The sequence below is a fragment of the Atractosteus spatula genome, unplaced genomic scaffold, assembly GCF_055471065.1.
Source record: "Atractosteus spatula isolate fAtrSpa1 unplaced genomic scaffold, fAtrSpa1.hap1 Scaffold_94, whole genome shotgun sequence".
Classification (NCBI taxonomy): domain Eukaryota; kingdom Metazoa; phylum Chordata; class Actinopteri; order Semionotiformes; family Lepisosteidae; genus Atractosteus; species Atractosteus spatula.
The window spans coordinates 46,809-118,897 of NW_028296928.1; the positions used below are offsets into that span (position 1 = coordinate 46,809).

The following is a 72,089-nucleotide window of genomic DNA, read 5'->3' on the forward strand; positions in this document are numbered from 1 at the left end:
TAAATTTAAGCAATTAACCAGGCTTCTACTGTATAAACTTCTAGAGATATTACAAATTGTTTGAAGGGACATCATTTCAGATGGAAATTGACTTTTTTTCTAGTGGGATCACATTAAACCTTTCTTTTGGATGGAGAACAGGATCATTGTGAGATTCAAAACACATCTGTCTTTGCTTCTTTCAAGGATGAATGGATTATTGAGATGCAAACATTGGTTCAAATCAAAACAAAATTGTGCTAAATAGTACTTCTGTTTTTATTTTCAGCTACCAAAATTTAGCCTTAGTTGTAAAATTCCATATTAATATTCAATATTAAGTAGATTCAAACATGCACAGTAGAGAAACAGAATAAATGAAGTAAATGTTTCACTAACATTTAAGTGCAACCTATTGATCGTCTTTGGCCAGTGAATTGCATAAGGCACCGCACAACTTTTACTGGAAGAAATACTGTGTGTTCTGAGTGGCTGCATCTGTATATAATGTTATTCAGATAAGTTTAGGTGGAGGTCAAATTCTAACCTCGTACTTCTGCTTCCCTGCTAATAACAGCTCTCTGGCTACAGAGGGTGCTGGGCACCTCTTTTCTATCCCCTCCCTCCACTGCAACACCACTGCTGCAGGATTTTCTCCCTGGGGAGGGGATGTGAAGACACTGATCTCTTACCAGCACTATGCTTTCCTCAGCCAGGGAAGTTAAACCCGAAGCACTGTGTCACGATTATAGTCCCCCCTCCTTAAGGGTGCTCCAGCCCTTTCACTCAAGACTTTATTCTCTGCACCTGTTTCCCATTCCCAGCCCACCTTAAAAGCCAGGCGCTGACGCTCATCCGGGCTCTGCATCTGATTTCCATATCGTGCGAGTCCGGGACCTGGAAGCGCCTGGTCCCATTAAGGTTTTAACCTCTGTTCCCGTTCCTGTTCCCCGTCCGCCAGTTCTGACCCGGCCTTCGTGGTTTTTAATTCTTTGTTCTGATGGATCTCCTGGTTTTGGACTTACCCTTGTGTTTTGGATATTCCCTAAGGACTACTCTTTTGGATTGTTCGCCTCGGCCACACCTCCCCCGTGCACCAGCGCACCTTGGACACGCCCCCCTGTCTTCAGCCCCGTATTCCTGCATGACGTTTCCCTAGTGTTCCCCCACTTCTTCAGATTGTGTCGTCCGCATAGGGTCCGGAAAGAACTGTTCGTTACACACTGAGCACTCAATACCTTGATATTCATCATCTGGCTACAGTATTATTATACTTATTTACCAAGCTGCTGGATCTGTGAAGTTCTATCATCATGGAAACATTATTTGTATCAGGAAGTATGATGTGGAAACACAATGTACGTCCTTTCAAAAGCTCACAGCTGTACTACTCTAAAACATAATTCTAAATTGCTAGAGAGGAAAACAATCTTAGCTTGATACATTGTTGTGCAAGATTCTACTGTCATTTTCACTATTTTATTACTGACCAGGAAAATGACTTTTACCAGATCAATGAAAAGTAAAGCTTTATTTAAAAGGTTAATTCAAAGTGATACAGTACATTCAATGTGTAGTAAATAAATCAGATTAACAACATATTAAACATTTCCTCTGCAAATATAAAAAGTTAAATTAAACTAAAAGGAGAACCAGAAAAGCCACTGAGCAGGAATGAGACTTTCATTCTGTGTGTTCAGATGCCTGCTCAACAATCATCTTATCAACACTAGTCTTATTGTCTTATCCGAGTAATTAAGATTTAAAAAAAAAATCATTCAGCACAAAAAACAACAACATATACAGTAGGTTACATTCAGTCTTTGAAAAGCTCATTAGAAAGGAAGGGTCATCAGTTCAGATTGAAAAGTCTAAAATTTGAGCCTCGCTGCTGTGTCCTGGGTTGAATGGTGGTAAGAGTTATTTTCTTCATTGTTCTGTGTGTGAGATGCTTTTATGCATCTAAATATACAGATGCAATTATAATGTATGCAGATTATTTTCCATATGTAGCACTCTGTAAGTGGCAGTGACATGAAATCAGGCCAGATTAACTGATCATTAATTAATGTTGTATCTACTTGTTCTGATAATGACACACATCTGTAATCAGTAGACAAAGGGAAACAACAATCACAATTCAGTTCTTATCTCAGAATTGCAGGACATATAGACCTTCTGTTGTAGTGCAGTGTCTCTCAATGTAAAGGTATAAAAGTGCAGGTCAGTCTTACAGCCTGAGAGACACAGCAGGAGACACAGTAACAAGGTCTCACTAGGACAGTGACTGTGTGGGTACTGTACAGGTTTTCAGCTGTACAGTTACTGGATAATCTGAAATCAAACACCTCATAACCTACAGAACTACATACATTAAGGGAAATATAACAGTATTTTAACAGGGATGACTCAGAAACACAAGGCATATCATAATGGTATTGCTCAGTTAAAAACTCTAATCTGACTTCAGGACGAATCCTCTACAAAGCTGCACAGTGCTCTGACATAATCATACTAAGATCCTTTTTCAGAGGGTAGTGTGGTCAGGAGACTCCGACATCATCATAGTCACATCCATCTTCAATGGACTGTGTGGCCAGGAGACTCTGCACTTCAGGAGAAATGGCAGAGACACCTGCCAGAGACACACAGTCAGCAGAAGAGGTGAACAGGGTACAGAAAACAGAGTATTTCATACAGAAACAGACCCTCAAGATCTCATTACTCAAAGAAACAAGGTTGTGGAAAAGATATAAATTGTGTGAAGCATCTGTCAAGAGACAAAATACATGTGGCACAATCAACACTGAGAAACTTGCAATGGGCATTCTTGCCATTATGTGAAAATGTTAGTGAAAGAAGTCAATACTAGAATTTAATAATTATTAATTATTTACTGAAAGGATATATAGGAAATTATAGCTATGTTCGCCTTTTGTTTAGAGTGTACACATTTTGGAATACAAAAGTTTATTCCAAAAAATCACTAGTAACTAGCTTCTGATATCTGGGTACATTGCTTCAGACCTAGTAGCCCTTAATGTAAAAAGTCCCAGAAGTATGTCATGGCAAGAATAGAAAATTAAAAAATACAGAATATGTGCCCTCCAGATTTTTTCATATCCCCCATGAAACAGAAACAGAATCATCAAAAACAGATGTATGTCTTAGATCATGTGTCTCGCTTAAAAACATCTAAAAATGTTATATTGTAATTTCTATAGTACTGTACATAAAGTCCAGTAGAAATCATATTTATTTACATCCATGTAATATTTTGTAAATCCTCCCTTGTCAGGGATTACACTTACGGAACACCTCCTATAATAGACTGTTAGCATCTGGCACTTCTGAGGGGAGATTGGTGAATAACCTCATATGCACTCTTCAGAGAGCTCTCTGACTTTATCCATGATGACACATTTGTTGTGTTTAATCCCCTATTTCGGATGAGTATAAGTACTGTTACACATGCCTACCAGGGTTTTCAAATGCTCAGGTATTCCCTGCTGTATTTGTGTAATTGTTTAATTGTGAAAACATCCCAATAGGTACATTTAAATTTAGAAGAACAGCAAGTGAGATTAGGATAAAATCTTTCTTCCAAACTTCTGTTATAAACTCTATAGAAAACAGAATATATGAATAGGAAACACTAATAGAATAATAGATGTTTATTCAGAAATGTATTGTTTCTCAGCAGGGATTCCAGATGGGACTCCAGAGACTGAGTCAGACCCACTGTAAGAAACCCTCTTTCTCAATGTGCTGGGATTAAACCCTGAAGACCCCCTGCAGCTGAACCACAGTTAAGGTCTGGTCCTGGGTCTAGTTGACTTTGGAATGGTTCCCTGTGAACTATCTGAAGACCTGCTGAACCTCCCACGCCCACTGTGAGCTCCCCTGGCTTCCACAGCCCTCACCTGAGATGGGATCATTCTCATTGTTCTCCACATCATCATATTCAGACTGCAGCTCATCACAGAGGAGTTTTCCTGGGAACAAGAAAACAGTATTTTAGTAATTACTTACAGTATGTGTTTCACCTAGTAAATTAATTTCAACAAACTGCCATTTTCTTCTTCTACTTCTTACTTCTTGTGAATGTGGTTAGATTCTATATTTTAATTCCTTTAATTACTCCTAACTACGTCAAACTATTTCATCCTCTAAAATGAAAAGCTTACTCTTCCGTAGATACAGCTATCTGTCTCACACTATATCTCAATAGGTTGTAGGAAACCAAGAAAAAAAGGTTTGTAAATAAACTGTCCATTATTCAGACTAAAAATATTTTAATATCATTACTTATATGCAAAAAAGTGTAACACATTTAGTACAGTCTTGACACATATGAAGGCAAGTCGTCATCAATTGTATGTGTGGCTGTATAATTGTGTGTGTCTGGGGAATTGTGTCTAGGAAGATACAAATGAGGAGAATCTGGGGAAATATGTATCTTATGTTGACCACAGAGTGGCAACGTTTCAGTTTGATTTCATACAAATGAAAATATTTTAGACTATATTAAACACATATAAGATGGAATGGAATGAATTTGTTATTTTAGCTATAAAGAAATTGTTTGAAAGAATGCTAAAAAATTACATTGGTATTCTAAGAAAATAAATACTATGAATCTTTTCGCCATTAACAGTTTCACGGTGACTTTGCAGGTAACACGTCCATTTTGAAAATCATCTTTCGAACGTGATCAATATCTGAACCGGAAAAAAATAAAAAATGGCGAAAATCGAGAAAATCGGCTCTTTAGAAATTGGAAATATATTCGCGAGAGGAGTCCTTTTCTCAACGATTTACACTTTTTGCAGGAGTCACTTCTCCCAACGAACATCTGCAGGTTTCCGTAGTGTTCCTGCAAAGAGTGATCAATTTGAGACTGGCACATGTCCCGATTTAATTGAACAAAGCTAGATACGCATATTCTAATGCAGCCTTCATTACAAAACAGTTTATTTATCGAAAGCGTTTTATGTGAAAAAGAGTAAAACAAAAAAATATGGATGACAATCTTTTAAAGCTGAAGATTTTACTTATGAGAAATTGTCATCTTATGTAGATGCTTTTCAACCGATGCTTTTAGAACTTTGCTGTCCTTCCTGCATCATTTTCAGCGTTATAAACTGTGTGGAGGTAGCAATCACTTGCTATTTCTCAAATGCTTCCATCATTTTTCTTTCACGCTAGGACGCGAGTGTGTGCATGTGTTTGGTTTTCGTTTCACTGATTCTCATTGAAGATTTGGGAATTAACGACGAAAGAATCAGTAGCCTCGGAAAGCGGAAGCTTTGGTTCACAACGATCTTGAAGACACGCCCATGTAGAGCAGCGTGTGATGATTTGTACTACAAAAGACCAAGTGCTCAAAGTGACGTCCGCGTTTACCGTTGAGACATTTCATCTCGGGCGCACTTTTAGAAAGCAAAGAAAGAGCAGTCGTGTTGAATCAGCAGAGTGGCGCAGCGGAAGCATACTGAGTACATAACCCAGATTGTCAAGGATTGTCAAATTCTCCAACAAATCTGTGATCTAGTTTTAAAATATTTTTGCGTAGTATAAATTAATTCTCCCGACAGCCAGTTAAAGCTACAATTCCTCACGTGAAAATGGTTTTCTTGGACATTGACTTAGGTACTTAATTTTTTACTTGTAGTTCCACACGAGTAAAACACACACATTTCCTGCAAAGTTCAAGAGGGTTAACGTGTTGCGAAGAAATCCCATTAATTGTTAACGGAGATTATGTTTACATCAGAACAATCTGAAGCGCATCCCTGAGTGGGCTTGAATCGCCAGCTCTTTGTTTAACAGCTGCACAGAGAGACACCCCCGTTGCTTTTCACCATTCACGTTTGTAGTTAAAGGAAATAAAATACTGGCATTTTCCTGCCAGCCCGCAGTATTTCTTCTGCACTGACGAAGAATAACCAAGAACTGTATTTAATCTTTCGCAGGCTGTAATTTTCAGAAAAAAAGAAGTGAATACTTGTATTAAGCTAAATCAAGCCGACGGAGATGAACTGCTGTTGTTTTTCTCCACTTTTCTTTAAAAGGAGAAAAAATCACTGGCATTTGTTGTTTTTTTTTTGCAATATTTCTTCTGTCCGGATAAGCAAGATTTGTATTTTATCTTTCAGAAGTTGTATGACTTTCTTGAAATTCAGAAACAACTTGTTCCAGAAAAGAAATGAACACTTGCTTCAAAGTTAATGAAGAAGTATATCTCTCTCGCTGCGTGTGCTCGTATCTGTCCATCTCTCTCTGGCAGTCTGTGCAGAGTATCTGAAGGGGATGTAACACCACTTGGCAAAGAAGAAAAATCCTCAGAGGCAGAATAACAAATCATTATTCTCTTCTCAGTCAGATTCACAGCTCAGACTCACACTCAGACAGAAGCAAAATTTGATTACCAATTTTCTGGAGTGGTGTCATCTTAACCATCTCCAGCTTAACACCAGCAAGACCAAAGAAATGATCTTCAACTTTCAAAGGAATAAGTCTCCGCTGAACCCTGTTTCCATCCAAGGTGAGGACATAGAGGGCGTACATTCCTACAAGTAATTAGGGGTACACCTGGATGATAAGCTGGAGTGGTCTGGTAACACTGACGCCCTGTACAAGAAAGGTCAGAGCCAACTCTATTTTCTTAGGAGACTCAGGTCCTTTGGTGTGTGTGGAACACTGCTACACATTTTTTATGAATCAGTGGTGGCGGCGGCCATCTTCTACGCTGTTGTGTGCTGGGGCAGCAGCATCATGACAAAAGATGCAAATAGGCTCAATAAACTTATAAAGAAGGCTGGCACTGTGTTGGGAATGAGCCTTGACCCCCTGGAGGTGGTGGCTGAGAGGAGAATGCTGACCAAGCTCACAGCCATCATGAACAACACCTCTCATCCGCTTCATGGGACTGTTACTGGGCAGTGGAGCACTTTTAGCAACAGGCTGCTCCAGCTACGGTGTTCAAGGGAACGTTTCCGCAGGTCTTTCCTCCCGGCGGCGGTCAGGGTGTATAACGCTGCCCTAGGCTAGGACTGTTAGCCCTTCATTTGCTCCTCTATGGACAGCATGTTTACTCCATTGTACTTTTTGGACAATCAGTCTGTATAAACCTATGCACATTTTGCACATATTTTATTGTTTTTACAGTGACTATGATCAGCACATTTTGCACACACCTACTGTATGTACTTATTTATTTATTTTTATTTATTTTGTTGTCTTTTGTTTTATAACTATTCTGATGTCTGTTTTGCTTGTCTTGGGCTGGACTGCTGTAACACATCAATTTCCCTACGGGGTTTAATAAAGTATTATCTATCTATCTAAGCTCAACTCCATACTGTTCTTTGTCCTGACAGTCCAGATCCAGAAGACATTCAGACAATCAGTGCTGCTACATGAATAATATCAGACAGAACAGCCTGAACTCAGGTCACATCTCCCCCTTTTCTCCTTCCTCCCAGCCTCTCAGAAACACAGAAGAGCTCCCAATTCTCCACTCTGTGAACTGGGCTCAGGGGTCACTGATCTGGCAGCTGTTGGCTCTGTTCCAGGTCAGAAGCAAGAAGCTTCTATTAACCCTTTCCAGGACCTCCAGCCCTTCTGTATTACTTTCTTTACTGTATGTCAGCCCCCAAACATGTTTCTAAGTGTTTTATAATGCAAGTGAGTGTGGAATGATTTTAGTATTTATTTTATAAACACCAGTATTGACACTCTGATCATCATATTGATTATTAGTAGCTGATGGTCCGATGGTTGTGACTACTATAGTGACCAGTTGACCAGTCTGTAGCTCTGAGCAGTGGGACTCAGATCACACAGAAGACCTGTCTGTGTGTGATCCACACCAGCCCTGGGATTCAGCTGCTCTCACAAGTGTCTCACAGACAGTCTTATGAATTTACAATTAGATGAAGTCTTGTAACAGTTATACAGTTCATTTAAATCATCAGACTACCTATGGAACTGAGAACTGGGTGGAAATAAAACCAGGATACACATTTTATCCTCTAGGATCAGGAGTCTGATCCTCCTGGCTTCTATACTCTGAAGATTCGTGTAAAACTGTTAAAAGCTCTTATTTCAGGGACTCGTGCTCGTTCTCTACTGCTCCACACGGGTACGCTTTGTAACACATTAATCTGCGAAGTAAACAAATTTTTTTTCCCTGTTTAATTAATTGCATTTCTTGGTTTGCCGCTCTCCTTCTCCAACTGTTATGATTCGCTTCTCTTCACAGCCCAGTATGTATTTTTTTTTGGGAGATGTTTTATCTGTAAGAAAAGCCCCCCGGGCTCCGGACAGGAGTCTCCTCCCGCGGAGACGCGCTCTGCTCTGTTAGAAAGAGCGCTGTGATGTCACAGACACGCGCGCTGAGTGCACGGAGGAGAGTTATTGATCTCTGAAGAACCGTAGGATAAACGATTAACTTCACCGATTGGTGAGTACTGATTCATTTCCCATTCTTGACCCTGTTTTAAATATCTAGTAAACAGTCAATAAAGACTGTATCGATTAATTACCATACTGCGTTTAGTGTTAATAATGTTCAATCCAAAATTAAACAATGATTATTCATATTATTATTTAGGTAACTCTATCCTAGAGCTAGAAAATTATATTCCAAGTTGACACATGTATGTAAGTAACAGTTTAAATGCATTTTTTCCAGTGTTTATAAATCATAAGTATGGTAAACACGGCGACAGGCGTCACGTCACTGTGCGCGTCTAGGTGTCTCGCCTTCGTCACAAAGAGCGATGTGACGTCATGGGTAGCAACTAATACTAATACTAGTGTATTCATGTTAATATTAATGAGAGTACAACTGTTAGTTTTAATGCTAGTGTTCATGTGAGTATTAATGATGATAGCGCTACCGATAGTTTTAGTTTTAGTGTTCATATTCATGTTAATATTAATTATAATTATAGTGTTATAGTAGTAGTAGTGTTAGTTTTAATGATAGCATTAGTGTTATTATAAGTAGTTTGTGTCAGTGTTAGTAACAATGATAGAATAGTGTATGTTTTGGTGATAGTGTTACTGTTGCAATATTAGCAGTATCTGCACTAGTGTTAGTTATAGTGTATCTGTACCTAAGAGTGTATGCCGTGTCTATGTATGTATACGGTGTCTATGTGTGTGTCTGTGAATGTGTGTGAGTGTATATCTGTGAGTGCGTGAGTGTCTGATTGAATGTATAAATTTGTGTTGTGTCTGTGAGTGTGTGTAGTGTCTGTGAGAATACATGTGTGTGAGTGTGTGGGTGTATATCTGTCAGTGTGTGTGAATGTGTGTGTAGGTGGGCTTGGGCTCCACTGGTGTGTCTGACAAAAGTGGCCCATCAACAGGTGTTGAGGTCCAGAGCCACTTACAAATAGAAACACTTTCTAGAGTCCAGACCAACACCCAGAGAGCTGTGAGTCCTCTGTTTTTATCACTATTAGTAGTAATGACAGTAGTAATTCTAACACGAATAATTGTTAACCGAAACAGCCATCAGAAAATATCGCCTTTGCAATGATGTCACTCCTCTTCTTCATGAATTTACTTTAGTGACAGGAAAGTTTTTGTGTCTGAGTGCCTGCTGCGAATAGTGCAACAAGCAATTTCTCTTCAATATTTTCTGGTGTGGTTATTTTTATCACATACGAAACATTATTCTCCTTATTAATATTTTACCTGCAAAGTCACAGTGAAACTGCTAGGGCAAATGAACTTTTTATGGATGGAAAACATTCAAAAGGTTTAATGGCTCCAGAGAAGGCTTGAACTCACCACCTCACCATGACTCCACTGTGCACAGCTGTGCAAGTACCACACACTGACTGATTGCACCACTGGACTTCCCTAGAAAAGCTCCTACACAGATTGTAAAAGTGGCACAAACGCAGAGTGAAACTAGGTTTCGGATGTGAATCCATCTCCACATGGGGGAAAGGGACAGTAAAATAGCAAGGAAAATACAAGAGAAGAAACTGAAAGAATTGTGCTTACTGCAAAGTAGGAAGAGGAGGTTGGACAAGTAAAACAGCTTTGCGGATAATGTGAAGTGACATTTTTTGTGTCAATCAGCACACACATTTATCTTCATGTGTCTTAAGGTGTGCAATTTGTATGGTCGTTGAATGAGATTGGTTTCTTCACAAGCCCAGTCAATTGACAGTGGAACGCTACCCGACGCACGACTTCATGAAGACTCTCTGTAAGGCGATTACATCTTTCAGTTTCAAGTTGCCTCCTTTGCATACAATAGTAGCACTGACACTAAAAGAAAGGATGAGAAATGGCTTTTATCAAGCGATCATAGCATTTGTTTGCCTGAGGATCCTTGTGTGCTGAACTGGCCTCTGGAGAAGTGTAGTGCAGTAAAAGAGAAGGTTTGTGTCACTCAAGACTGTAACAGAACTCAACTTCTTTTATGAGAGTAAATATTTCTGTTGCATCACAGTTCTTAGAATGGTGAAAACAGGAGCACTTTCTCAACATTTTTGACTGAAGTATTTAAAAAGCAAGAAATACTATCACTATGCAATCTAATGCAATTGAGCTCCTACAAATGTAGCAGTCTGATGAAATGACATACAGAATTAGGTGACAATATCGGAAGATGAACACAGAATTGAAATGCACAAGATTCATTTTCAGCAGCAAAAATGCACTCGATTATATTTTACAAGAAAGAAACCTTACATTCACCCACTACATTAGGAGAGAACAGTAGGACAGATAGTTAGTGTCACTGGACACTCCATCACAGAGGCCGATCTCTTCTCCTTCATTATGCTTACTTACACACTCATGATGAACTGTCCTCCAGCGATAGTCAGCTGGCATCACTGTCTCAGACATGATGTTCATGTACATAATATACCTTAATTGTACCTGGCACTGCATTATAATAATTTGATCAAAACAACTGATGAACTAACAATAATCAAATTTTTCTTTCCTTCTTTTAGTGGAGAAAGACTTTGTCCAATAAAGATGCACCAGGCACGCGGACACAGAGAAATACATTGAAAAATCTTCAGTAACTGCAGGAGACACATGCCTGTATGTTTCAAACGTTACTGACAATTGTTCTGCTTTCAATAATCACCAAACCACAAACAAATATTATAATCAGTTACTGCAAGAGAGAACAAAATGATTATTTTAACAATTATTATTATAATTTTAACTTAAGAATACTTCCTGTCTATTTACAGTATATTTTACATTAGTGTTTCCTTCCTTGAAAAAACAAATCTTGCTGGTAAGAATGGTAAGAGCTTTGCTTTGAAGCTGCAACAACCTTGGTTTCAATCTGTGTTACTGTAGGACAGGAGTAGACTGAAGAGTCCCCTTGTGCTGTTTGCTTATATATTGGATTATATAAATGCAGAAATCGAAGCCTATCTAATTTTCCTTTCTGCTAAAGACATTTATGTGTTTGGGAAGCATTTTCCTGTCCTTTATGTTCTTGCTAAGCAGTTTCTACATTTTCCTCCTATTGTGATTGTCAGTGAGTACAAGTAGACTGGAACAGTGCAAGACAGGGAAAAAAACCCTAGCTATTGGGAGTGATATTTGAACCCCCACCTCCACTTAGAGACCAGGGCACATAAGCAACATGGAAAGACAAGACTCAGCCATCCTGATGAGTACTAGAAAGCACTGTGCTGAATGCACCCATTGTGTCCAATTTTCTGAAGCTTTAGGACAACTGACACCCGGATGAACACGTGGCGTTTAGCATGACAGTCTTGAAGGCAGGCAATGATTTGTTCCAATAAATATTTTATTGTGTACTTGTTCAAAAAACACAGTCTGTGCGTCCCTAAGTCAGTTTTTCAGGGCATCGAATGATACTTCTAACCTATACTAACAGCTCACCTGATCTGTTTGTGATCACACCATGGAGTGGGGGCTGTACCAAACACACGTTCCTTTTTACACTGAGACGATCATTTATAAATTGGGTGTGAAGAGAGACAAACATTGTCAATTCAAAAGCTGTGCAGATTATGGTAGGACAACAGAAGGATTATGAAGTTATTTTCTTCTTATTATAGAGATTCGTACAGTGCAAGACATTTAAAGACTTAGATAAAGGAACGTCATGATAAGTGAAACAAGCACGGACAGGGTTTGAAACTCCGACTTTCTGTTTACGAGACAAAAGCCTTAACATTTGGCTACCTTGCCTGCAATGCCACCTCCTTCCAATCAAGGCTAACACGTTTTTAAAATAAAATGAAATAAATATTTCGGTACAAATTGCAATGAGAAGAGGAACAGAACAAATATGATTATTACTTTTCAAATTAATTCTATTGAAACTGATTCAATTACATGGGGGCAACAACAACAAAACTGTGATTCTTAACAAGGAGATATTTGGCAGCAGTGGGATTCCAACTCATGCCCTCAAAGGGGCTGGAGCTTTCATCCAGCTCCTTAGACCACTTGGCAAATTACTCTGTACAGTGGCATTTGTAGTCTGACCTTATGGTGTTACAGTATGTAGAAGCAACCCCACCTCCTTTTTCTGAGATGCTTCCTCTTACTTGGTGAAATATTTTCTTCTTTGGTCCTTTGAAAATAGTTCCTTTGTGAAGCAGGCTTCAGACGGTGCTTATAGTGCCCTTGAAGTGATTTTATTTTTACAGGAAGACGCATTCCTAAATGTATCTCTCCTGTTTTAAAAAAGTTTTTTATACAACGCACGAATAGTATTCTACAACGGCGTATTTTATACAACGCACAAATAGTATTCTAATTGCAGACTGCAGATCTGTGCAGCAATCTTACTCGATTTGACTGTAATTCTGAAATACCTTAGCAAACATATTCAGGTTTCCTTGAACCTTTAATAAAAAAGCTACATCGTTTCCAATCTCTGATGTCACTGTAAACTCGGACGTGATACTCCGCAGATGTGCAGTGTGCCTTTCCTCTTGTTGCATTCAAGAGTACTCACTGCATGACCTCCTCACTGCGTGCCCTGTACTCTACAGTGATTTCATTTAGATCAGTGGTTCTCAAACTTTTTGGACCAAATACCACCCCTAATCCAACCAAAGCATCCAAGTACCACCTACAAGTCATCATCTCATAGGAACCCCAGAAATTCTCAATGACCAACATGAGCGTGTGTGTGCGCACACAATCACACACACACACATATAATAAATATTATAATAATAAACTTTATTTGATATAGCGCCTTTAAAGGTGGCTTCTCAAAGTGTTTTACAGGAAAAAAAAACATTAACAACAACTAATAAAAAAGCACCATTTCAGTGAGAGGGGTGAGCCTGTTTAGTTGAGCAAAGCAGAGGTGAATTAATTTTTCGAGCCTTGATACAATTTTTCGAGTCTAACAGATATTAAATCGTCAGGCATTTTCTTGACGGCAAAGGTCTCGCGGTGGATGTTGTAATGCGTACATTATTTTCTGGAGCAACCTCTCTAATTCGTGCAACTACACCGTTATGTCGGCTTGTCATTGCTCTAGCACCGTCTGTACAAACTCAGACGCATTTTATCCAGTCGAGGCCATTCTGTTCGATAAATTTATTCAGAAGCTGAAATATGTGCTCTCCTGTAGTTCCTGTTGGTAGCGGTTTACAGAACAGAAAGTCTTCATGGGACGTACCCTCAAACTCGTATCTAACGTAAACGAGCAAATTGACCAAATCGACTACAGACTCATCTAATTGCAGTGAAAAAAATCTGCTCATCTTAACGCGCTCTATCAGTGTACGTTTGATATAATCCTTCATTTCAATAATTCTATGAATGACTGTGTCTTTCACGGGGAGGGGGGCAGCAGGTCGAGCTGTTTAGCAGCTTTTTCTCCACACTTAATACGTGTCAGCTCTTTTGCCAACGGTAAATAAGGTTCTTCAAAATAGTGTAGCTTACCTGCTTTAGCAATCTGCAAGCTTGCATTTTTCCGCGTTTCCGTTTTTATTTCCGTATTTATTTAAAGTTTTTATTTCATGCGCATGGGAGCAAAACACAGAGACGCTCGGTGTATTTTTCTCAAATTAGAACAGTTATTAAATATTTTTCTGGTATCACGCTTTCGTGTGCTCACAAGATTACCTGCGTTCGTAGCACGTATTTCTATGCATTCCTGTGTTTACAACGTTGGCATTGTTCCAAAATCACACACATTCTCCTTTCTCCCTATTTGCTGGAGATACAGTAGCTTTTTTTAAATACAATTGGTCACTTGCATCCGTAGCACGCATTCCTATAGAGTGGTATAGAATTACAGAGTATCTCTTGTGTCCACTGAAGTATTAGCACGCAATGTATCGTAGTACATAGGCTGCGTATTCGACACGTATTAAAATACAAAATATGAAAACCCGTCCCGATTTTTCAGCGCACACAACACAGTTCCAGGGTCATTTGGCGTACCACCAGGCGGCACGCCACGTACCACTGCCGGTACGTGTACCACAGTTTGAGAACCACTGATTTAGATTATCTACTTGGAGTAGAGTGACAAGATCACCTTGAACAATTTCGGTTTGTGAAAGGAAACACTAGAGAAAATACAAGTGATGAACATTTAAAATAACCACAGTACAGCTAGAAAAGTGAAAGATAAAAGACGATTTATAATGACATTCACAATAGATTTAAGAAAAGCACGACTTGAATCCTGGACCCTCAGATTAAAAGTCTGATGCTCTACCGACTGAGCTATCCGAGCTCTAGAAGAAAAGACACTCTCAGGGTCCTCACAAGTCACATGTCTCTTCTTGTGCCAAAGTGCAGTCATACCTGACCCATCTGGAATGACCACTGACAGACTTTATCCAGAAGCGACAGCACCATCATTCCCAGTAGAATGAGAGAGAAATACAGCATGACATGGAGAGTCAAGGGTCTCCCACAATCCATCTTTCCTCACATGACTGATTTTTTCACTAACATTTTGACCTTTTCACAGTCCGATTTTTTCACATTTAATAAGATCTTTTAAACAACAACATTTAAGAAAAAAAAATGGAACATTTTTTTGAACAATAATTAAAAAAAAATCTTTCCATGCCTTGGTTGTATAAGTGTGCACACCCTTTATAAAGGAAGTTGTAACTATGCTGAAATTTAACCAGTCACATTCCAGATCATGTACAAAGGTTATTTGCCTTTGCCAGACATCAATTGTATTGATTCTGATTAGTCCTAATTTATATCAGCTGATCTCATATAACCAACTGATCTGGGAGAACAAACGTTCAAACTGCACGGCGGAACTTGAAGAGAAATCCATTCACCAAAGAATGTTGTTACAAATTATCCGCCGAGCTGTTTTATGTATCCAGCCACCTCTTTCCTTCCTAGTTTGCAGTGAGCACAATTCTTTCAGTTTCTTCTCTTGTATTTTCCTTGCTATTTTACTGTCCCTTTCCCCCAAGTGGAGATGGATCTGCAACCGAAACCCAGTTTTCGCCCTGTGTTTCTGCAGCTCAAGTCTGTATGAGGAGAAGGAGTTACACAGCTCCAGTTGTGCAATCGGTCAGCGTGCGGTACTTCTACAGCAGAGTCATGCCGAGGGTTTGAGTTCGAACCTCACCTGAAGCAGTGTAGCCTGTGTCTTAAGCTACCGAAAGCAACTGACGAGCTTAGGTGCTTTTAGGTATTTGCTGGAGATTTGGTCTAAATAAACAAGTAAAGGTTTATTCCAAAGAAGGCTCCACAGCCAAAACATTATGTTTTCTTCTCATTTCAGCATGGAATAAACCTTTCCTCATTCCTTTGCAGCCCATGCATGCTGACACAGCTACTTACTTAAGTTACCATCAGCTGTGGACCTCCAACTGACCTGAGTGATATCTACTTAGATGAGAGGAGCACGATGGAGTACCGAAAACTTGAAAAAGCTCTCGCAGTTAGATTCTGTGTTTTTGTTGTTTCCCAGATATGTTTTTAATGTTCTTTTTCTTTATTTTTTGAAGTTGTTTCATTTGTTTGTTTGTTTTTATAGTTGTTAGTCCTCTACAGGGATTTACCTAGGTTCCCTGAAGACTTCTCGTTTTGTGGTTGTTGTGTTTTCGTGTTACAATTTTTTTTTTCTATTGATAGGACCCCCCGCATTACTGTGGGACTAGTTAACTTTAGTTCTTACATTCTACCTGAAATTGCCTCAATAACTACAACTCTTTTTTCTATATTTAACTACAGTTGCTTTCCAGACACCGCAACTATTCACGATGAATCTTATGAATACGTCTTTATGAATAATAGTATTATTTATTAATAATTAACTTTAATGTATATTTTTATTAGTAGCTGTATTACAGGTAATGCATGTACAGCCTTTAATATGCGATAGTGAATTTGCAGGTATCTTGGGGAGGGAAGAGAACTGAAATTTAGGAAATACATATTTAAAGGGGGTGCAAGTCACCTCTGTCACATCTGGGTGTTAACTGAATAGATTTGTGGCATTATTTATTGTGTTTTAACTCTATACTTGTGTTTCTCAGGAGACGGCAGAAATATTGGGGATTTGTGGCTACAGAAAATAGTTTGAACTTTACAGGCAAATGTAAGGTTATGTTTAAGAAAAAAAAAACTTATTTTCAACTTTTTCAACGTGATTATTTAAGACAGTTGTTCGGAACAGTATGTCTTCTCATATCTGTGGCTGTGGTCCTACAATAACGGTGATGAAACAGACGTTATGTGCAGAAAGAACTGGAGATGGAACAGGAGACTCACCCAGTCTATAGTAAGGTTGTGTAGGACCGCACACACTAGGAAGAGTGTTGAGTAGCGGGTGTAAAACCTTCACGAGCCAGACAGGAATCAAACCTGCAATCTTCTGATCCGAAGTCAGACGCGTTATCCATTGCGCCACTGGCCCCACTATCATCTTACTCAACTGCACTACAGTGAGCTCAGAGCCGCTACTAGTAATACATTGTCCAGATCCGCATTTTCTCAATTAGATTCACGTGTTTTTTACGTGTGTCTAATTACTACGTCTTTCATTTTGTCTGGTTTTATAAAAATGTCTCTTGAAAACAGACAAAGGGTTTATGTGTCTCCCTGAAATTCACACACGAAGGAAGTCACACGAGGAAGGAAAGATATCGCGTTTAAAGAGAATCCAGAGTGGAGACGCCGGCGAATGAAAACGAAGCTTCATATAGTACGAGCGCACTACCACTGAACTAAACTCCTGATAGTGAACTTTTTCCGCAGGTTAATTGTGTTAGGAAATGTGAACAGTCAACAGAGCGCATTTTAAAGGCCAAAGCAAGACAATTAGATGTGAAGAGAATTCTGCTTCTCTGTTTACTGAGCTTTCGGTGAACGTCAAAGTGAAAGACAAATTCGCTATTTTCACTTTTTAATTAAGGAACAAGAAAACACCATCCTTCGAGCCGGATTCAAAACAGCTACATAACAATCGTCCGCTGCTTTTTTAAACAGTTTTACGCTCTAGCAACTGAGCTATCGAAAGGTCGACTCCAACCGCACACGTTTTGTCATACGCGTAGCCCAATGTAGTGTAGAGTTCCTGTTTATATAAATCGCAGTTCGACATCAAAATACTCACTAACAGTCTCGTTTAGTAGAAGAAATGGACCAGGATTCTACTGTATAATCTTCCAGAGGTCTTACAAAACGTTTGGAGGGACATCAGTGCAGGTGGAAATTGACTCTTTTTCTAGTGGGATCAGTACCATATAAAACCTTTCTTTTGGATTGAGAAGAGGATCATGGTGACACTCAAAACATCCCTGTCTTTGCTTCTTACGAGGACTTTTGAGCTGCAAACATCGGTTCAAAACAAAACTCTGCTACTGCAGTTGCTTCTTGGAGGGTTTCTTCAAATCTTTCAACTGAACGTCTTGGGATATTGACGATGATATAATACAGATTGTGGTTTTCTTTTGATCGAAAATTTTATTAAAATATGAGCCTCTTTTACCTTTGTCTTGGATGTTTCGCAAGGTATAATACTTTCCCTTGCATCCTCAGATAAACATTCTAAATACCACAAAGTTACAATATATGGAATAGCATTTATTTTTACATATGTTTTAAAATGTACTCTTATTTAAAGCTACATTTAGTGCTAGGTAAAGATAACGTTGCTAATACTGATGTAGTAGAAATGTAAGATGAATTGATAGCTTTATCTGAGCTAAAAAAGTCCTAAAACGCCTCCTATAACAGGAAAGGACTCGTAGCAAGATTAAACTCCAAACGTTGCTATTACATTATGCATTATGTAAACACGACCCATTTCAGCTTCTGGTGAGTGCAGTTTTTCCAAATTGAATCAAAACTACAGCTCGAATGAAATAAAAAAAAGTTTATGTGTCTCTTTGCTGTAACAACTCTGCCAAAACTATTCAGATAAATCAGAATAGCATCAGAACGTGACTAGATTTTATTGGATATTAGGAAATTTATTTGTGTGCATTTCCCCCTACGATCATAATACCTTCCTGTTTTCATCGTGTTTATTGTTTCTGCCTGTGATCTCGGAAATAAAGTATGTGTTCACCGAAATATTCCGGGAGTTTGCTGTGGTTTGAGAGGAGTGTATGAAGGTAATGAATGAGGGAGGACACGCGCATTCAGCACGGGGAGCGCAGAGCAATGAGCCGCGCCTGCAGCTCGCTGAGTCTTTTCTTATATAACCACTGAGTCCGGACACACAGCGTTTCCAGCCCGTGTTGGAGATTTACAGTTCAGAAAACGACTGTCTCGAGCAGAAACTGATCTTCCTGCTTTAGTTAAGGTTATCGGAATCGGCGGCTGCTGTGGGGGTATAGCGCTTGTATCTCTCTTCTCTGGCTAAACACTATCTACTGTAAAGTATAGAAATAGACAGAAGATGAAATACAGCTACAAATACTTCAGTAAGGCCGAGCAGATAGGAAAGTTTAAATCAAATGTTCTATAACTCGATCTGCCTATATTTTCGAACTCTCTGTTCGAGCTCTGATATAATCCTCTCTGCTCCTGTCGTTGTCACTCTGCATTCCGTAGGGCTACAGGTTGATTTCACAATGCCACAATTAATTAAATACAGGAGAAACCGCACGGACAGCAATATGTTTTAAGAAATCTTCTTCTGGATTTATATTTCGGTCTTTCTCCTTTAAATGCATACCTTGCCGTAAATCTTTACTCGATTACAGGCACCCCAAACAGTTTTTAAGGCAGAAATCGAACCCCATTTGATTTTCTGCTAATAACGTGTAAGTGTTCACGAAGCATTTCCCTGCACATCGGGTGCCCACAAATCGGTTTCTCCGTTTTCCTCTTCCTGTCGTTGTTAGCGAGCACAAGAAGACGGGACAAATGCAAGAGAGGGAAAAGGGAGCGGCTGTCAAGAGTGAGATTTGAACCCACGCTTCTATTCAGAGACCAGGGAGTGAGTTTCCCGAAAGCATCGTAGCGCTAAGAACATCGTAAACTCGCTCTTAAGATCGATCGTTGATTTACGAGTGTTTCCTAAAACCTATCGTAACTAAAGTAGAACGTTATAATCCTTCGTAATCTACGTGCTCCCCGACCCACTCGTTAATCACTAAGTGCTTCTTAAACTGGCTACCTCTTGCGCCAACCTTAGCGACAGAGATCGCCAGACAGAGCACATTCAATTCACATCATGGGAATTCTCTGGAAATATAGAATACTAAGATTTTATATTAAGGATTTTGATATTTTGTTGTACTATGTAAGAGGAAATTCGAAAAAAGAACATTTATTTATACAGTTATGAATTTATTAGTCATCTTGGGTAAATTTCATATTCATAAATCAAATGTTTTAATAATACTCCCTCTTTTAGTACTTTTGGGGTGGGGTTTAAATTGTATTTAAATTCCATAAAGAACGTGAAACATGTAACATGTATTACAATGTAGCGCCACGCAGGGCGGGCTGAGAACAGCACCTGGGGACTACCGGACTGTATATAGTGGGACGGAGGCTGAGATACAGTCTCTTCCCTTCGTGTGTGTGTATGTTAGTGTAGGTGCAGCGCTGTAACCCCTGTCCCTGTGTGTGTACCTTTCCCGATTCGAGTTATTAAATGTGTTGTTCAACCCCATTCCCTGAGTCCTACGCCTGTTCCATTCCGTACCGAAACCCGCGGTCCATACAATATTTTAAGTTCGAATGCCGTTTTATGTTCTGTCTTGATTGTTGACGGTAAAGCTTAGACCTACTTGTTTTTAAATTTGATTATAGGTCCTGTATTTGTTGAGTGACACGTGCCAAGCTTAGTAGTTAATTTTTCCAGATGTCATGTTAATAAGACCAATTAAAAAGGAGTTCCAACACACCCAACAACTTTAAATAACAACAGTATTTTCTCTTGAAACACTGTGATTCCTAACGATGGCAGCGTGACAAAAAATATTGCTTTAAATCAAAGACGTCGTGCAGGACGCATACACTGTTCACACAGTTAAACTTGGTTTTCTTTTACAGCATGTCAGTCATTTATTTTATTACACCATATAATGAAAGTATTGTCAATCAATTGTTTGTCAATCGACTTGTGATGCTTTTTGCTAAGCGACTTCAGGGGCGGGGTTAACAAAGAAGTACTTTATACTCGCTCGTTAAATGATCGATTAAGAGGGGTTTTGGGAAACCCACGAAAAAGTAGCTTGTATGTTACCTACGTACATCGTAAAGTTGCTCGTTCGTCTCTAAGATTCATCGTTTTCGGGAAACTCACCCCAGAACACCCAAGCGATGAAAAGACAGGAGTCCTTGAGTCTGGCGCCTTAGACCACTCGGCCATCCTGATAAGGTACTGTAGGTTTATTCCATGCTGAAAAGAGAAGGAAACACAATGTTTCAGCTGTGGAGCCTTCTTTGATTGTGACTCGAAGTAAACCTTTACCTTTCCTTGTTCGTTTGATGTTAATTTATCTCCGTCAAATACCTAAGAGTATCTAAACTCGACAGTTGCTTTCAGTAGCTAAAGACAGGCTATATTGCTCCAGGTGAGGCTCGAACTCACAAAGAGGGTAAAACGCCTGATTGTCGGGAGTGGGATTTGAACCCGTGCCTCTATTTGGAGAGTGAAACACAAAGCTTAAAAGACACGAAGCTGTGAATTTGCTGTTTTAAACAGCTCGACTATTCTGAAAAAATGTGTGCTGATTACACCAGTCGCATTCGATTTTCCGTAACTTTAGGACGATTGATACTACTGGACTAACACAATTTGTGGCGTTTAGCATGACATGGAAAATGGTACCAGAGCATTCGGGTCCGGACTACCAGACTCAGAAACAGTTTTTACCCCCGCACTATCAAACTATTAAACTCCCAGCCTCTCTCACTCTCTCCTCACCTCTCACCTATGATCTGAACCTCACAGTGCCTTCTTTCTTACCAAAAACCCAAACACACATTGAAAATCTACCTCTACCATACATGTCAAAAGCTCACTCCCCATCATTTCTATCCCTTTATTTCATTCTTTTGATGCATGTTTTTGCACATAACCTGTTACCTTTTTGTTATTTTGCACACTGCCTATTGTTGTTTTTTGCACATCGGCTGTTGTCTCTGTCTTTCTTTTGTTATACAATTGTATTGTTGTTGTGTTTTTTTCGTTGTACCCAGTGGGCAAAAGACGTATAATATACGTCTATTAAACGCATACCTTAAACGTCTAAATGTGGTCCGCAATTCGTCTAGAATGAAATTCTAATATACGTCTATTGTTATACGTCAATTATACGTCTATGATTAGATGTTCATTATACGTAAATGGTTAGAGTTCTATTATACGGATAAATTTAGAAGACAATTATACATATATGGTAGGAGTTCCGGATAACTTTAGAGGTCTATTATACGGATAACTTTAGAGGTCTATTATACATCAAAGATAGGTTTTACAGGTGTAGAAACTAGTAAATCAACCCAATGATTTGGTTTAGAAATTTATTCTGAAAATACACATTCACACCTGAAAAATATGTATTTCAAATTATACATTGTATACAATCAATCAACAATCAACATACTTGTACATACTTTTGGTGAACAAAAAAATTTGCTTGCATTTCATCTTTCGCAAGCTATATGATTTAAAAAAAACAAGTTGTTCTGCAAAGGAAATTAATAAACGCATAAAACCAAATCAAGACCTCTTTGAGTGTCCCAAATTACATGTTCTGTAAAACAAGACAGGAAAAAAGGTACCGCTGGCATTCGGATCCAGGATCTCCTCTTTATGAAACAGGTGTTTTAACCAGCTTTACCACAGCACCGGCAGAACACTATTCTTATACAGGTGGGTACCCACCCTCAAACCTTTGTTCTCCCGCTACTTTACCTTTGCCTACTGTCCTGTCTCTCTCACACATGAAGAAGACTCCACGGCCGAAACATTGTGTTCTCTTTCTTCTTTTTTTCAGCATGGAATAAACCTATTACCTATTCTTATACAGCCGCTTGGACACACCGCTCTGAGACATCTGAGGTCGATGTGCGCTGAGCCTGGTCGCCGAGCAAAATCATGCCCAAGGGGAAGTGGTATGCGAGACGAGGTGGCCGAGTGGTTAAGGCGATGGACTGCTAATCCATTGTGCTTTGCACGCGTGGGTTCAAATCCCACCCTCGTCGGTTTATGTCTTCGACTTGTGATCCGTTTCTAAGTTGGACTTGCTATCTTTATCTACTGTAGTAGAGTAGTAATATTTCTAGCGTTGGCTGAATATGGCTTACAGCAGTAGCTGACAGATATAGTCTCTTAATAGGTTAAATTTATGCTTTGTACTGCTTTCACCTGACATTAATAGTAGTCCTGATGAACGATTTAGGGACATGGCGCATCTTGAAAATGTTCTTGTTAATTTCAGTTTGGAAAAAATGCACTCACCAGAAGCAGAAACTGGTCGTATCTGCAAAATGCGCAATGCAATAGCACTGTCTTGCTATGAGTCCTTACCTGTTACAGGAGGCGTTGTAGGACTTTTTTAGCTCAGAAAAAGCTATCAATTCATCTTACATTTCTACTCCATCAATATTAGCAATGTTATCTTTACTAAGCTCTAAATATAGCTCTAAATAAATGCAAATTTTAAAATACATTTTAAAATAAATGCTATTCCATATATTGTAACTTTGTGGTATTTAGAATTTTTATCTGAGGATGCAACGGAAAGTATTATACAAATGTGAAAGAGGCTTGTATTTTAATACAATTTTCGATCAAAAGAAAACCAAAATCCGTATGATATTACCATCAATATCCCTCGATATTGACGTTCAGTTGAAAGATTTGAAGAAACTCTCAAAGAAGCAACTGCAGTTGGAGAGATTTGATTTGAACTGATGTTCGCAGCTCAATAATCCATTCGTCCTCGAAAGAAGCAAAGGTTAGTATGTTTTGAGTGTCAACATGATCCTCTTCTCAATCCAAACGAAAGGTTTTATGTGATCCTGATCCCACTAGAAAAAGAGTCAATTTCCGCCAGCACTGATATCCCTTTAAATGTTTTATAAGAACTCTGGACGTTTATAGAGTAGAAGCCTGGTCCATTTCTTCTACTAAACGAGACTATGGGAGTGGGTATTTTGATGTCGAACTGGGATTTAAATAAAGAGGAACACTACACTACATTGGGCAACGCGTGTGACAAAACGTTTATTTTCTGACCTCTCGATAGCTCAGTTGCTAGCTCTTAAGATTGTTGAAAAAGCAGCGAGTATTTCTTATGTCCCTGGTTTGAATCCAATTCAAAGGATGGTGTTTTCTTGTTCCTTAATCAAAAAGGGAAAATTGCGAATTTCTCTTTCACTTTGATGTTCACCCGAAAGCTCAGTATACAAAGAAGTAGAGGCTCCTGTTCTGAATAATCCTCAAGTCTGATTGTTTTGCTTAGACCTTTAAAATGTACACTGTTGACTGTTTGCGCTTCCTAACACAATTAAAAACCCGCCGACAAACTTACCGATCGGGAGCTTAGTTCAGTGATAGCGCGCACTTAAGACGCTCCGTTTTCTATCGCCGGCATTTTTGTATTCTCTTTCATCGCGATATCTTTTATTCTTCGTGTGTGAATTTCAGGGAGACTCATAAACCCTTTGTCTGTTTTAAAGATACATTATTTTAAACCAGACATAATGAAAGACGTAGTAACTAGACACATGTACAAAACACATGAATAGTAGCGGCTCTGAACTCAATGTGGTGCTGGATGGGAATGCAATACAAACGCCAATGGCACAATGGATAACGTGTCTGATTACGGATCAGAAGACTTTAGGTTTCTACTCCTTACTGGTTAGTGAAAAAGCTTTTAAACCACGCTATTCAACACTGACATCGTAGTGTGTGCGGTCCTACACAACCTTCCCAGTGGGCAAAAGACGTATAATATACGTCTATTAAACGCATACCTTAGACGTCTAAATGTGGTCTGCAATTCGTCTAGAATGAAATTCTAATATACGTCTAAAGTTATACGTCAATTATACGTCTATGTTTAGACGTTCATTATACATAAATGGTTGGAGTTCTATTATACGGATAAATTTAGAGGACTATTATACATATATGGTTGGAGTTCCGGATAACTTTAGAGGACTATTATACGTATATGGTTAGAGGTCTATTATACGGATAACTTTAGACGTCTATTATACGTATATGGTTAGAGGTCTATTATACGGATAACTTTAGACGTCTATTATACGTATATGGTAAGAGGTCTATTATACGGATAACATTAGAGGTCTATTATACGTATATAGGTAGAGGTCTATTATACATCAAAGATAGGTTTTATAGGTGTAGAAACTAGTAAACCAAGCCAATGATTAGGTTTAGAAATGTATTCTGAAAATACACATTCACACCTGAAACATATGTATTTCAAATTATACATTGTATACAATCAATCAACAATCAACATATGGGCAATAATCATAAAAAACACAACTAGTCTTAAACTTCAGCTACAAATTCTGGTAACATGGCAATATACAGTATAGTAATGACAAACACAAACTAATTACATTAACACACTAACTCAAAACCACATTTTGATTCAAATATACATTTTAAAATGTACAACTTCTATATTTCCAAGAAAAAAAATATTACAATGCAATGCAAATATTACAAATATTTGCAATGTATTTGCAAACCCTGTCTAATTGTCCTAACAGTTAGAACCAAAAACCTATTATTTTCAGTGTCCAGATCTCCTGGCCCCCTGCCTTGCATATGCATTTTTCAAGTAACACATTGCGTGCTCCTTTATTTCTTTTTCTGTCGATGTAGGGTGGGACTTCAGCACCGCAGCTAGGAGAAAATTATATAATATTACTTCCCAAATAAATGATGATTAATATCTTCTTTAGTATAATCTAAAAAATGAACGGTTTACTAAGCTCAAAGCTGAAATAAATGTATAAAATTTGGCTTGCATCATAGCAGTTGAGCAATAAAGTCTGTCCTAATTAAAGAGTACCCAAAGTTTGAAAGTACAACATAGAATAAGAATAGAGAAACGGCAAAACGATTTTGTGTCATCTTCCCCATTCACACTATTTTTATGTGCCATTTTTTGCTTATTCACGTACTATTTTAATCAAAATAATATTAAGAAAGATCTGTATGTATTCAGATACTATTATTATTGTTCATACTTACTCGTCAAAAGAGGATTGCTGAGATATTTGCGGATATACTTCTACGTTTGAAAAACGTGTCCAAAATGGTGACCAACGAATATTAGCAATGCATTGTGGTATATAACCGGAAAATATGCTGGGTTCGATATTTTCTCAACGTATGCGTTTATTAATGTTGTCGATATTATGGTTGAAATTTAACATTGATAATACATCGCGGCTATGTGCCCCCTGCTATGAGCTGATGTGCAATTTTAACGCATGCAGTTAGTAAGGATCGGTCACTGTTGTATGGTATTATATATAATGACATTATGGAATAGGATGGGTACAGGCCTGGCATCACGGGGGGAGGGAGGAATGTCGCCCCTTCAGTTTTGGGCAAAAAGATTTACCTAACTTAATTTGCGTCCTAAAAAAATAGTTGTACTTTGTCAATGGTCAGACAACACTAAATGACACGAACAGTCACTCAGTCTGTTTGATGGGCAGGAGGGCTATCCGTCCAGGAACTGCACATATCAGTGTTGTTATTGAGTGTCAACATTATGATCCTGTTTGCTCATGTGGACCGATTCCTTGCAGTAGTTTATCATTATACTTAACATCGTTATATAACTAGGACTAGTTATAGCAGTCTGTGCTTTCTGTTGGTTTTACAACATTTTTTTCTTAACGATTCAGAACGTCCATGTAGCTGCAAAAATGAACGCTTATGGTACTTTTCGCTCCAGGCAATACAAACCGTGAGAGTGACGAAAAATGTGAAACTGAACTTCATCGCAAATACCAGATTGCTAGTCGTTATCTTCTATCATGAAGCACTAATCAATGGCATAGCTACGAGATTTCATTTGGGTAGCTGCACCGTACAGCTCCGTTTCAACCGAAATATCACCCCCCTCAGAATTTCAGACGCCCCCCTACAGATTTTTCCCCGGGCACCGCGCACTGATGGGGGACGGGGTGTCCAGGAAATGGTATCAACTTTTCTCAAGAAAATAAAAATAGAAACTCTATAGGCACTCAAACATTTTACTGTTTTTTTTCGGGCAGGTGGCAAGACCCCCTCAGCAAAACCCTTGTATGCCAAGCTGTGGGCATTGATTCGTCGAATATACGTATATTTACGGCGAAAATACGGCTATACGTATATATACGTCGCCTCGACGTATAATCAACGTCGAATTGCAACCGTAAAATCGACGACATGAATAAACGCATATATAACGTCGAAAACACATCTAACATAGTGTCTGAGGCTTTTTACTGTATGTATCGTGTCGCAGTAATTAATTTACACGTGTATAATAAATATAGTAAATATAATAAATTAATTACTGCGAAAATAATTTACTTCGTACACTGTGCAGAGTGCCGTATACTCTTAGTTGCGGCACACACGATACATACAGTAAAAAGCCTCAGGCACTGTGTTAGATGTGTTTTCGACGTTATATATGCGTTTATTCATGTCGTCGATTTTACGGTTGCAATTCGACGTTGATTATACGTCGAGGCGACGTATATATACGTATAGCCGTATTTTCGCCGTAAATATACGTATATTCGACGAATCAATGCCCACTGGGTATGGCAGCCGCGCCGAGAAGCTTTGCTTATGCCCATCTTTTTCCACCGCTTCTACTGAACCTCGGAGCTGCAGGAGGAAGGGCTGACTTTAGAAAGAGCTCTTAAAGTCGCTAGAATTCATGAAGCAGCTCAAGCAGAATCAAGAATGCTTTCTGACCACAGTGACAAAGTGACACTGAACGGGGTGCTCGCTCAAACTTTACAAACAAAAGCCGAGCAGCAGGACGCAGTCATGCTAGAGATATAGAAGAACAGGGGACGGCTGACATTACATGTTGACAACGCACAAAGCAGATGAATGCGGAGCGTGAACAGCAAAATGTCTACACTGTAAGAAAACAGGACATTATGCACACGTCTGCAGAACATCACGTCCGAGTTTAAGGAGAGCAACATCAGAGATTGGAAGCTAAGGAGTTTCAGGTCTGTGTTTTTATTCTAGGTTCAAGAAAGTCTGAATACCTTTGCAAGAAGTATTTCAGAATCCCAGTCAAATCCAGTACGAATGCCCCATAGATCTGCATTGTACAATTAGTATACTGTTTGTCCGTTGAATCAAACACGCCTTATGAAGCATTTCTAAAACAGGAGAGATCGTTAGGGAATGCGTCTTCCTGTAAAAATAAAATGACTTCAAGGGTACTATAAGCAGAGGTGTGAAAGCCTGCTCTACTGAAGAACTATAGCCAGAGATGCCAAAGAGGTCGAGATTTCACCACGTGAGAGAAAGCATCTCAGAAAAAGAAGTTGCGGTCGTTTCCACGCGTTATAAAACCACTAGGTCAAACAACAAGAGCTGAAGAGCCGCTGTTGAGAGTAACGCGGCCAAGCGCTCTAAGGAGCTGGCTTAAACCTCCAGTCTCTTCAGGAGCACCTGTTGGAGTCGCACTGCTACAGCGTATCTCCTTGTTAAGTATCCCTTTTATTGTTGTTGCTGCCTCCAGGCGATGTAAACCAGATTCAGAAAAAAAATAATTTGAACAACATTATTCCTATGTTGTTTGAAGGCGCGGTGGCCAAGTGGTAAGGCGTCGGTCTCGTAAACCGAAAATCGTGGGTTCAAACCCCACCTGTGCCTGTTTCATTTGTCACTGCTTTCCTTTAGTTTCAAAGTCTTCAAAAAACTCGCAATGTAGGAGTCTGAATAGTAAGAGAGCGTAACTGTCGCCAGTGATTAGTATTCTTGCATATCCTGCCTTGTTTTTTAGTCGACAAAGCTTGTTTCTCTTCACACCCATCTTCCGAATGATCACCTCAGCATTGGGAAGGAACGTGCGCTTGGTACAGCCCCCCACTCCATGGTCTGATCACAAACAGATCGGGTGAGCTGTCAGTCCAGGTTGGAAGTAACGTTCGAAAGCACTAAAAATCTGACTTAGGAACGAGAAGACCGTGTTTTTTTAAACGAGTAAACGATAAAATAATAGTTCAGGTGGGTAGCTGCGTCAGCATGCGTATATACTGCCTGCAAGACTATGTCAAGTTCAAGTTCAAGTTTATTGTCATTATACTTATACACAGGTATATGGTATAACGAAATGCTATTTAGCTAGCTCTCGGACATAAGTAGTACAAAGAAAAAAACACAACAACACAACAACAATACAATTGTATTACAAAAGAAAGACAGAGACAACAGCCGATGTGCAAAAAACAACAACAGGCAGTGTGCAAAACAACAAAAAGGTAACAGGTTATGTGCAAAAACATGCATCAAAAGAATGAAATAAAGGGATAGAAATTATGGGGAGTGAGCTTTTGACATGTATGGTAGAGGTAGATTTTCAATGTGTGTTTGGGTTTTTGGTAAGAAAGAAGGCACTGTGAGGTTCAGATCATAGGTGAGAGTGAGAGAGGCTAGGAGTTTAATAGTTTGATAGTGCGGGGGTAAAAACTGTTTCTGAGTCTGGTAGTCCGGACCCGAATGCTCCGGTACCGTTTTCCATGTCATGCTAAACGCCACAAATTTTGTTCGTCCAGTCGTATCAATCGTCCTAAAGTTACGGAAAATCGGATGCAACTGGTGCAATCAGCACCCATTTCTTCAGGATAGTCGAGCGTTTTAAAACAGCAAATTCACAGATTCGTGTCTTTTAAGCTTTGTGTTTCGCTCTCCAAATAGAGGCACGGGTTCAAATCCCACTCCCGACAGTCAGGCGTTTTACCCTGTCTTTTTTACCTGCCTTTACACTGTTTCAGTCTTGTTGTGCTCGCTGACAATCACAGTACGAGGAAAACGGAGAAACTACTTAGCAAAAACATAACTGACAGAAAAAAGCTTCGTAAACACGTGAATGTGATTAGCAGCAGTAAGGTATGCATTCAAATGTTTAAGGCTGATTTATAAAAGCAGCAGAAGAAAGGTGCAGCCTTTGTGAGAATTCGCGGGTTTTTATGCTGCTTGGACTTCTTTCAAGTCTATGAAGTGATCCCCGTTTTATTTTCATTTTCAAACTTCAGAACCGAATAACAAAAAGGTTTCATGTGTGACAGCATTCTGTTGCAAATACCGTTTCCACGATGTATTCAGCGACGGGAATGAAATATTTTAGTGCTGGCTCAAATGCGAGGAATTTCAGAAAAAACAACGCTTGCAGTAAACGACAAATTTAAAGCGTGTAGTCAGCATGAACAGAACAACGCAATGCTCTGTAAAAACGATCTGAAGCCGCAATTACTCTTTTATCTCGGGCAGTTCATTCCGATACGATGTTTCCGCAGAATAAATGAAATGCCGAACTCCAAACATGTTGTTGCCATTATTGTTACTCCTGCTGCTGTAGTTTTAAGCTTTAATCAGTGGGTATGTAATGTTGTAAAGGGGCTGGACTACTTTGTTCAGTCCAAATTCCATTATGTGAATTTATGCTTTTTTAATATAAGCATTAACAATACAATGCGTGCTCAAAAACCATTACTTATTAGCTAAAGAAGCGGCAGTGTTTTGACAAAATGTGGTATTCGAACAGTAAATGCTGAAGTGTTTAATACTTGCTTGTGAGCAGATCTCCCTCGATTTAGACAAACTCTTGTTTGGCCGATGATTTCAGATCAAAATCTGAATCAAGTGGAAAGAAAGCTGAATTACGTAAAGGTCATATAAGGCACTGGGTATCACTGTTACGCCATCAGGTCCTGCTAGGGGGATTGGGGGGATCAAATTGACACAGAGGGACCCAATGTGGGGGCTGAACCCACAGTTCTGAGATTAAGAGATTCATGCTCTATTGACTGCGCCTGTATAACTCTTGTGCTACAGCAGTAATGTTTCTGGGTGTGGATGGACATGACATAATAGGCTGACAACAGGAACACGTGGCCCACAGGCAGTGACAGTATCGCTATCACATTTGGCTGCAGTATATTGTGTTGAGAGCAGCAATAACTTTCCTGCAGAGATGGGAGTGCCTTTAATACAGCTCTTTCAATCGGACAGAGTAACAGGAACGGACCAAAAGTTTCTGCTGTGGATCCATCTCCACGTGGGGGAAAGAGACAGTAAAATAGCGATGAAGAAACAGAAAGAATTGTGCTCTCTGCAAAGTAGGAAAGAGGTGGTCAGACACATAAAACAGCTTGGTGATAATTTACAGCGACAGTTTTATGTTATTTAGTACAAGGATTTCTCTTCATGTGACTTAAGATGTGTAATTTGTATGTTGGTTGTATGAGAACAGTTTCTTCTAAAGTCCTGTCAATTGACAGTGGAGAGCTAGCTGGTGCACATCTTCAAGAAGACTCTCTTTAAGGCGATTACAAGTTTCTCGAACAAATCTGTGTCATATTTTTAAAATAATTTAGCTAATGAGCAACGAGAGTATAAATGAATTCTCCCACCCTCCATTCAAAGATAAAACTCCATGTGCGATTCTAAGTTTCCTTGGAGCTACTGACGTTCGTCATTATTGGACATTCCCGGTGATATTGACTAAGGAGCTCAATTTTTACGTGTTGTAGTTCAACATGTACAAAATATTCGTATCCCCTGCAAATATCGGCAAGGTCAGTGATATTCTCAACAATGTGTGCCATTGCAATTCGTGCAATTCGTGCCATACTTTTTCCCAATGTATTCTGACATGCCAAGATCAGAGGGTCATATTTAAAAAAACTGGTGCATTAAAATGTTTTGTACTTCAGGATTTTGATAGTCTGTTACATTGTCTTTCACACGTCGGTGTCAGAACTGTGAGACATTTTCATAATTGGGGGGGAAGGCCGTAGCAATAAGCAGAAAGTACAATCACCTTTTCCCAGTGTAAGTCCGTGTTATGGTGAGTTTTCAAAATTGGTTTGCGATTTTCTGAAATATATTGCATACAAAAATATGATTTGAACAGTCGCTATTTATTTGGATATTTCCTTTCACTGAGGATGTCTGCAGTATTCCAGCCGTATTAGTACTGATCGAAGAGAGCCATCTACAGGCGAAAGGCGACATAACATCACAGCAGCAGCATTTAAGGTGGAACGAAAAACGCGAAGAAGCTGGCGAATAAGAAGCCAACTTCAGCCTCGTAGCAGACCCTGGGAGGCACGCTCAAAATAATCATCTTTCCCAGTACTTCAGAGTCATATTTAAAGCGCTTTACTGCAATTTTATGTGACGCAGCTCCCTACTTAAATTACTATCAGCTGTGTACTGTAATATGATTTGACTCCACGCTTGTGTTTCTCGGGAGACAGCAGAAATATTGAGGATTTGCGGCTACAGAAAATAATGTGAACTTTACAGGCAAAAGTAAGGTTACGTTAAAGAAACAAAAACTTATTGTCACCCTTTTCAACTTGATTATTTAAGACATTTGTTCGGAATAGTATATCTTCTCGTGTCTGTGGCTGTTGTCCTACAATAACGGTGGTGAAATAGCAGGAATGTGCAGAAAGAATCGGAGATAGAACAGAAGACTCATCTAGTCGATAGTAAGGTTGTGTAGGACCTCACACACGTCGATGTCAGTGTTGAGTAGTGTGGTTTAAATCTTCTTCACGAACCAGAAAGGAGTAGAAACCTAAAGTCTTCTGATCTGTAATCAGACACGTTATCCATTGTGCCATTGGCGTTTGCATCGCGTTCCCATACAGCACCACATTCAGTTCAGAGCCGCTACTATTCATGTGTTTTGTACGTGTATCTTATTACTACGTCTTTCATTACGTCTGGTTTAAAATAATGTATCTTTAAAACAGACAAAGGGTTTATGAGTCTCCCTGAAATTCACACACGAAGAATAAAAGATATCGCGTTTAAAAAGAATACAGAGATGCCGGCGATAGAAAACGGAGCGTCTTAAGTGCGCGCTATCACTGAACTAAACTCCCGATCGGTAAGTTTGTCGGCGGCTTTTTAATTGTGTTAGGAAGAGCAAACAGTCCACAGTGTACATTTTAAAGGTCTAAGCAAAACAATCAGACGTGAGGATTATTCAGAACAGGAGCCTCTACTTCTTTGTATACTGAGTTTTCGGGTGAATGTCAAAGTGAAAGACAAATAAGCAATTTTCACTTTTTGAATAAGGAACAAGAAAACACCATCCTTCAAACTGGATTCAGACCTGGGACATAAGAAATACTCGCTGCTTTTTCTACAGTCTTAAGAGCTAGCAACTGAGCTATCGAGGGGTCAGAAAATAAACGTTTTGTCACACGCGTAGCCCAAGTGTAGTGTAGTGTAGTGTTCCTCTTTATTTAAATCCCAGTTCGACATCAAAATACTCACTCCCATAGTCTCGTTTAGTAGAAGAAATGGACCAGGCTTCTACTGTATAAACTTCCAGAGTTCTTATAAAACATTTGAAGGGATATCAGTGCAGCAGGAAATTAACTCTTTTTCTAGTGGGATCAGGATCACATAAAACCTTTCGTTTGGATTGAGAAGAGGATCATGGTGACACTCAAAACATACTAACCTTTGCTTCTTTCGAGGACGAATGGATTATTGAGCTGCGAACATCGGTTCAAATCCAATCTCTCCAACTGCAGTTGCTTCTTTGAGAGTTTCTTCAAATCTTTCAACTGAACGTCAATATCGAGGGATATTGACGGTAAAATCTTACGGATTTTGGTTTTCTTTTGATCGAAATTGTATTAAAATTCGAGCCTCTTTCACAGTTGTATAATACTTTCCCCTGCATCCTCAGATAAAAATTCTAAATACCACAAAGTTACAATATATGGAATAGCAATTATTTTTAAATGTTTTTTAAAATTTGCATTTATTTAGAGCTACATTTAGTGCTAGGTAAAGATAACATTGTTTATATTGATGGGATATAAATGTACGATGAATTTATGAGCTAAAAGGTGTACGCAGGTGCCTTTTGCGTACTTTAATCAAAGACAATAAATAACTTTCACTCAGACGTTGATCAGAAGCTCAATAAATGACGAAGCAGAGGCTCCTGTTCCGAATTCCCCTCACGTCTGATGGTCGTGTTCTGATCAAGATCAATCTAAATTGGTACAAGGGATTTTAACAAATCTGGTCTTTAAGTTCAGGGACTGCTCTGTCTGCTTTGTAATTCAAAAATAGATACAAATGTCAAGTTTTTTATAGATAATGTGTTGTCTGTTTTCAAAAGTTAGGTACTTACAGATGCAGCCATTCAAAGTGCGCGTCACAGACACGTACCGCAGGTGACGTCGCTCAGTATGACGCAAGATGACGCGTGGCACCGCAGTACGTGATTGGTTGACCGACAGGGGCACTCGTGGTCCGTTGGTCTGTCGTAGAAAGACTTACAGTAAAAACGTCTTTGCTGTGCCCGTTGTAGATATTGAATTTTACCACTGAAGGGAAATCTTAGTAGCTGAGCATAAAAAGAATAGGAGCATACTGTAACGCGTGTGAAGGCCATAAACGATATTAATTTTGGAACATAAACATACAGTATATACTGTAGCTGGTCTTGGTACTTTAAAGAAAAAAATACACACCAGTATTCCATTTCTCCCTAAACATTTTAAGCTTTGAAGTCTTTAACTAACATGATACCGGAGTCAACAAGCATACTTTTAGAATTTGATTAAAAGGGAATATAATATGGAATCGCGTATCTAAAGAATTTAATAACGGTATTCGTGTGCTGCGACAGGGCTGTGTAGGGCTTTTTCGCCTGCCTGTTCATGCGAGCTGTCTTCTAGCCGACTGGTCTAGGTGCGTGACTAGCAACTGGGAGGTTGTGTGATCGAATCCAGCTGGTGCCGGACTTTTCTTTTAACAAACATTTCTTCGAAAAAATAGAATAGCGATATTATGGACAATAAATTGACTTTTATATTTCAAAATATCGCAACATGAACGATATTTGCGATATTTTGAACATATCTTCCCTTCTGACAGCGGTTCCTCCTTCTATTGTGTGTGTGTGTGCAACAGAGTAAATTTTTATAGAGAAATGGAGGCTGGACAGTATGCGTTACAATATAAACATTTATATTGATTTAAATCGTGTTCTGATTTAAATCGCAAACGCGTGTTTAATTATGTGTTTTTTAATCATAATCAGGCTAATGCATTTCTACATTTTCTGTATGAACCAGCTTAGAGGTTCATACAGAAAGACAGCTTGTGTTTAAATTGAGTGTAAGGTAATTTATGCTTCTAAAGTCATGGTCAGCATTTATTATTGTACTGTGCTGTAAACTTTTTCTGTGCCTAGTCACATTATTTTATAGCGTTTTTATTGCGTTATTAAATCCGGTGGCGCTGTGTGTTAGAGTAGTTTCCTGACTCCCTTGTCACATGGTCTGTGATTGAATCCCATAGAACTATGACTTTATTTTTTAACAAACATTTCTTTGAAAAAATGAAACGTTTCCCTTGGTCAGAGATTAAATAAAACCTCACTCGCACCAAACAAATTTATATTTCTAAATATCACAAAATACGTTCATTGTCTTCCAATCGAGTCGAGTTGACATTGGAAGCCTGCCACACCCGGACTGTTAAACCAACGCATTAGCACGTCAAAGCCCATCGAGGGTATTGAGCCAGTATTGCCTTTAGTATTCCCCCCTCTCCCCTCAATTCAATTCAATTCAAGGTGTTTTATTTGCATGACAGATGGGTACAAGCAGTGTTGGGTATGTATATTGTAACGCTTACGGCAGACAGGCACTGTGTAAGAGCCGGCGCACCAGAGCAGCGCACCGAGGGAGCGTCTGCATTTCTAACTTAGTTTTTAAAATTAGTCAAGCAATATGAAGCATCTCCTTTTACTTAGTGCCTGAGCATAAAAAGAATAGGAGCATACTGCAACGCGTGTGAAGTCCATAAACGATATTAATTTTGGAACTTAAACATACAGTATATGGCTGGTCTCGGTACTTTAAAGAAAACATACACACCAGTATTCCATTTCTCCTAAACATTTTAAGCATCGAAGTCTTTAACTAACGCGATACCGGAGTCAACAAGCATACTTTTAGAATTTGATTAAAAGGGAATATAATATGGAATCGCGTATCTCAAGAAATTAATAACGATATAATTATATTCATGTTGCAAAAGAACTGCAACGGACATAAAAACTCCCTTGCTTTTAACAGAGCGTTCCATAATTTCTAACTACGAAAATGCCAGGTGAAAGGATTTGTAAACATATTTTGTTAAAGCAAGTCAGAACCCATTCAGAGCCTACATTACATTTTAGCGTTTCATTCTGAGCAGAAGACCCTCACACCTGAAGAAGGGGGAGGTGTTTTTCGCTGGAAATCTCGCCTGCTTCTACTTTACAACCGGAGTGCTGGCTGTGACGAATTAAACCGGTATTACAGGTTACAATCACAGACCATGTGACATGGGAGTCAGGAAACTAACACAGCGCCACCAGATTTGATAACGCTATGAAAACGCTATAAAATAATGTGACTAGGCACAGAACAAGTTTACAGCACAGTACAAAAATGCTGACCATGACTTTAGAAGCATAAATTGCCTTACACTCAATTTAAACACAAGCTGTCTTTAGCCCTCTAAGGTGGTTCATACAGAAATGTAGAGATCCAGGCTCAGAACACACAGCTTCATTAGCGAATACATATGCAGGACAACTAGAGAAGACGTTTTACAGAGGATGGATTTTTAGAAACATCCCATCAGTGACATCACTGAAGTCAACTCCTAGGTACTGTAACTGTCGTGTGGATAGTTTCACAAGAATCAGACAAAGGTTTAAGCATCGCTTGTTCTAGATAAAACTGCAAAAAAAAACAACAACCCATAATGTACTTCTTTGCGGCTCTGTTTGCCCAAATCATATATTCACAACGTGAAATCTAGAAAATAATATTACGTAACCAAAATCCGCAATATGGAAACAGAACCTGTGTAATTGTTGATAGATGATGTACTCGTAACATTTTTTCAAGACGAACTACAACATTTAAAAAATGACTTGTATGTACTTGATATCTCTAATCAATCCACGGGTCCCAGCACGAAACGAAAGTAAAACGCATACCGTTTCGCGCTTCTTATTAGTTGCTCAAAAGTAATTTGACCGTATGAAATGCATAATATAAACCTAGAAACATATACGTGAGTAGTACTTAAGCACTGTAGTATCGGTGTTAAGACATACCTCTCAAATACTGTAAATCAAGTTAAAAATATCTCAAGATTCTGGTCATAATGAAACCATGTTTCGTGTATGTTTTCTTTAAAGTACCGAGACCAGCCATATACTGTATGTTTATGTTCCAAAATTAATATCGTTTATGGCCTTCACACGCGTTGCAGTATGCTCCTATTGTTTTTATGCTCAGCTACTAAGATTTCCCTTCAGTGGTAAAATTAGATATGAATATTCAATACTTAAACGGGCACAGTTAAGACATTAAATATACATATACATACTGTATACAGTACAGTTTGCATACGGTAATATGTTTATGTCCCTAAATCAATCTCTTTTATGAGCATGTGAAAGGCATGGTGAATCACTGTACTTTGCATGATTGGAAAAAAATGCGTGATTGCGAAATGCTGTGGCGTTACTTTTACAAAGACGGTCAATGAAAAAAAGAATGTGGACCAGGGCAATACTTTGAGTTTACAGCTTGTCCAAGGTCATTTATTATTAATACTATTATTAATATCTTCGTTAAAGACTTTGATGGCTACAGCTCAAACATGAGAGGTTGAGCTTTATTAGCTCCACCTTGCGGAAATTCCGGATACTATTATTTTGCTAGCGGTATTTACCGGTAACTCGCGGTATTTACCGGTAGCTTGCGGTAGACTGCGTACAGCGTACCGGAAAATAATGCGGTATCGCCCGCGCATTTTGAATGGCTGCATCTGTAATTGACTTTATGATTTGGTTTTGATTTTGAATCGTTATATTATTAAGTTTGTGCTTTCTCTGTTTTTATCGTATTGTGAAGTTATTTTTTAAACAAACGCTTACAAAGGCAAACAGGGCACACAGTACAAGCTACTGTGCACTTTTGGGAGTATACCAGGTTCGATATAAAATCACAAAAATGTAAAAGGAGAAAATACCCCAGACTGCGTGTAAAGCCCTCCTTGAGGTATGCTTTCAAAATAGCTGCACCAGGCACTTGGACACAGATAAACACAGGGATTTAAAATTCAGGAATATGAATGGTCAATTGCTTACAGTTGGTTTTTTTACGTTTCGTATTTAGCGATTTGTGTATAAATCTTTTAAAAATTCATTAAAATGCTAACAATATGTAAAATAAAAGCAACAGCACCGTTAAATGCCGGGGAGACGGGCAGTTTTTTTTTTTACAATCAGATTCCAATCTCTAATGCTGTGTGTGAGAGCTGTGTGTGAAAGCTTACTGTACATAACTTTCCTTTTCTCACATTTTCTGACAACTATTTTTTCTGACCAAAGGGGCACCCTGTCAAGATGTGAGTCGCTCTTGAATCAGAGCTGGGTGACACGGGCTTCTGTTCTGATATGGTTGTACGAGAAGCAGGAGGAATCACTTCACTCGTATGAAGCATGAGCTGAATCAGGAGTGAGACATTTCGTGTGTTTGTGCATATGTCAACGCCTGACCTACATCGTAAAACTAAAACTAAATTAAAAACTAACATTAAGTTGTCAGAGACATTCATTTATATACAAACATTACTTGTTTCTTTGCAGATAGGCATGCTGAAGTAGCTACCCACCTGAATATATTAAACGTTTCATCTATACAATCAACATAGTGTTCTCCTGAATAACTACTCAAAAGAAGCCGCAGCTCAGGTGTTAGAGAGATTTGAAATCAGATCGATGGATTTAGAGTCCAGACTGCTAACCGACAGCTGACACAGGTCTTTTACAGAACTGTTTTGATTTTTTCTACTTTGTCCCCGTGACGTCATTGTCCTGCTCGCAGCCGAGCCCGACACACGGTACCATCTGGTTTCTGTCGCTGGGCGCTCACCCTGCGGTCCATGTGGGTCCTCATGCCCCAGTATAATGACGGGGACACTAAACTGTAAACAGGTGCCGTCCATTGGCTGAGAAGTAAAACTGAGGTCCTGACTCTCTCTGGCCTTTAAAAATCCCAGGTCGTCTCTTGAAAGAGTAGGGGTGTAACCCCGGCATCCTGGCCCAATTTTCCATTGGCCCTTACCAGTCATGACCTCCTAATAATCCCCATCTATGAACTGGCTTCATTACTCTGCTCTCCTCCCCACTGATTGTTGATGTGTGGTGAGCATTTTGGCACAGTATGGCTGCTGTTGCATCATCCAGGTGGGGCTGCACATTGGTGGGGGTAGTGGGATTCCCCATTACCTGTAAAGCGCTTTGAGTGGAGTGTCCAGAAAAGCGCTATATAAGTTTAAGCGATAATAATAATAATAATTATTATTATGTAAATTGCAATAAAAATAGAATATTTGTTTCAAAATCGATTAATGTAAAAACTGATAAAGCTAATGCTTTTTTCAGGGCTATATCTACTTTTTTAAAAAAAAGAGAAGTCTGTTGCAATTGTGAAATTTGGAGAAGATGCACCAGCGGGTGCCTTCACATCTCCAGCTTCAGTCTCGCCTGTAGCTGGGAGAAGGTTAAAAGCACACAAGTGATCTGTAGACGATGTTCGGGGAAGAGATAATTCTGTTTTCAGCACAGGGAGTGAGAATGATAAAAACACAGAAAGCACAAAGTTAATAATACAACGATACAAAATCAATACCAAATCATAAAGCCAATTAAGTAGCTATCCTTTGAAAACAGAGAACACCTTTATATCTACAAAAAACTTGACATTTGCATTACAAAATGTATTTTTGAATTACAAAGCAGACAGAGAAGTCCCTTAATTCATAGATCAGATCTTGGCCAAAACAAGACAATCAGATGGGAGCTGAATTTGGAACAGGAGCCTCTGCTTCGTCGTTTATTGAGCTTTTGATCAACGACTGAATTAAACAGATTCACTATTTTAACTCTTTGGTTACAATACACAAAAGGCACCTTCCTTCAAGCTGGAGTCAAACCAACGACCTAAGGATTCCCAAGTGTTTCCATTACAGTTCCCTACTCTACCAACTGAGCTATCGAAGGGATACCAGGAGCTGCACTCTGACACATACTGCCCAATGTAGTGAAATGTTCCAGATGAGTAAAATCCCAGATCGACATTGTTTCCAACTCGTTTCCTTAGTCTTTTTTACCTTGAATTTAAGCCACAAACCAGGATTCTACCGTATAAACTTCCGGGGATATTAAAACATGTTTGATGGGGCATCAATCATTCCAGGCGGAAATTGACTCCTTTTTTTTTCTTGGGGGAAATGAGGAACAAAACTAAATGTCATTCTGTGCTTCTTAGAAGCATTATCACAGCTAATGCATGTAATGCCTTTAGTATGTGAAGGTGAGAGTTCAGTTATGCCAGGGAGTGAAGAGAACTGAAATTTAGAAAATTCATATTTAAATAGATTGCAAATCTTCAAAGTGTTCTGTCACTGCAAAATTATTACAGGGGTCTACCAGCTGCGATACGTGCTTGTTTTGGGACTATTTCCAATAAGTATCGCATTAGTAATTGTGTGTCCTTACTGGTATCTTTTAAACTGTGAGGGACATTCGGTTATATAGTCATAATCCGATTTTAACGTGTCCTGCATTTTAATTTACTGAACAGATAAATTGAAACGTTCTGATTCAGAGCCCCTGCAGTTCGTGCTAATTAGAGCCACAGCAATGCTCCCGTGTCCTGAGCACCACACTGAGCACACGTTCAGCTGGACTCTGACTTTGTTCAGCACGACTTCTTGTTGCAGTTGAGCTCAGAGCTAGAGATGATCTCCATATTCTACCGCACTAAGTAGTTCGAAAGTTAGTACACAGTACACACTTTTAAGTGGAGTCAGGTTGTTAAAAAATTAAACCAGCGCCCTGTCACAGAAAAGTACCCCGGTCTCCCCCGCAGCAAACGTAGGCACTCAGCACTGTACTAAAGAGGAGCGCTTATTCGCAGCTGAGCGTGAGCTCTGTTTACAGTCAGCAGACATTTCCTCATTTCCAATGACGTTTTCGCCTGCTCTCAGCTTTTTAAAGACGGTCATAAACGCTCATGAAGTAATTCATGTCAGTTTGAAGTCTGTTTCTGTTGTCTCGGCTCTTGATGAAGAAAAGCCGTGCCGTGATTTTTTTTCCCACTTAAGGCTTCTATCGTTTCTACTCTAACGAGAAAAGCTTTTCATCAGAAGTGTGATTTGAACATACGTCTCCAGGAGAAACTGCACTGGCTGTAAACTCCAGAGACTCCCTCTCTGAAGAAGTTTCCGTCACCCTGCAAGAGAGAAGGTCCATCATTCACTGAGGCAACCACTGAGACAATTAACATTGAACACGTGAAATGCGAGATGCTTTCTACCTAGGGATTTTATCGTTTCTACGTTGTCAGAAGTGGGGTTTAAACAAAAGTCTCCAGGAAAAGCTGCAACCTAAACGCAACGCCTTAGACCACCAACCATCCAACCTGTGTCTCTTATACGGAATTATATTTTATTTCTTTCTACTTGTTGAAAAGAAAAAAAGTGAAATCATGTAATGAGAAAAATGTCTTTTTTCATGGGAAAAACAAGTACGAGCAAATGTAAAGTTTAGAGCAGCGCTCAATAAAAACGATCAGAAACCGAAAGCGCTTCTTATGCGGATCAGTATATTCCGATGCCGGTGGTTCTGCAGAAGAAATAAGAGTAGCCGAACTCCAAGCACTGTGTTGCCATTACGGCTACTCTGGCTGCAGCTGCTTTAAGATCTACTCAGCGAGCACAGAAAGTTGAAGGAGGTCAGACTGGTTTGCGCTGTCTAAATAACAGTGTGTGATTTTAAATAAGACTATTTACAATGTAATACATGCTCCAAAAGTACTGCACTGGCTGCTATTTGAAACGCCTTCATAAATGACGCGTAATAGAGATTGATGCAGCTGGCTTTTATGCTTCACAATACATTGCAATCAGGAAAGTATACTGTATTGTAATCAGGAAAATAAATCAATTATTAATATGCAATACAACGTCTGTTCTTAAAAATGATAGCTGTTTTACACTGACGTCGCTCTTTATGAGATAATCCAGATTGTGAAGACGACTGCACCCTAGCAGATCAAAATATAACACAATGGCTGTAAAGCACACTCTGAATCGATCCGAAAATTTGATTTCCTCGATCCGTTTAGGCTACAACAGGCAACTTGGCGCTTCTCCAGCAAACCATTTCTCAGTTTTGTGAATGACTTGTGCTTCCAGCACACCAACTTCTGTAGCTTGTCTGGATGGCCGAGTGGTCTGATGCGCCAGTTTTAAGGGCTCATGTTTTTCCATTGCTTGGGTGTTTTGGTCTCTGAATAGAGGCGTGGGTTCAAATCCCACTTCTGACAGCTACCGTCTTTTCCCTGCCTTGCGTTTTTCCTGTCTTCTTGTGCTTGCTGACAACGACAGGAAGAGGAAAACGGAGAAACCGGCTTGGGGGCACATGATGGTCAGGGAAGTACTTCTTGAACACTTATGTGATTAGCAGAAAGTCAAATAGGCTTCGATGTCTGCCTTAAGAACTGTTTGGGCTGCCTGTAATCGAGGAAAGATTAACTGCAAAGTATGCATTCAAATGTGAAAGACCGAAATAGAAAACCAGAAGAAGACTTATTAAAAGAAACATTGTTTTCCTTGCGGTTTATCCTGTATTTCACTGGCTGGAGACGCTGTGTCCGGGCTCAGCGGTTATATAAGAAAAGACACAGGCGGGGTTCATGGTTTTGTGCTCCCCCTGCGGAATGCGCGTCTCTTCTCTCCTTTAATACCTTCATACACTCCTCTCAAACCACAGCAAATTCCCAGAATATTTCGGTTTTACCTATTTCACAGGTAGTGGGTCTTCCTTTCCGAGATCACAGGTAGAAACAATAAATACGCTGAAAACAGGAAGGTATTCCTGATCGTAGGCGAAGATGTGCAAAAATAAATTTCCTAAAATCCAACAAGGTCCAGTCACGTTCAGGTACTATTCTGATGTAGATGAATATTTTTGGCACAGCTGTTACAACAAACAGGCAAATAAACTTTTTTTATTATTTCATTCGAGCTTTTTTTGAAAATGTTTTTTTCCATTCACTAAATAATACAAAACACAAACCCACCATAAACGTCTGACCATTGATATTCCTGAATTATAAGCTCGTACACACGTACCGCGAAATTCGTGTAAGAGTCACAGCTGGGAGGCAGTTCAACGAATATGATGCCTTTCAGAGGCCGAGTATTAGACACGCGTTATCGTGCGGAGCTTATTCTTCCTCTACCGCAGTCTTTGCCTCGGGCCACCCCTCTTGGCACATTAGCACTTTTAATTTTCGATTTTCTGTATAGAACACCGAATATCTTGAGGAAGTCTGTCAAGCAAAGACTGCTGGATAATTGAGGTGCAAACGTTGGTTCAAAATCAACATCCTCTGCTATTGCCGTTGATTCTTTGAGAGTTTCTTCAAGTTCTTCATCTGACCTTCAATATCGAGGGATATTGAGCATAATACCGTACTATTTGTAGCTTTCTTTTGATCGCCTGTTTTATTAAAATGCCAGCCTATTTTACAGTTATTTAGATATTTGGCAAGGTGTAATAGCCCCCCTCGCATCCTCAGCTAAAATATTTTAAAAGTACAACAAAATTACATTATATTGAACAGCGTTTATGTTAACATTTATATTCAAATTAAAGTAAATATACGAAAATATTAAAATACAACTTCGGCGATCTGTCGTTTTTGCTTGTCAAGTTCTCAAACAATTTTGCTATGTATTTTAAATTACTTTAGCTGAAGATGCAACGGGAGCATAAGTGAATTCTCCCGCCACCCACTGGAACCTATAATTCCATGGGTGAATACTAACTGCTTGGAAATTGCCAATGTCCGTAATTATTGGAAATTCCCGGTAATGTTGACTCTGGTACTCAATTGTTTACTACTGCAAATATCAAAATAGTTCAGGTTTTGCGGAACAATTTAATTTTTGCGGCGATGATGTTTACTATAGGAAGAAGTGCGTCCCTGGGTGGGATCAAAAAACCCACCTTGGAGTTAATAGCCAAACACGCTAACAGGTTGCACCACAGAAATGCTTACACCTTGCTTTTTTTCATTTACATACTTTTGGTGAACAAAAAAATTCGCTCGCATTTCATCTTTCGCAAGCTATATGATTTTAAAAAAAGCAAGTTGTTCTGCAAAGGAAATGAATAAACGCATTAAACCAAATCAAGACCTCTTTGAGTGTCCCAAATTACATGTTCTGTAAAACAAGACAGGAAAAAAGGTACCGCTGGAATTCGGATCCAGGATCTCCTCTTTATGAAATAAGTGCTTTCACCAGCTTTACCACAGCGCCGGCAGAACACTATTCTTATACAGGTGGGTACCCACCCTCAAACCTTTGTTCTCCCGCTACTTTACCTTTGCCTACTGCCCTGTCTCTCTCACACCTGAAGAAGGCTCCACGGCCGAAACGTTGTTGTCTCTTTCTTCTTTTTTCCAGCATGGAATAAACCTATTACCTATTCTTATACAGCCGCTTGGACACACCGCTCTGAGACATCTGAGGTCGATGTGCGCTGAGCCTGGTCGCCGACCAAAATCATGCCCAAGGGTAGATAGCTTTCGTGACGAGGTGGCCGAGTGGTTAAGGCGATGGACTGCTAATCCATTGTGCTCTGCACGCGTGGGTTCGAATCCCATTCTCGTCGGTTTAGGTCTTCGACTTGTGATCCGTTTCTAAGTCTGACTTGCTTTCTTTAGCTACTGTAGTAGAGCAGTAATATTTCTAGCGTTGGCTGAACATGGCTTACAGCAGTAGCTGACAGATATAGTCTCTTAATAGGTTAAATTTATGCTTTGTACTGCTTTCACCTGATATTAATAGTAGTCCTGATGAACGATTTAGGGACATGGCGCATCTTGAAAATGTTCTTGTTAATTTCAGTTTGGAAAAAATGCACTCACCAGAAGCAGAAACTGGTCGTATCTGCAAAATGCGCAATGCAATAGCAATGTCTTGCTATGAGTCCTTACCTGTTACAGGAGGCGTTGTAGGACTTTTTAGCTCAGAAAAAGCTATCAATTCATCTTACATTTCTACTCCATCAATATTAGCAATGTTATCTTTACTAAGCTCTAAATATAGCTCTAATTAAATGCAAATTTTAAAATACATTTTAAAATAAATGCTATTCCATATATTGTAACTTTGTGGTATTTAGAATTTTTATCTGAGGATGCAAGGGAAAGTATTATACAAATGTGAAAGAGGCTTGTATTTTAATACAATTTTCGATCAAAAGAAAACCAAAATCCGTATGATATTACCGTCAATATCCCTTGATATCAACGTTCAGTTGAAAGATTTGAAGAAACTCTCAGACAAGCAACTGCAGTAGCAGAGAGTTTTGATTTGAACCGATGCTTGCAGCTCAATACTCCATTCGTCCTTGAAAGAAGCAAAGACAGGGATGTTTTGAGTGTCTCCATGATCCTCTTCTCAAGCCAAAAGAATGGTTTTATATGATCCTGATCCCACTAGAAAAAGGGTCAATTTCCGCCAGCACTGATGTCCCTTCAAACGTTTTACGTTAAGAACTCTGGACGTTTATACAGTGGAAGCCTGGTCCATTTCTTCTTCTGAACGAGACTATGGGAGTGAGTATTTTGATGTCGAACTGGGATTTAAATAAAGAGGAACACTAAACTACATTGGGCTACACGTGTGACAAAGCATTTGCTGTTCGACCTCTCGATAGCTCAGTTACTAGATCTTAAGACTGTAAACAAAAACAGTGGGCACTTCTTATGTCCCTGGTTTGAATCCAGCTCGAAGGATGGTGTTTTCTTGTTCCTTAATCAAAAAGTGAAAATTGCGAATTTGTCTTTCACTTTGATGTTCACCCGAAAGCTCAGTATACAAAGAAGTAGAGGCTCCTGTTCTGAATAATCCTCACGTCTGACTGTTTTGCTTAGACCTTTAAAATGTACACTGTGGACTGTTTGCTCTTCCTAACACAATTAAAAAGCCGCCGACAAACTTACCGATCGGGAGTTTAGTTCAGTGATAGCGCGCACTTAAGACGCTCCGTTTTCTATCGCCGGCATCTCTGTATTCTTTTTAAACGCGATATCTTTTATTCTTCGTGTGTGAATTTCAGGGAGACTCATAAACTCTTTGTCTGTTTTAAAGATACATTATTTTAAACCAGACATAATGAAAGACGTAGTAACTAGACACACGTACAAAACACATGAATAGTAGCGGCTCTGAACTGAATGTGGTGCTGTATGGGAACGCGATGCAAACGCCAATGGCACACTGGATAACGTGTCTGATTACGGATCAGAAGACTTTAGGTTTCTACTCCTTCCTGGTTCGTGAAGAAGCTTTTAAACCACGCTACTCAACACTGACATCGTAGTGTGTGCGGTCCTACACAACCTTACTATCGACTGGATGAGTCTTCTGTTCAATCTCCGATTCTTTCCGCACATTCCTGCTATTTCACCACCGTTATTGTAGGATAACAGCCAAAGACACGAGAAGATATACTATTCCGAAGAAATGTCTTAAAAAATCACGTTAAAAAGGGTGACAATAAGTTTTTGTTTCTTTAACGTAACCTTACTTTAGCCTGTAAAGTTCACATTATTTTCTGTAGCCGCAAATCCTCAATATTTCTGCTGTCTCCCGAGAAACACAAGCGTGGAGTCAAATCATATTAAATAACACAACACATCTATTAATTTAACACCCAGATGTGACAGAACACATGTAAGACTTACACACAGCTTTTAATATGCTATAGTGAATTTGCAAGTGTCCTGGGGAGGGAAGAGAACTGATATTAAGGAAATACATATTTAAAGGGGATGTAACTGAATAATTTTTTAGCATTATTTATTGTGTTTTGACTCTATACTTGTGTTTCTCAGGAGACAGCAGAAATATTGATGTTTACATTTATTTTCACATTCCCGGTGATATTGACTTAGGTACTCAACTATTTACTCGTAGTTTGACTCGTGTCAAAAGTTGAAAATCTCTGTAAACATCAAGATGGCTAAGGACGTGGAAAGAAACTCAATCACATTTAGAGAAGGTAATGTTTAGATCGGATTAATTCGAAGTGTGTCTCTGCGTGCCTTTGATCTACCAACGTTGTGTTTAACTGAAGGACACCCTGAGTGTGGCATAGAAACTAACACATGTCGTATTTTTTCTACATTCACAGATTTATGGCTAAAGTAAAAACAAATCGTTGTCATTTTCTTGCCAGCTGGCAGTAATTCTTTTGCATTGATAAGAAAGATGAGAACTTTATCTTTCGCAATGTGTGGATTTCTTGAAAAATAAGCTGTGCCAAAAAGGAAATGAACACTTCTTTTAAACATAATGCAGAAGCATGTTGTCTATATCAATAAACGGTGCGAGAAGACAGGAAGAAAGGCACCGCTGGGATTTGAACCCAGGATTTCCTGTTTACTAAACAGGAGCTTTAACCAACTAAGCCACAACGAGGGCGAAGCAGTACCCTTTTACAGCCAATTGCACACACTGCTCTGTCACATCTTCGTTCGGTGTGCGGTGAGCCTTCTCGCTGAGCATGTTGAGAAAGGATGTGAAATGGCTTTTATCCGGCAATTTCATTACCAAGGAGCTCAATATGCTTTTGATGATCTACAGGGTGTCCAGTGCAACACAGGCGATGGACTGCTAGGATTTGGAGCCAGGATTTCCCGTTAGCTAGACAGGTACTTTAACCAACTAAGCCACGGCGCCGGCAGAATTCTCCTCTTTTACTGCCACTTGGACACACCGCTCTGAGACACCTGCGTTCAGTAAGCGCTGAGTCGGCTGGCTGAGCACGTTCCCTCCTTTACATTCAATAGGAGTCCCGACACGAAGGGAAATGGCTTTTATTGTGCACTTTTCATGTCCAATGCGCTTGACATCTCCCAAGGGCGACAGAGTTCATTTACGACACTTTTCCTTTCTTTCTTTCTTCTTTCTGTACTCTTTGATGAAACAAAACGAGAAATCATGTAAGGGAAAATGTCTTTTTTCATGGAGAAAACATGCACCAGGAAATGTTGTGTTTAGAAGAAGTGAGTTAACATGAAAAGTGACCTAATTTACCGGAGCAAATGCTCACCTAGCAAGATCTGCTTTACTACTAGAGAGAAGTAGAGTGAAAGACGTGATCATTTCACGCCGTTGTGGAACAAAACTCTTTTTTCTTGGAATTCTAAATCAATTAGAAATTCAGAGCGACACATAAAGGCTTTGTCTGCTTAAAAGTGATGATTTTTTAAAACTGATAAAAATGTAGAAAACACGTTTCTCACGTAGAAATTTAAGATGGGGGTGGGGTATTACTAGTAGCGGCGCTGAACTCACCATGGTGCAATTGAGTTACGTGACGGGCTAGTGGTTTAATGGATAACGCGTCTGATTTCGGTTTATAAGATTGTCGATTCGACTTCTACCGGGGTTGTGTGATTTAAATCAGGCTCCTCAGAAATATATGTCCGTTATGTAAATGAACCGCACCTGAAAGCAAACGTTGGGTCTGGGTTCCTTTCTTTCCTGCATGAAATAGCAAATCGTTACAAAAAAAACACCAACTAATGTCCAATAGTTAGTCATTTAAGTAAACATGAATATACTGTAAGGTCTTGGTACATGGGAGTGGATTTCAACCACAATTAAAAAAGGGCAAATTATAATTACAGGCTTCAGACACTTTTTCATACAAAAGTGACCAAACACTCCCTAACTTTCAGGTTTGCTTGAACCTGTAACAAAAAAGCGGTCTGAAACTTCCATTCTCTGATGTCACTTTCTCTAAAGTCAGACGTGATGTTTCGCAGACGTGCAGTGTGCCTTTTCTCTTGTCGTGTTCAAGATGAAACGCTGCATAAGCTCCTGACTGCGTGTTCTGTACTGTTCTGTTATTTCGTTCAGATTACCTATGTGGTGTACAGATAAAACTGAACAGCGTGGTGTAATTTCCGGGTTGGGCACCAGCAGCACCTGCAAACCCATCAGCTGACCTTGACGTGATTTGAACACGCAATCTTCTGAGCTGGAGTCAGACGCACTATCGTTGCGCCACGAAGTCACTCGCTATACATGCTTTTAATTCCCTCAAAGAGAAAAATCAGCGTCCCTGAAAAATATATATTTTTTTCATTCTCTCCTGTGTGGAGCGCCTCCGAGGGTCTCTTCTTCCCAGACCACAGATTATTCTTCCCGCCCGGCTCTCTCACAGAGACCAGACACACCGTCTCCACTAATGTGTTTACTACATCTATAGATCTGACCCCCTACAGCCCCGATATTCCTGGACAGGATATTTACCACCCTTTTATCATGAACTTCTCAACTTGACCTCTCCCAGGAGAAGCACAATTAACACAGAATCCTCTCTCCATTTAGTTGAGATCACCTTTGTGTCAGTGCAAATGTTTGTGAGCTGTCAATTAAATTTTAATATTGGTTGTACTGGTGTGCTGCTTGTCTGTGAAAAATTAATCTTCTGCTTCTTCATGCCGAATCATCTGCAAAGGTCGAGTTTATTCAATGTTTGCGCACAGCACTCCATCAGGAATATTTTGTCCTAGTTCAATAAGGACTTACTGCACGCATTCACAAACCTCACAAACCGATAAAACCGGTTTGCTGGTTAAAAGATTTTATTAAATGTGAAAAAAGGTCTGATTGTGAAAAGATCAAAATGTTAGTGAAAAAATCAGTAACATGAGGAAAAACAAACTGTGGGAGCCCCATGACTCCCCATGTCATGCTGTATTTCTCTCTCATTCTACTGGGAGTGGTGCCGTCGCTTCTGGATAAAGACTCTCAGTAGTCATTCCAGACAGGTCAGGTATGACTGTGCTTTGCCACAAGAACCTCAGAGATTGTAAGCTGGGTAGTTTCAGATCACTATTTTATTAAAGGTTCAAGCAAACCCGAATACCTTTGCAAGAGACATTTCAGAATCCCAGTCAAATCCAGTATGATTGCTGGATCCTTCGAATTCGACTGAACTATAGCACAGATCTGCAGTCCACCATTAGAATACTGTGGGTGTGTTGTATAAGCCATACCACCCAAAATAGTTCTAAAACAGGAGATGCATTCTCGTTTAGGAATGTGGTATAAAGTGAAATGGTCTGGGAAGAGTCCTACGTTTGAACAGTTCAAAATAGACGTAAAGGGGTATTTACGGACTCTTTCGAAATGTAAGAACAAGCTGTGCGTACCTTATCTTTATTTACCTTGTGTAATCGTTTTTCATAAAGTGTAATTGTATTATAGCATGTGCCCCTGATGATTTTCTTGATACGTTATATGTGCTTTTGTTTGTATTGTATGTAGTTTTGTTGTTCAAATAAAACGTAAAAGACACAACTTTCCAGATGCGGCTGCTGTAAAAATAAAATGACATCAAGGGTGCTGTACGCAGAGGTCTGAAACCTGCTCCACAGAAGATCTTTATCCAGAGGTGTTAAAGAAGTCGAGATCTCGCCATGAGAGGGGAAGCATCTCAGAAAAAGCAGGTGCAGTCGGTTCCACGGTCATAACGCCACTAAGTCGGGCGACAAGAGCAAAACCCACCCGGCTTCCTCCCGGCAAGTAATGAGACAAAGAGACAGCGCACAGCGGGTAGTGTGGCCGAGCGGTCTAAGGCGCTGGATTAAGGCTCCAGTCTCTTCGGGGGCGTGGGTTCAAATCCCACCGCTGCCAGGTGCTTCTGTCGAGACCCCCTTTCAGCTGACTTCAGACGAAAGGGAGGGAACTGCTTTTTGGCAGTCTCTCGAGAAACTAAGCAAAGTGTTTAAAGATACTTTCTCAGCTTGACATCAAGGCACAAAACAAAAACCTTCTTGCGTCCTCTCAACCCAAAAGCGCTTTGCCACTTTTTGCGTTATGCAGGGAACGACGTCTGCCCAGATCACTTTTGTGTCAATGCAAATCGTAGTGTGCCCTCCGTTTTAATGTTGGCTGTGCTGGCGTGCTGCTTCTGTCTGTGAAACTTGAATGTTCTGCTTCTTCACACCGAATCGTTGGCGGGGGTTGAGCTTGTTAAATCTTTGCGCATAGCGCTCCTTTGGAAGTACTTTGTCCAAGTTCAAAAGCGATCGTGGGATTTACTTCATGCGTTCAAAAAGCATGCCTCGCACGACAGATTTAAATGGGGAATGGAGCCTGCTTCTTGCTGTTTTTCCTGTGGTTGCAGTTACAAAGTTGATCGTGCTTTCACATTCTGTTAACAGTATTCACTGGCTGAGCTTTATCAGTTGGTTCGTAAAGGAATCTCTGCTTCGGTTCCAGAAAAGTCATCTGTAGTGTGTTTTTTTCTGTGCCCATGGCAGTCTTTTAAAGCTGGTAGTAATGGCGGCAAAGTTAATTTTTTATCCTCTTTAAAAGAATAAGGACGGGCTGGGGCGAGCTCCATTTACCACTCTTTCAGCTAACCGCGGAACTCGCGAACTGATTACACTGCAGAGCCACAGGTGCCTCGCTTTTCTCCATTCTCTGGGTTAGGGTGAAAAAAAAAACTTTGCTGGTATTAGCTGGCCTGCTCGGAGTACCTCTTCTTCACTGATAAGCAAGATTTGTGTTTCATCTTTCGCAAGCTGTATAGATTTCTTTCAAAACAAGTTGTTCCAGAAAGGAAACGAACACTTGCATTCACCTGAATTAAAAGGCATGGGATTTGCCCGTAAGGATAAATTCTGTACAGTAAGACAGGAAGAAAGGCACCGCTGGGAAACGGACCCAGGATCTCCTGTTTACTAGACAGGCGCTTTAGCCAACTAAGCCACAGTGCCGGCAAAGGGCTGTCCTTTGACAGCCACTTGGACACGTCTCAACTGCTCTGAGACATCTGCGTTCGGTGTGCACCGAGCCTGCTCGCCTTGCAAGTTGCCTCATTTACATGCGATAGCTCCAGCACTAAGAGAAAGGAAGAGAAATGGCTTTTATCTGGCACTTTTCATGTGAGAGGATCTCAATCTGCTTTCCGTGTACAAGAGGATGTCCAACTCATGTAGCTAAAGACGTAGACGACAGTGCTCCACTGAAATCTTGATCTCACAACCCTCGGCATGACTCCGCTGTGTTCTGCGTTAGACAAAGGGGGGAAAAGACTTCTTTCATCACACGTTTTGCACTGTTTACGGTGTTTGCAGTGCTCTTTCTTAAATGAAAACCAGGAATCGGCACCATATGAGGTGAGACTAGATAATATTGGAACAAGTAGCCTCGCCATTCCATGCGTGACGTGAGCAAAGTGTAATTCCTGTCTTTATAGTGTGCTTGTTAGAGACTTAGCTGGCACCCAGAGCGCTTTAAATCCGGGAGTCAGCAGCCCAAGACAAGAGAGCTTCCTTCGTCTATGTTTTTTGCGTGAAGGGGGGAAACCATGTGTGTGCTGAAAACGATCTTAGTATCGAAGTGCCGTCCCACATAACCGATCCGAACAATCTGCTTTACAGAGGAGCACTGCCGGAGCTTATCGTTGGCAAACTGAAGACCAGGCCGACCTCTTCTGTGACTCTTGAACACTGAATCTCAAGGTTGTGAATTCAAGCTCCACGCTGGCGGGAAATTCCATAGGTAATGATCACATTTTCTTCCATGCTAATCAAAAGAAATATTAAGAAACTTTTCCCGATACCAGTTTTTTACAAAAGTAAAGGCACACGGCACATGTGTGCCACACCACGTCCAAGTTTAGTGACAACTACCTCAGAGATTGTAAGCTGGGTAGTTTCAGATCAGATCACTTTTTTTATCAAAGGTTGAAGCAAACCCGTGTAGCGGCAATGCTTGTTAGGAAGACAGAATTAAGTATTGCGGTGCTTTCCCAAATGAGGCCTCAAATCTCTGTTCATCTCTGTGGTGCAGCCACAGAGAAACTATTCATGCAGGCTGATTTAAAGATGTTTTCTTTTGATAAGGGACAGCTCCCAAAGGGGGATGCACTTAGCTAAGCCTGGCTATCATGATCAATGGTCATCCATTGGCGCCTATCTGTCTAGGGAGTGCCAGATGGACATCTGGACTGCATTCCTAAGTGTCAGGAGTAAGTGACTCATATCTCACCTTGATCAACCAATCAGGGACTGGTAGGGCCGAGTAACCCACGTGGGACTCTGATGCCCATGGAACTTTCAGCCAATGAACGAGCTGAAGTTCCTCCAGGTAACAACAGGCAACACAGAGAGCCTGAGAGAATTCTGTGAACTTTTTCGGACAATTCAAAGGAGAATTCCAGGGCAGGACAGCCCAGGAGCAGAAGGCTCCCAAGGGAAAGGCATTCTCGCAGCGCGCCTCCTGACCATCCTGAGACTCAGCCCGGACAACCACGGAACGGCCAGTGTGTCCGAGTGCCAGAACTTTCCTTTGCTCTAAGAGTCTAGAGCGGAGGTTGCCAGAGAGTAACCAGAGGATCCACCCGAGGTTAGCATCAGCAGCAAGCCTCGTGAACAGGTCGGAACTGTGGACAGCTGAATCACTATTCAGAACTAGCGCTTCATCAGGAACGAACCGGTCCTCTTCCTGACTTGCTGGGACCCACAGTAATCTTTTCTCCTGTGCACAAACTTTGCTAGTTAAAGCCAACACTAACTAGCCGGTCAATGAGCGTCAGCAGCGCACCGTCGCAAGCCGCACAGCACAGCCTGGCACGGAGCCAGAGAGCCCTCAGGAGATCTGAATCTCCAGAGATTGGATGAGTATTCAACTTCAATGCATTACAGCTCGAGAATTCAATTGTTATCCCAACCAATTGATATCGATTTAATTCCTAAGAGTTATGTACTTGTTTTGAGTATCCAATGTAGATGTTATAACCAAGTTCATTTACGAAACGTTCTAAATGAATGATATACTGAACGTATGTCCTCTTGATATATGTAACTCTTCGTAACTCATTGAATATATACCTTTTGGATTCTGATAACCCTCTCGATAAGATCTGTTAGGGTTTACATGCATATTCTATGTATTAATAAATGTATCCTCCTGTATTAGTACCTGTGTGTGTGCGTTGTTTGAGTTATATCGCATGGTTGGATTCTAAAGCCATTAAAAGAATCATTTTGTGATTTACTGCTACAATTAATAATTGTCCCAGTAAATGCCCAAACCCTACAGAACTGGTGCCTTCAGAGAGCACACTACACCCGAATACTTTTGCAAGAGACATTTCAGAATCCCAGTCAAATCCAGTACGATTGCTGGATCCTTCGAATTCGACTGAACTATAGCACAGATCTGCAGTCCACCATTAGAATACTGTGGGTGTGTTGTATAAGCCATATCGCCCAAAATAGTTCTAAAACAGGAGATGTATCCTCGTTTAGGAATGTGGTATAAAGTGAAATGGTCTGGGAAGAGTCCTACGTTTGAACAGTTCAAAATAGACGTAAAGGAGTATTTACGGACTCTTTTGAAATGTAAGAACAAGCTGTGCGTACCTTATCTTTATTTACCTTGTGTAATCGTTTTTCATAAAGTGTAATTGTATTATAGCATGTGCCCCTGACGATTTTCTTAATATGTTATATGTGTTCTTGTTTGTATTGAATTTAATTTTGTTGTTCAAATAAAAATTAAAAAACATAACTTTTCAGATGTGGCTGCTGTAAAAATAAAATGGCATCAAAGGTGCTGTACGCAGAGGTCTGAAGCCTGCTCCACAGAAGAACTTTATCCAGAAGTGTTAAAGAAGTCAAGATCTCCCCATGAGAGGGGAAGCATCTCAGAAAAAAGCAGGTGCAGTCGTTTCCACGGTCATAATGCCACTAAGTCGGGTGACAAGAGCAAAAGCCACCCGGCTTTCTCCGAGCAAGTAATGAGACAAAGAGGCCTACTATGACAGGTAGCATGGCTGAGTGGTCTAAGACACTGGGTCGAGGCGTAAGTCTGTTTTGGGGTGTGAGTTCAAATCCCACTGCTGCTAGCTGCTTTTGTTGGGACTCCTCTTCATCTGACTTCAAATGAAAGAGAAGGAATTGCTTTTTGACAATCTTAGGGCAATGGATGTTAAGTTTCTGCAGCTGAAAACACAGGCAAAACTGCTCCATGTGAGTCTTGAACTCACAAGCTCGGCATTACTCCGCCGTGTACTGCTGTATAAGTACCGCGCTTACTGGAAGGTTGCAGAACCTTGGAGAGAACTGTGCTGGAAATCGAAATTACAGATTTCATTATCTGCACATTTAATAACTAGGAGAGATAACTCCTTCGGGTTCTAAAGCTCAGAAGTGCACTTTAAGAAGTCTTTGCTTTTGTGAGATGGATCTCCGAGGTGCACCTTTTTTCTTATTACTAAAGATACCTCTACATTGTGAATTATTTGAAGACCTAGAAAAAGGAACGTGGCATTAGTTGAAATAAGCACCGAATGGTTAGAATTCAACCTACATACTTGCACAGGTCACTCGGCCACGGACAAGAATGATCAGCTACCACCACTATTATTATTGTTATTATTATTCAACCAGTTGGGGAACAACACAGTCGAACAATCCCACTGTTCTTATTGCAAGAAAAATAACATGAGACCACTGTAAGAGGAAGAGTGTTGTAATTCTTTGAACAATGGATGTCTATTTTTCACTCTTATGGGCAACCCTGTGGTATTTCTTTTTCTCTTCGGTGTTGTGCACAGGCAAGTTCTGCAGCGATATTTGCCGCAGACATTTCTCCGCAGCTCCGTATTAAATCCGTTCTCAACTGCAATGGACAGAAGATTGTCACTTCTCTACTACAGCAGCATCAGTAAAAGACCCTCTGAAAACAGTAAAGCACTAAAGCACTGCAAAACTGAATTCGGAAGAAACATATTAGGGATTTTGAGTGATGTCCGCATACAAGCAGTCCAGTACAGACACTGAAGTCTTTGAATATCGACTCTCTATTTTGCGCTGCCTTTTCCTTGGAGTAAAACTATTCAACTGGAAGAATGTTTATCACAGGTTTAAAACTTGCCGTTGCTATTTGGAGAAATCCACAACCTCGTGTTTTCACATGCTTTAAAAGTACACCCATACACACAGAAAAAAATAACGACACTGCTAATGATTTTTACAGAGCCAAATCACAGTTGACCTTTCTGAGCCAATTGATAAAGCCGACCCAGTGAGTAGTATAGCAGAACATCAAAGAGCGTTCAACTTTCTAACTACCGCAACCACAGGAACAACAGCAAGAAGCGAATCAATTTCCCATTAAATGGTGTTGTTGTTTGAGGTATGCGTTGTAAACACATGCACTAAATCCCAATCTCTTCTAAATTTGGACAAAGTATTTCTGATGGAGCACTGTGCGCAAAGATTAAATAAACTGTACTCCTACCGACAATTGAGCGTGAAAAAGCAGAGCGTTCAAGTTTCACTGACAAAAACGCTACCACAGAAAAGCCACACAAAAGCACTATTAAATGGAATTGACGGCACACTACGATTCGCACGGACTCAAAAGTTGTTCCCTGCATAATGAGCAATCCAATGAGCATTTCTGTTGAGAAGAAAACTAAAGCTTTTTTCTGCCTTGACATTAAGCTTACAAAGACAATCGTGAAAAACCTAGCTCAGTGAGCAAGGCTTTAACACAGAAAGACCTGGTAGTGGTAGGATTCAAACCCACACCTCTGAAGAGACTGGAGCCTAAAACGCACCACTCAGCCACACTACCATTGATGAGACCCTCCATCCTCACATTACTTGGTCGGAGAACGCCGGGTGGCTTCAGCTCTTCTTGTCCGACGTGTGGAAACGACTGTACCATCGTTTTCTGAGATGCTTCCTGTCACTTGGTGAAATCTCTACTTCTTTGGCAGCTCTGAATATAGTTCTTCTTTGGAGCAGGCTTCAGACCTTTTATTTAATGTATAAAGGAGGGCACATTCCGAAATGTGTAATTCCTGTTTTAGAAATGCTCTGCTCTGACACATGTCAGTGTGGGGAGTGGGCAGGTAGAGAGCTTTTACAAATGCTCATGATGTTTCTCACTTGGTGTTACCTGCGGTATTATCTCTCTCTGAGCCTTTGGAAAGAAAAGAGTGGCTCCAGTGTGAGGTAACTTTTTGAACAGCCGGTCTCCTTGTCTTACAAAACAAGAAAAAAAAATCAACTGGGAAACTGCCTAGTGGACATTTTGTCGTCTTCTTCTGACCTGTATTTGATGCGATTCTCTGAAAACGTGGCACATTATATCTGTGCTACCTGAATGGAGGGTGACTGTACTCATAAGGATCATAGATTCGATGACAAGCATCTAAAAATGAGCATGAGAAAATGACATCATGCTATACGGTTGAATGGCACAAGTTCTCCTGTTCCCTCCACAGAAAATGTGTGTTTTAAAGGAAGTGTCATGTTATTTTTTTGCCAGACAATGCCATGCCATAAGAACAGCGTGGTTGTTTAAATTAATTGGTCTGAAATTGGTTTAAACTGCAGGGAAATAACAACAAAAAAAGAAGTGCTTCTTAACACAGAGATAGTTGGAGATATTTGGCAGCAGTGGGATTCCAACTCACACCCCCAAAGAGACTGGAGCTTTAATCCACCTCTTTAGAGCGCTCGGCTGCATTAGCCTCGACTGCCTCATACCTCACACTGGCTCACAGAAAACTAGGTGACTTGTAAAGGCTGGTAGGAGACGAAAGGAATAAATGCTTCTTTTTTGGACAAAGTCTTTATCTACTAAAAGAAGAAAAGAAATATTTGATTATTATTTTTTCACCAGTTGTTTTGATCAAATTATTGTAATGCAGTGCCATATTAAGGTATAATATGTACATGAACGTCATGTCTGAGTCGGTGATGGCAGCTGACTATCGTTGGAGGACAGTTTATTATGAGAGAGTAAGCCGGCATAATGAGGGAGAAGAGATTGGCCTCTGTGATGCAGTGTCCAGTGACACTAACTATCTGTCCTACTGTTCTCTGCTAACATAGAGGGTGAATGTTTATTTAGGTGAATGTAAGGTTTCTTTCTTGTAAAATATTTTCGAGCGCATTTTGTTGCTGAAAATTAATCTTGTGCGTTTGAATGAATTCCGATATTGTCACCTAATTCTATACACTGTTTCATCAGAGTAGAACATCAGTCAAAAATGTTGAGAAGGTGCTCCTGTTTTCACCATTATAAGAACTGTGATGCACCAGTAATATTTACTCTTATAAAAGTATTGTAATTGTAGTGTTCTATTACAGTCTTGAGTGACACAAACATTCTCTTTTACTGCACCTCTACAACACTTCTCCAGAGGCCAGTTCAGCAAAAAAGGATCCTCAACAAACACTGCAATCGCTTGATAAAAGCCATTTCTCTTAGTGTTGGTGCAACTATTGTATATAAAGGAGGTGACTTGACAATGAAAGGTGTGATCATCTTAAAGAGAGTATTCATGAAGGTGTGCGTCGGAAAGCTCTCCACTGGCAATTGACTGGGCTTGTGAAGAAACCAATCTCGCTCAACAACCATACACATGAAGCTGAATCCGTGAGCTGATTGACACAAAACAATGTCACTTCACATTATCCGCAAAGCTGTTTTGCTTGTCTGACCACCTCTTCCCACATTACAGTGAGCACATATCTTTCAGTTTCTTCTCTTGTTTTTTTCTTACTATTTTACTGTCCCTTTCCCCCATGTGGAGATGTATCCACAGCCAAAAAACCCTGTTTCACCCTACGTTTGTGGAAATTTTACAATCTGTGTAGGAGCCTGGCTTACAGAGGTCAAGTGGTGCAATTGGTCAGTGTGTGGTACATATACAGTTGTGCACAGTGGAGTTATACTGAGGTTGTGTGTTCAAGCCTCCCCTGTAGCCATTAAGTCTTTTGAACGTTTTCCACCCATAAAAAGTTCATTTGCCGTAGCAGTTTCACTGTGACTTTGCAGGTAAAATATTCTTAATGAGAATAATGTTTCGTATGCAATAAATAACCACACCAGAAAATATTGGAGATCAATGGCTTGTCGTACTTATCGCAGCAGGCACTCAGACACAGATATGTCCTGTCAGTAAAGAAAATTCATGAAGAATTCAATGTCAAGAGGAATGACATCATTGCAAAGGCAATATTTTCTGATGATTATTTCGGTTAATAATGATTCGTGTGGGAATTACTACTGTCATTACTACTAATTGTGATAAAAACAGAGCACTCACAGCTCTCTGGATGTTGGTCTGGACTCTAGAAAGTGTTTCTATTCGCAAGCGGCTCTGGACCTCAACACCTGTTGATGGGTCACTTCTGTCAGACACACCAGTGGAGCCCAAGCCCACCTACACACACATTCACACACACTGACAGATATACACCTACACACTCACACACATTTATACTCACAGACACTACACACACTCACAGACACAACACACATTTATACACACAATCAGACACTCACACACTCAAAGATATACACTCACAAACATTCACAGACACACACGTAGACACTATATACACACATAGACACCGCATACACTCTTAGGTATAGATACACTACAACTAACACTAATGCAGATACTGCTAATATTGCAACAGTAACACTATCACCAAAACATACACTATCATGGTTACTAACACTGACACAAACTACTACTAGACTAATAATACTTATAATAACAGTAATACTGTCATGAAAACTAACATGATGAGTACTCTGACTCTAACAGTATAATTATCACTAATATTAACATGAATACTAGCATTAATACTAAAACTATCAGTAACACTATCATCATTAATACTCAAATAGACACTACACACACTGACAGACATACCCACACATACACTTACAAATAAACAACTACACACTGACAGACACCACACACTCACAGACACACACCAACACACATATTCACAGGCATGCATTTACAGAAACAAAGAGACACTACGCATACTCACAGACACACATTTATAGAAACCACACACTCAGAGACCCCACACATTCACACCCTAACAGACACAACAAGCTCACAGACACACATCTACACACTCACAGACACACACCCACAAACAGACAGATATCACACACTTAACAGACACATGCACAGACACCACATACACACGTATCTACAGATACACAATAACTAACACTAAAACAAATACTCCTCATATTACAACAGAAACACTATCACTAAGACATACACTATCATTATCACTAACACTGACACAAACTACAAATAATAACAGTAATGCTATCATTAAAACTAACACTACTACTACTGTTAATACTCTAACAGTAACACTATAATTATAATTAATATTAACATGAATTCGAACATTAAAACTAAAACTATCAGTAGCGCTATCATCATTAATACTCACATGAACACTAGCATTAAAACTACCAGTTGTACTCTCATTAATATTAACATGAATACACTAGTATTAGTATTAGTTGCTACCCATGACGTCACATCACTCTTTGTGACGAACGCGAGACACCTAGACGCGCACAGTGACCTGACGTCTGTTGCTGTGGTTACCATACTTGGTATGCATGTAAACTGTTACTTACATACATTTATCAACTTGGAAAATAATTTTCTAGCTCTAGGATACAGTTACCTAAATAATAATATGAATAATCATTGTTTAATTTCAGATTGAACATTATTAACATTAAACGAACTATGGTAATTGATCGATACAATCTTTATTGACTGTTTTCTAGATATTTAAAACAGGGTCAAGAACGGGAAAAGAATCAGTAGTCACCAATCGGTGAATTTAATCGATTATTCTACAGTTCTTCAGGTGAATTAATTGTTTGTCGACAGATAAGTGATCAATAACTCTCCTCCGTGCGCTCCGCGCTCCTCCCGCGGTCTCGTTCTCTGATCCCAGCGCTCTGGCTGGTGTCTGTGACGTCACAGCGCTCTTTCTGACAGAGCAGAGCGCGTCTCCGCTGGACGAGACTCCTGTCCGGAGCCCGGGGGGCTTTTCTTACAGATATAACATCTCCAAAAAGAACACACCGGGCTGTGAAGAGAAGCGATTTATAACAGCTGGAGAAGGAGAGCGACAAACCGAGGAATGAAAATCATTAAACAGGAAAAAAAATAGTTTACTTCGCAGATTAATGTGTTACAAAGCATACCCGTGTGGAGCAGTAGAGAACGAGCACAAGTCCCTGTAATAAGCGCTTTTAAATGTTTTAAACGAATCATCAGAGTATAGGAGCCAGGAGGAACAGACTCCTGATCCTGGAGGTTAAAATGTGTATCCTGGCTTTATTTCCAGCCAGCTCTCAGTTTCATAGGTAGTCTGATGATTGAAATTAACTGTATAACTGTTACAAGACTTCATTTAATTGTAAATTTATAAGACTGTCTGCGAGAGATGTGTGGGAGACGCTGAATCCCAGGGCTGGTGTGGAATCACACACAGACAGGTCTTCTTCTGTGTGATCTGAGTACCACTGCTCAGAGCTACAGACTGGTCAACTAGTCACTATTGGAGACACAACCATCAGACCATTGGCTACTAATACTCAATATACTGATCAGAGTGTCACTACTGGTGTTAATTACATAAATACTAAGATAATTCCACACTCACGTGTGTTATAAAACATTTATAGAACATGTCTGGAGGCTGATATACAGTAAAGAAAGTAATACTAAAGGGTTGGAAGTCCTGGAAAGGGTTAATAGAAGCTTCTTGCTTCTGCCCTGGAACAGAGCCCACAGCTGCCAGATCAGTGACCCCTGAGCCCAGTTCACAGAGAGGAGAACCAGGAGCTCTTCTCTGTCTCTAAGCGGCTGTGAGGAAGGAGAAAAGGGGGAGATGTGACCCGAGTCCAGGCTGTTCTGTCTGATATTATTCATGTAGCAGCACTGATTGTCTGAAAATCTTCTGGTTCTGGACTGTCAGGATGGAGACCAGTATGGAGCTAAGTGTCAGTCTGAGTGTGAGTCTAAGCTGTGAATCTGACTGAGAAGAGAATAATGATTTTTTATTCTGCCTCTGAGAATTCTTCTTCCTTGCCAAGTGGTGTTACATCCCCTTCAGATACTCTGCACAGACTGCCAGAGTGAGAGAAGAGGAGAGAGAGATGGACAGATAAGAGCACACACAGCGAGAGAGACATACTTCTTGATTTACTTTGAAGCAAGTGTTCATTTCTTTTCTGGAACAAGTTGTTTCTGAACTTCAAGAAATTCATACAACTTCTGAAAGATAAAATACAAATCTTGCTTATCAGGACAGAAGAAATACTGCAAGAAAAAGCAGGTAATTTTTCTCCTTTTAATGAAAAGTGGAGCAAAACAACGGCAGTGCATCTCCGTCGGCTTGGTTTAGTTTAATACAAGTATTCACTTCCTTTTTTGGAAATTACAGCCTGCATATGAATTTTGAATATTGAAAAGCAACGGGAGTGTGTCTCTGTATAGCTATTAAACAAAAGGCTGGTGGTTCAAGCCCACTCAGGGACGCGCTTCGGATTGTTTCAATGTGAACATAATCTCCGCTAAAAACCCTCTTGAACTTTGCAGGAAATGAGCGTGTTTTAAACCATTTTCACGTGTGGAATTTTATGTTCAGCTGGCTGTAGGGAGAATGCCTTATACACCCGTTGTGTATCCTTAGCAAAAATATTTTAAAATTATAACACAGAGTTGTTGGGGAACTTGACAATCCTTGACAATCATTATTAAATGAGCATTGTACAAATGTACATTGATTTTTTTGTTGTATGTACCTTAATTTTAAAATATATAAACATAATTGTGCTGATATGGATGTTCATTTGAAGGATTTGAGGAATCTATAAAGGATCTCAGAACAACCAAAGAAACATTTGGGCATCTGCGTATTTGTAAAGATTAAAGAGCGCCGTAAGTGTGAAGTTTGCACACACGAGAGAAGAAATCAGTTTCAATGCACTTCATTAAACTGATGGTTTGCTTATCAATCGTGCATAAAATGTGTATAGCAGAGGATGGCTCTGATCCATCGACCTCTGGGTTATAGGCTTAGCACGCTTCCGCTGTGCCACTCAGCTATGTTTAAGGCAACTGCTTATGCACCTGAGAAGAAAAGTTTCAACGGTAAACGCAGACGTCACTGAGCACTTGGTCTTTTGTAGTACAAATCATCACAGGCTGCTCTACAAGCTCTACAAGCTGCTCTTCAAGGGCGTGTCTTCAAGATTCCTTGTACAACTTTACTTGCCCGCTGAGTAGAGGTTAAAGCAACGGCAGCAGAAGTAGCAGTAATAGCAACAACGTGGTTAGAGTGTCACAATACACTCTATGAAAGTATTGCGGCTTCAGATCGTTTTGTTCTGTTGAAGCTGCCTACAGGCTCCGAATTGCTGACATTGGCTGTGATCTTTTTTCAGGTTTCATGAAATTCTTCACATATTTGAAATATTTAATTCGGGTTCGCCTAATACACGGTGCAAACCGTACCTGCAGCAGAGTGCTGTGGCACATGAAGCCGTTTTGTTTATCGTTTGTAAGGATTGAGGAGCGTACTACAAATCGAGCAAGCAAAAAGAAAATTAAACAGGAGTCACTTTTTGGATTGCTAATCCATTGTGCTCTGCTCGTCTAGGTTCAAATCCCATCCTTGTCACGGTTAAGGCCTGAGACGTGTGTGTTTTTTCTAAACGGTGTTCGCATTTGTTTCCTCTTTCTCTCCTGTAAACTCAGGATTTTTTTTCTTTGGTGGCAACAATACGCTTCTGCAATACAGTAAATCATAGACTATGCTTTCAAAATAGCTGCACCAGGCATTCGGATACAGATAAACACAGGGATTTAAAATTCAGGAATATGAATGGCCAATTGCTTACAGCTAGGGTTTTTACGTTTTCTTATTTAGCGATTTGTGTATCAATCTTTTAAAAATTCATTAAAATGCTAACAATACGTAAAATCAAAACAACAGCACCGTTAAATGCTGGGGAGACAGGTAGTTTTTTTTTTCAATCAGATGCCAATCTCTAATGCTGTGTGTGAGAGCTTACGTACCTTTCCTTTTCTCACATTTTCTGACAACTATTCCAAAGGGGCACCCTGTCAGCTCCTAAAACTTTTTTTTTAACTGTTTGGTTATTGTCGTTTTATTTAGAAAAAGTTCAATATTGATCATAACTAAAGAAAATTAGGATCACGAATAAAAAAAGGGCTGAAGATGCGAGTCGCTCTTGAATCAGAGCTGGGTGACACGGGCTTCTGTTCTGATATGATTGTACGAGAAGCAGGAGGAATCTCTTCTCTCCTATGGAGCATGAGCTGAATCAGGAGTGAGACATTTCGTATGCTCGTGCATATGTTAACGCATGACCTACATCGTAAAACTAAATTAAAAACTAACATTAAGTGGTCAAAGACATTCATTTATATACAAACAAGAGACAGACAGACATAGTAATGATTCTACATTAACTTGTCCTACACTGATCAGACTAATTGAAATGTATGAAAGCCCGTTTCCGGCAGGGAGTTAAAAAAACGCGCTATGGTATTGCAGAATTCCGACAGAGTAACTCAGAATTTTAACTTAGTAACTGAGAACTCCGACTTTATATCTCACATTTGCAACTTCGAAATAACCCATATTTAATTGGGTGTCATTTTGTTATTATGCCGGATTCGGGTTCTAGGGCTTGTACCCTCGCTACTCCCACTCTAGTTCGTGCCTCACTGCATTGGCTCGATCCCAGGTCTTGCCAGCTGAGCTAAAGAACACTTTCTTTAGCCCCGGCGGCCAGCATCCCTGTTATGCGCAGGGGAGGGCGATGCCCTCACCACACTGCAACCAGATCGTACAAATTGTATGTCGCAAATGAACAAGTAATAGGTCTAGACGCTTTTCAACCACTGCTTTTAGAACTTTGCTGTGCTTCCTGAATCATTTTCAGTGTTATAAACTGGGGGTGGAGGTAGCGATCACTTTGTAGAGCAGTTGATAGGCTGGAGCTGTTCAGACTACTCTTGTTTTTTTCTCAAATGCTTCCATCATTTTTTCTTTCACGGTAGGACGCGAGTGTGTACATGTGTTTGGTTTTCGTTTCACTGATTCTCATTGAAGATTTGGGAATTAACGACGAAAGAATCAGTAGCCAGGAAGGCAGAAGCTTTGGTTCTCAACGATCTTGAAGACACGCCCTTGTAGAGCAGCCTGTGATGATTTGTACTACAAAAGACCAAGTGCTCAGTGACGTCTGCGTTTACAAATACGCAGATGCCCAAATGTTTCTTTGGTTGTTCTGAGATCCTTTATAGATTTATAGATTCCTCAAATCCTTCAAATGAACATTCATATCAGCACAATTATGTTTATATATTTTAAAATTAGGGTACATACAACAAAAATATCAATGTACATTTGTACAGTGCTCATTTAATAATGATTGTCAAGGATTGTCAAGTTCTCCAACAACTCTGTGTTATAATTTTAAAATATTTTTGCTTAGGATACACAAAGGGTGTATAAGGCATTCTCCCTACAGCTAGATGAAGATAAAATTCCACAAGTGAAAATGGTTTAAAACACGCTCATTTCCTGCAAAGTTCAAGAGGGTTTTTAGCGGAGATTATGTTCACAATGAAACAATCCGAATCGCGTCCCTGTGTGGGCTTGAACCACCAGCCCTTTGTTTAATAGCTGTACAGAGACACACTCCCGTTGCATTTCACCGTTCACACGTTTGTAGTTAAATAAAATAAAATGCTGGCATTTTCCTGCCAGCCGGCAGTATTTCTTCGGCACTGACCAAGAATAACCAAGAACTTTATTTCATCTTTCGCAGGCTGTAATTTCCAAAAAAGGAAGTGAATACTTGTATTAAACTAAATCAAGCCGACGGAGATGCACTGCCGTTGTTTTGCTCCACTTTTCATTAAAAGGAGAAAAATTACCTGCTTTTTCTTGCAGTATTTCTTCTGTCCTGATAAGCAAGATTTGTATTTTATCTTTTAGAAGTTGTATGAATTTCTTGAAGTTCAGAAACAACTTGTTCCAGAAAAGAAATGAACACTTGCTTCAAAGTAAATCAAGACGTACAGTATGTCTCTCTCGCTGTGTGTGCTCTTATCTGTCCATCTCTCTCCTCTTCTCTCACTCTGGCAGTCTGTGCAGAGTATCTGAAGGGGATGTAACACCACTTGGAAAAGAAGAAAAATTCTCAGAGGCAGAATAAAAAATCAACGCCGTACTGCTCTCTATCCTCACAATCCAGAACCAGAAGATATTCAGACAATCAGTGCTGCTACATGAACAATATCAGACAGAACAGCCTGGACACAAGTCACATTTCCCCCTTTTATCCTATCTCCCAGCCCTCTTAGAGACATAAAAGAGCTCCTGGTTCTCCTCTCTGTGAACTGGGCTCTGGGCTCTGTTCCAGGTCGGAAGCAAGAAGGTTCTATTAACCCTTTCCAGGACTTCCAGCCCTTCAGTATTACTTTCTTTACTGTATATCAGGCTCCAAACATGTTTTTTAAGTGTTTTATAACACAAGTGAGTGTGGAATTATCTTTGTATTTATGTTATAAACACCAGTATTGACACTCTGATCAGTATATTGATTATTAGTAGCCAAAGGCCGATGGTCGTGACTACAATAGTGACCAGTTGACCAGTCTGTAGCTCTGAGCAGTGGGACTCAGATCAAACAGAAGAAGACCTGTCTGTGTGTGATTCTACACCAGCCCTGGGATTCAGCTGCTCTCACGAGTGTCTCACAGACAGTCTTATAAATGTACAATTAGATGAAGTCTTGTAACAGTTATACAGTTAATTTAAATCATCAGACTTCCTATAGAGCTGAGAGCTGGGTGGAAATAAAACCAGGATACATGTTTTAACCTCCAGGAACATGAGTCTGATCCTCCTGGCTTCTATACTCTGATGATTCGTGTAAAACCCTTGAAAGCGCTTATTTCAGGGACTCGTGCTCGTTCTCTACTGCTCCACACGGGTACACTTTGTAACACATTAATCTGTTAAGTAAACGCTTTTCTTTTTGCAACATTTCGAGTACCTCTGGCATTCATGAAAAAGACACTCAAAAGCAGCAGAGACGCGCTCTGCTCTGTCAGAATAAGCGCTGTGACGTTACAGACACCAGCCAGAGTGCCGGGATCACAGAGAGAGAGACCACGGGAGGTGCACAGAGTGCACGGAGAAGAGTTATTGATCACTTATCTATCGACAACCAATTATTTCAACTGAAGAACCGTAGAAAAATCGATTAACTTCACCGATTGGTGAGTACTGATTCATTTCTTGACCCTGTTTAAGTATCTAGAAAACGGTTAATAAAGACTGTATCAACCAATTACCATAGTGCGTTTAGGGTTAATAATGTTCAATCCGAAAATAAACAATGATTATTCATATTATTATTTAGGTAACTGTATCCTAGAGCTAGAAAATGATATTTCAAGTTCATAAATGTATGTAAGTAACAGTTTAAATGCATATTTCCAGTGTTTATAAATCATAAGAATGGTAATCACGGCAACAGGCGCCCCGTCACTCCTCGCGTCTAAGTGTCTCGCATTTGTCACAGAGAGCGGTGTGACGTCATGGGTAGCAACTAATACTAATATCAGTGTCTTCATGTTAATATTAGTGAGATTACAACTGGTAGTTTTAATGCTAGTGTTCATGTGAGTATCAATGACAGTGGCACTACTGATTGTTTTAGTTTTAATGTTCATATTCATGTTAATATTAATTATAATTATAGTGTTACCGTTGAAGTATAAGTAGTATTTATATTTGTGTTAGTTATCGTGTATCTGTAGATAAGTGTGTTTGTGGTATCTGTGCGTGTGTGGGTGCGTGTCTGGAAGTGTGTGGTGTCTGTGTGTGTGTGTGGGCTGTGTGTCTGTGAGTGTGTGGGTATGTGTCTGTGAGCTTGTTGTGTCTGTTAGTGTGTGAGCGTGTGGGGTCTCTGAGTGTTTGGTGTCTATGAGTGTGTGTCTATGAGTATGCGTAGTGTCTATTTGTTTCTGTGAATGCATGCCTGAGAATGTATGTGTATGGTTTGTGTCCGTGAGTGTGTGGTGTCTGTCAGTGTGTAGTTTTATATTTGTAAGTGTATGTGTGGGCATGTCTGTCAGTGTGTGTAGTGTCTATGTGAGTATTAATGATGATAGCATTACTGATAGTTTTAGTTTTAATGCTAGTATTTATGTAATATTAGTGATACTTATAGTGTTAGTGTCAGAGTATTAACACTCATCATCATCATGTTAATTTTCATGAGTATTACTGTTATTATAAGTATTATTAGTCTAGTAGTAGTTTTTGTCAGTGTTAGTAACAATGATAGTGTAAGTTTTGGTAATAGTGTTACTGTTGTAATATTAGCAGTATCTGCATTAGTGTTAGTTATAGTGTATCTGTACCTAAGAGTGTATACGGTGTCTATGTGCGTATATAGTGTCTATTTGTGTATCTGTGAGTCTGTGAGTGTATATATGTGAGTGTGTGAGTGTCTTATTGTGTGTATAAAGGTGTGATGTGTCTGTGAGTGTAAATGTGTGTGAGAGTGTAGGCGTACGGTATATCTATTAGTGTGTGTGAATGTGTGTGTAGGTGGGCTTGGGTTCCACTGATGTGTCTGACAGAAGTGACCCATCAACAGGTGTTGAGTTCCAGAGCCGCTTGCAAATAAAAAGACTTTCTAGAGTCCAGACCAACGTCCAGAGAGCTGTGAGTTCTCTGTTTTTATCAGTATTAGTAATAATGACAGAAGTAATTCCCACGCAAATGATTATTAACCAAAACAGCCATCAGAAAATATCGCCTTTGCAATGATGTCACTCCTCTTTTTCATGAATTTTCTTTAATGACAGGACATTTCTCTGTCTAAGTGCCTGCTGTGAATAGTGTGACAAGCCATTTCTTTCCAATATTTTCTAGTTCAGTTATTTATTTATATACAGAATATTATTCTCATTAAGAATATTTTACCTGCAAAGTCACAGTGAAACTACTACGGCGAATTAACTTTTTATGGGTGGAAAACGTTCAAAAGACTTAATGCTCCAGGCAAGGCTTGAACACACAACCTCATTATAACTCCACTGTGCACAGCTACACACACTGACCAGCTGTGCCACTGGACCTCTCTAAGGCAGGCTCCTACACCAACTGTAAAACTGGCACAAACGTAGGGCGAAACACGGGGTTTTGGCTGTGGATACATCTCCACATGGGGGAAAGGGATAGTCAAATAGTAAGGAAAATAAAAGAGAAGGAACTGAAATATACAGTATGTGCTCACTGTAATGTAGGAGAGGTGGTCAACAAGCAAAACAGCTTTGTGGATAATGTGAAGCGACATTGTTTTGTGTCAATTAGCCCATGGATTTCGCTTCATGTGCCTTAACCTGTGCAATTTGTATGATTGTTGAATGAGATTGGTTTCTTCACAAGCCCGGTCAATTGCCAGTGGAGAGCTTGACGACGCACACCTTCATGAAAACTCTCTTTAAGATGATCTCACCTTTCATTGTCAGGTCGCCTCCTTTGCATACAATAGTAGCACCAACACTAAGAGAAAGGATGAGAAATGGCTTTTATCAAGTGATTGCAGTGTTTGTTTGACTGAGGATCCTTGTGTGCTGAACTGGCCTCTGGAGAAGTGTAGTGCAGTAAAAGAGAAGATTTGTATCACTCAAGACTAACGGAACAGAACAATACAATTACAATACTTTTATGAGAGTAAATAATACTGGTGCATCACAGTTCTTATAATGGTGAAAATAGGAGCACCTTCTCTACATTTTTGACTGACGTATTTAAACGGCAAGAAATACTATCACTATGCAATTAATTAATGCAGTTGAGCTCCTCTAAATGTTCTAGTCTGATGAAACAATGTATAGAATTAGGTGACAATATCGGAATTCATTCAAATGCACAAGATTAATTTTCAGCAGCAAAAATACGCTCGAAAATATTTTACAAGAAAGAAACCTTACATTCACCCTCTACATTAGCAGAGAACAGTAGGACAGTTAGTGTCACTGGACACTGCATCACAGAGGCTGATCTTTTTGGACTTCAGTGAGTCTTCCGACTTGTCGTAGCTGTTGAAGAAGCACCTGTTGAATCTCAACCGAGATTTCCTGAGCGATCGTTCAGCGAGCGAGTCCTCCCTCTGGACTCGGTTGGTTTGACAAACCATAGGATGACGAGATTGGGATTCTTTGGTTGTTCGAGTACATAAATCAAAGACACCGCGTTCAGCATATTCACATCAGGCTCTCGGACAGAGATAAACCCAGAGAAAATCTTCTCACGTTTTAATCTGTAACTGCAGGAATCAACAAATTGTTAATTATCTCAACTTCACTTACAATTTTTAAACAATTTACAAAGCCCACAGTTGATGACATTTGGCTCCGGCACACATCAGTTGCTTGGAATATCATTGTAATATTCAATTTGCTTTCCTGTCACACCACTTTTATTAATAATGAAGTTTATCAATAAACGTTTATTTAAAACATGTCATTTATTATTGATACAGTTTCATTCTGTCTTTATTAGGAGCTGTATCACAGCTAATGCATGTAAAGCCTTCAGGATGCGATGGTGAGAGTTCAGTTATCCCAGGGAGTGAAGAGAACTGAAATTTAGTAAATACATATTTTAATAGAGTGAAAATCTTCAAAGTGTTCTGTCACTTCAAAAGCAAATAAAAAAATTACAGGAGCAGGGATTGAACCCAGCGAGACAATTGTTCACTAGGTTTTAAGGCCAACACCTTAACCACTCAGCCATCCTGATCAACAGTTTCAGTTGCTCAATTGCTCAGCCATCCTGATATCACCTTTCCAGCTCTGTGTTACACAGTTCATTGAATATATTAATTTAATAAATTTGTTATATTTTTGAATGGAATGAGACGGTACACTGGTGGTTCCCAGGGGAAAACAGGGTTATTGAGCCATTGGGTATTCTGAGAATAAATTGGGTGGGTGAATGTAACCGTGCGGTAAAGTAAAACAGTCCTCTTAGATGAAGCGCTACAGATGCAGCCCCTGAAAGTGTATAAGACTTACATTTATAGTACTGCTGACACAAATGGAGCCTCTACATCAGACCGAAATAGCGATGTGTTCGCTTAATTGTGCGTAGGATCTCCTCATGAAACTGTCTCATTCATCAGTGGAAATAGAAGCCATTACAATACGATACATGTTCACCTTCAACCCCGCAGCTGTTGGACGTGCTTGTTTTGGGACTATTTGCAATGAGTACCGAATTATGAGTTAGGTGTCCTTACTGGTATCTTTTAAACTGTGAGGGACATTGGGTTATATACAAACAGGACAGAGACACAGTAATAATCCTATATTAATGTGTCCTGCATTTTAATTTACTGATCAGATAAATTGAAATGTTCTGATTCAGAGCCCCTGCAGTTTGTGCTAATTATAACCACAACAATACACCTGAGTCCTGAGCACCACACTGAGCACAGGTTAAGCTGGGCTCTGACTTTGTTCAGCACGACTGCTTGTTGCAGTTGAGCTCAGAGCTGGAGATGATCTCCATATTCTACTGCACTAACTAGTCCGAAACTTAGTACACAGTACACACCTTCTAAATGAAGTCAGGTTGTTAAAAAATGTAACCAGCGCCCTGTCACAGAAACGGACCGCGGTCTCTCGCGCGACAAGCGAGGTTACTCAGCACTGTACTAACGAGGAGCGTTTGTCCGGAACTGAGCGTGAGCTCTGTTTACTGTCAGAAGACATTTCCTCTTTTCCAAAGACGTTTTCGACTTCGCTAAGCTCTTTAAAGACGGTCATAAACGCTCATGAAGTAATTCATGTCAGTTTGAAGTCTGTCTCTGTTGCCTCGGCTCTTGATGAAGAAAAGCCGTGAATGGGAGACTCTCTCTCTGAAGAAGTTGGCCGTCACCCTGCAAGAGCCATCAATCACCGAGGCAACCACTGAGACAATTAACATTGAACACGTGAAATGCGACATGTTGTGATTTTTTTCCCACTTAAGGCTTCTATCGTTTCTACTCTAACGAGAAAAAGAGTACTCGTCAGAAGTACGATTTGAACAAATGTCTCCAGAGGAAACTGCGACCTGAACGCCTTAGACAACCAGCCATCTTGCCTGTGGTTCTTATAATTAATTATATATTTTATTTCTTTCTCCTCGTTGATAAGAAAAAAAGTGAAATCATGTAATAAGAGAAATGTCTTTTTTCATGAGGAAAACCAGCACAAGCAAATGAAAAGTTTAGAGCAGCGCTCAATAAAAACGATCAGAAACCGACAGCG

At 39.8% G+C, this 72,089-nt stretch overlaps 5 non-coding genes across 5 annotated transcripts; 4 read left to right on the plus strand and 1 right to left on the minus strand.

Moving 5' to 3' along the window:
• Positions 1–16,809: 16,809 nt before the first annotated feature.
• trnar-ucg (transfer RNA arginine (anticodon UCG)) lies at positions 16,810–16,882 on the minus strand. The gene has a single exon. It is a non-coding gene; the product is annotated as a tRNA-Arg (tRNA).
• Positions 16,883–22,556: 5,674 nt separating this feature from the next.
• trnas-gcu (transfer RNA serine (anticodon GCU)) lies at positions 22,557–22,638 on the plus strand. Its single transcript has one exon. It is a non-coding gene; the product is annotated as a tRNA-Ser (tRNA).
• A 5,617-nt stretch (positions 22,639–28,255) lies between these two features.
• trnat-cgu (transfer RNA threonine (anticodon CGU)) lies at positions 28,256–28,327 on the plus strand. Its single transcript has one exon. It is a non-coding gene; the product is annotated as a tRNA-Thr (tRNA).
• A 16,068-nt stretch (positions 28,328–44,395) lies between these two features.
• On the plus strand, positions 44,396–44,477 carry trnas-gcu (transfer RNA serine (anticodon GCU)). Its single transcript has one exon. It is a non-coding gene; the product is annotated as a tRNA-Ser (tRNA).
• A 5,965-nt stretch (positions 44,478–50,442) lies between these two features.
• On the plus strand, positions 50,443–50,524 carry trnal-aag (transfer RNA leucine (anticodon AAG)). The gene has a single exon. It is a non-coding gene; the product is annotated as a tRNA-Leu (tRNA).
• Positions 50,525–72,089: the final 21,565 nt, after the last annotated feature.